This window comes from Squalius cephalus (assembly GCF_949319135.1).
Source record: "Squalius cephalus genome assembly, chromosome: 14".
In the NCBI taxonomy this organism is placed as follows: Eukaryota; Metazoa; Chordata; class Actinopteri; order Cypriniformes; family Leuciscidae; genus Squalius; species Squalius cephalus.
In genome coordinates, this window is record NC_137135.1 from 16,744,877 (window position 1) to 16,795,864 (window position 50,988).

A 50,988-nucleotide genomic window follows, 5' to 3' on the forward strand; every position below is an offset into this window, starting at 1 on the left:
TTATTAGGATTAATATTTTTTGGTTGCTGGGTTCCCTGAATGTTCTGGCTACGCATTTTACAGGCTTTGAAAGAAATCTGCTTTTAAAATTACACAAACCTGATGGGAGATGTTTGTTCAAATCCTTAAGTAGCCTAAAAAAGCCGAATTTTACTTTTCCCCTGCACAATATGCTAAAAAAGGTGACAGAGTACGAAACAGTAGACGCTGGATTCAGGCTACACACCTGCACAGGTTAAACAAAACAGGCACGGAAAAGACATCCTTTGAATTGACAAACATGACACCTGATCCGTAGATCATCAGCCAGTCTGACTAAATGAGCTCTTGCAGACTGCTCCACCTGAAAAACGACATGTCAGTAACGTGATGCCTTACTTATATAATGCGTCTCTCCAGTATGGGACTGATGCAGGACTGAAGAGGATGCTCAAATCCACCTGCTCCATCATAGCCTACAACATAGTAACCTTATGCGCAGCAGTTAGACTAAACTAGAAAACGGATTTTTAGACTAAAACTAAGCGGAAAACGACGATAAGTGGTGTAGACGACACAAACGAGCGGATTAGTGGCATTTATGAGAGGAGCATTTAGCCCTGCAGACACTGATCCACAGCACCGGGAGGCAAGATGCCAGTTCAGATACCGGACGACACCGATTTCTTATCTTTCCGAGAACAATGTGAAAGTCAGGATGGCTGGGTCGCCCGTTTTAACAAAGGAGTAGTGACGGTGTGGTGTAGAGACGAGGAGTGCAAAACTGTGCAGAAACTCAAGGCAAGTGCGTTGCAATGCGGATACTAGTTTGTTTACACTCTGCTTTCAGTCCACAGTGGCATCCGCGTCTAAAATGCGACCAACTCTAGTAAATTTTGCGATATTAGGCTACATCATCAGTGACTTTGAATAGCCATTATCTGTGTATGAACAAATTGAATATGAAATTCGTTTTTATCTTTTTTTTTTTTTTTTTTTTTGCTTAGTAAACAAAACCTTGAATGCAGTGGAGCTAGGCTATGGCAAGCTGTTTTAACATGTATTCTTTATAAATATATACATGCTACTTTTACTTTTTTAAATAGGCTACTAGTAATCCAATAGTGACTACTAGCCTATCTGCTCAATTAGTCACTAGTAGATCTAATTATTTATTAAATACCAGAAGGCCTACCTACTTTGTTACACATGTTTGCCATTGAATTCAAATGGGATCTGTGGTTCAGATATTCACTTCCAACTATTATTCAGGTATTATCCATCTGTTTCAACTCTGATAATAATGAGAAATGTTTCTTGAGAATCAAATCAGCATATAAGAATGATTTCTGGAGGCTCATGTGACACTGAAGACTGGAGGAATGATGCTGAAAATTCAGCTTATCCATCACAGGAATAAATTATATTTATTACAATATTAAATATAGTAATATTTCACAATATTGCTGTTTTTACTGTATTTGATCAAGTAAATGCAGCCATCGTGAGCATAAGAAAATTCTTTCAAATAATCTTTAAAACATTTCTTACCGTACCCAATCTTTTGAATGATAGTGTATATTACTATAAAAAAGCTAGTTTTTTAAATCAGACATCTACTTCAGCCTCAACCAGTATGGTGCATGAAATCAAGTAAGTCTTAAAAGTATGTGAAAGAGGGGGGTATACAAAATTTAGCATGTGAACCAAAGACTTAAATATACATTGCTTGTGGAACAGCAGTATATCAATGTGTGCAGTGCAAAAAAACAAAAAAGGCAGACATTGTGTGTAAACTACAGTATATCTTATAAGCTCCTGAACAGTGGCTTTCCTCACAGACTCCAGAACCTTTTCTGAGAAAATCTTAGAGAAACAAACAGAGATCTGGTTATGGGCCATTTGCCCAGGGGAAACTCAGCGTACAGTGAAGCTGGCCAGGCCTGACTGCTTCATGATCCACAGTCTCTGAGATGAAAGACAGGTCTCTCAGGAACACACTGCACCCATGAGATGTGCTGAAAAATTAAGAGCGGAAAACTGTGGTAACAGCAGGCTCAGATGAGGAAACCTGAGCCCCTCCTGCTGTCTTACCAGAGTTTGGCTCTTTTTCTGTGTTTTTTTGTGTAAAAGCACTTCTGTTGACCTCTCTGACAATGGCTGAAAAGCTGTCCCGATGTGAGGACCTATATGCATGAGGGCTGTTTCAGCAACGTTTCAGGCAGGTGATGTTAAAATTATTTAGACCCGTTACGGCTGCAAAAATGAAAGAAGATGACAGACCTTCTTCAATAATTCACGCAGCTCTCCGGGGCACTGATGCGTTCTTTTCATGAATAATTGAGCTTTGTAGGCTTTGACGACATTCCATTCATAGAGACTAAATAAAACTTGTTCCAAGGAACCCAATGGCAATGAGGAGGGACTGATCAAGCTGGGGTTGTAGGGGGTTGGCCATAAATTATTAAACGATGCCAGGGTAGAGTTGATTGAGTTACACGGTTTCTTGCGTCGCGGATTCATACAATATCTGATCACATTGCATTTTATGTATTCATGCTTACCTGACCCTCCTCCCAACCCAGGCAGAGTTAAAGGATAAGGTAGCTACAGTATACCTGGAAAAAAAGCAGGTTTCACTCGACACAAGCTATATGTAAGCTTGAAATGCAAATGCAGGCCGACATGTTTAAATTTTAAGCTCCACTGTATCTCTCACTCTACTGAAGATCCTTTTATACTCACGGTTTGCTGTGTCAACTTTTACTCTTTGTGACCTGACATGGCTGAGTCACCCAGAAAGCAGGGCTTTTAAAGATAAGGGAATGAATAGATCGATGTATAAATGATAGCTGGCCTTTGTCAGCACAGTGAAATGCTTTCATTTTTCATCTGCCCGGTAACAGAATGCATTCAAAATCTGTCAGCACTTTATCACAGAAGCACCAGAGGGAAAACTGCAGGAGATTTTTCAGTGCTGAACACACTTTGTGAACTTTGTATTCAACTGCAATGGAAAAGTTCTTAAGATTTGAAAGAGTCAATGAGACTATGTCTGTTTTTCCTCTTAGATGAGAATCGTGTGCAAGGACGTGACAGCAGAGACTCTCTACGACGTCTTGCACGACACAAGCTACCGGAAAAAATGGGACTCCAACATGATCGACACTTTCGATATTGGAAGACTGACAGTCAATGCAGACGTGGGATATTATTCCTGTGAGTCACTCCTTTGTCTCTGTGTTAGAACTGAGCACCAGTACACTATTATTATTGTTATTAAGCCAATAATTGCGCTTACGATGAGTAAAACGTTGTGGGTGTTTGCAGTACATTTAATGGTAATAACTTTAATGATAAATTCATTATCGTCGAATAATTCTAATGTAGTGCTCTTTGATATACTGTGCATGAATATCAGCAATAATTTATAAAGAGACATGGATGAGAGTAATTTAAAGCAATAATACAAGAGCAATCAATTGCAAAAGAGTATTAAAATCCATACTGCAATTCTATACTGCTATAGATACCATATATTTTAAGAAAACATGAAATTATATGGTAAGTTTTCTTGTGAGAACAACATCTTATATACTATAAGTGTTAGACTTATTGTATACCATATGAAATTATTATGCATTGGTTTAAGTTTACCTTCTTGTCTTTTCATGGTTTAACAGGACTCTAAATCTTGCTCTTGTTTATTTACAGGGAAATGTCCAAGTCCATTGAAGAACAGAGACTTTGTCACCATGCGGTCATGGCTTCCTCTTGGCAATGACTATCTGATAATCAACTACTCTGTCAAACACCCGGTATGTCTGTGTTTGGTCTGGATTGTTTGGTCTGTAGGAGCACTGGTTTTATTAAACATTTTGGCACAGCCAACAAATATAGTCCAGCACAGTATGTCAGTTGGTATGTAGGTCAGCCTTCCAGGTCTTGAGTCGCTTGAAACAGAAGAGGCCAGATCAGTGGCAAAAGTCTGACAGAGGTATCAGTCACGCTGTCGGGTGACCGAATCCCCATGTTGTAATGAATAACTACATGTCTAGTATCAACAGGCTTGTGTCTTCTTCCCTTATCTTCTCTATTTAAAATCTTACTCAAGATGTTGATTTCTTGCTTTTAAAGAGGACCTATAATGCAAAATTAATTTTACTTAGTGTTTGAACATAAATGTGTGTCGGCAGTGTATGTACACAACCCCCCTATAATGATAAAAATCTCCCCCGCTCCTTTTTTTAATCCCCATAAATCATAAGCAGTGTCTCAGAATAAGCTGTTTGAAGTTTAAGCGCAATGCGACGTGAAAGATAACTTTGTTTAATATTCACGGGACGCGCCGTATGACATCAAGCTCTCTGTGCACGTGCTTCGGATGTGTGCGCTCAGAAAACCATATATCAGAAGTTCACACTCACATGGCTTCAAAACGCATGCAAATAAAAAACTTTCATGATGATGAAGAACTGCAATGTCATGTGAGCGATACCGCGATAGAGATGCTAATCAAAACCAAACAGATGTCTTAGTTTTTGGCAGAGTACCCGAGGCACGAGCTGTACGGGCTCCGCCTTCTTCTGGACAGCGGGGTGGGGAGCAGCAGCTCATTTGCATTTAAAGATACATGCACGAAAACAGCATGTTTTTTCTTCCACTCAAAAATTTACAACATGGTATAATAAATTATCTGTAGGGTATTTTGAGCTAAAACTTCATAGACACATTCTTGGGACACTTGTACAAAGGGGCAAATAAATAAATCGGTTAATTATACAGCTCTCTTCATTCTGATTGGTCAGCCATGCTAATATTGGCTGTCGACCATGGCCATGCTTTGTGTGTACCCTTTCATCCGGGTAACTGAAACCAGTGTTTCATTGCAAACACATTCTGGTGCTATCTTATGTCTTAGTTATAATTTTTTTTTGTCAAATTGACCTCTAAGGATTTCAGTATTAATACTAACTGCAAAATTGTTGCAGTGCTTGTCTTATTGCTAGATTGCGTGATTGTTTTATACGTTGAAGCAATTATTTTCCAAAGGCTGGAATACACTACACAACTTTTAAAACCTGAGTAGACTATGTAAATGTTTATACAGAGAAAAGGCCCGTTTACACAAATGACGGTAACTATAACGATATAGCTCTAAAAAGAATAGCAGAGTCCACACCACAACTATAAAGATTAGGCTACAGCACAGAGGAACAATATCGTTGGAATCACTTTCACAATGATTTTTTTCCAGCTGATGGATGATAAAATCATTGACAGCCAATCAGAATCCATCCTGCATTAAAGCGCTTGAGCATTTAAAGCAGACATAACGAGATAACTGCAGCGCGTACTTATGATAAACAGAACTATAAAGATAACTTTTTTTTTTTAGTTAACTATAAAGATAACAATAATAACGATAACTAGCCTCAATATCAACAGCGGGTGATATTATTCTGTTTATTCTAGGCGCACCCTCGGTTTTGTTGTCTGCCGCTTTAAATGCTTGAGCTCTTTGGTGGATTCTGATTGGCTGTCATTGTTTTTATCGTTCATCAGTTTATTCCAAGAATTTCCTATGATGCTGGTTATCTGTTCCGTTTTCGTTATTTGTTATGTGGACCCTGCTATTCATTTCACGTGTATAATATAATATAATTTTGCGCGTAGCCATATAATAAGCTTCACTTTAGAGTTTATTTTGCAATAACGACAGACTCTACTTAATACCTCAGCTGTTTAGGTCAAATAATGGTCAGACTGTTTGTATATTTTATCCATTCTTACAAATTTAAACATTCACTCATTCCCATGAAACTAAATTCTCATTGTTGCTATTTTTTCAGGAATATCCACCAAAGAAGGATTATGTCAGAGCCGTGTCGTTACTCACTGGGTACTTGATCCAATCCAATGGAGCAAACTGCTGTACTCTTTATTACTTGACGCAGGTGGATCCACGAGGTGAACATTTCTCAGTATCACTTACGGGAATAAATAAATAAATAAAGGTTTCACTTTTTCGCTGGAGTCACAGTGTCAGATCGCCCCTTCTTTTGGTGGAAAAGCACACCATGAACATGAGTGTTTACTTGACACTTACCCTGTTTACAGTTTCAGGCCTGTAGAGTTGTTGCTGTATACAAGAGTCATATCATTTTAAAGAGCGGTGCAGTTTCATCATGGTGTGTTTAGATTGAAATTGTATTTCACGGTGTAATTTTATGTAATGTCTTATAGTCCTGGCCATCTCCATTTTTCTTCTCCGTTCAAGTATGCTCTTGTGCTGTACAGAGTGAGGAGCCAGGAAGCCTTTGAAACTACTTTACACATATTTTATGAATTTGCTGATGTCATCTTTTCCATGCTGCTCTGAGCGATGGCTTTGATTATTAATGTCTTCCGTTGCTGTGATGCACCAGCTGTTTGTGACCTGTGGGACAGACACTTAGATTCAGTTTATTGCAGTTGTACAGTAGACTTCAGAGACAGAGAGACAAAATTACAGTATATACAATGTCCATAAAATGGGTTTATGACAGCTGGGTATAAAACACCCAGTATAAAAACACCCAGCAGTGCTGCTATGCATTTAGGATACACAAAAGGGCATTCAGGGGTGCACACCTTTTTTTTTTTTTTACATTTATGGTGATATTTGCATATTTCTTTTCAGCAGAATATATTGTTTTAAAACTTTCTCTTGATTTATTTTCAGGATCTTTACCCAAGTGGGTAGTGAACAGAGTCTCACAGTTTGTGGCACCAAAGGTAAGAGCTAAGTGCATCGAAAGATAATATTTTCTTTTTACATATTTTTTTAATCATTTATTTACGTAATTTGTGTAAATAAAATAACAGTTCAGCATTCTGAGATTCTAAAAACAATGTTTTTTTTTAAGAATGATACATAAACTTTGGGGTTGGTAGGATTTTTTTTTAAATGTTATGCTTTTATACAGTAATATTGTGAAATATCATTGCAATGTTGGTCGATAGTGTATGGCAAATGCATTTCAGTTACTGTTCAAACATTTGTGGTCTTTTTAATATTTTTGAAAGAAGTCTCATGCTCACCAGGGCTGAATTTATATATTTTTTTTTAAATAAGGTAAAAACAGTGAAAAATTACTACAATTAAATATTATTCATATTATAACAATTAAAAAAAAAAACACTTTTTATTTGAATATATTTTAAAAACAAATTTATTCCTGTGAGGTCACGTTACTGTGCTGTTTGCATCACTCAACAGTAATGCTCATGTTGGCAATAAAAAAAATCAGTTTTCCTTTGCTGCCATCTGGTGGTTAGAAATGTGCAGATCATACAAGATTTTCTGTAATAGCCACGGGATGTTAGGTTTAAAAATAAAAGAAGCGCATCAAATGCATGGTCCAGATTTTTCAACTTCTTTTTTTTCTTTTTTTCTCACAGGCCATGAAAAAGATTTACAAAGCCTGCCTAAAGTACCCAGAGTGGAAGCGGAAACACGACCCGAATCTGAAGCCGTGGAGGTACCCGGAGCAGAACACGCTGCCCTGCATCAGTGTAGCTGACCTGACAGTGCAGAGAGCAGACTCGCTGGAGAACATCGACGAGAGCTGTGTGAATGAGGAGAAGGCCCAGCACCACAGTGATGATGATGAGACCTAAGATAACTCACAGTGACTCTCCTCGTGTTCTGTGTGCATGTGAAAGTGAGTGTGTCTCATTCTCAGATGAGGATGGTTCCCTTACATTTATTCTATAAATCATACACTCATAACAATATAGTGTTTTGCAGAGATTTAAAGACCTCCATTCTATGTCCACACACTGAAGAAGGGTCTGGTTGTATTAGACATGTTTAATACTTTTTATAGTGTATGATGAACTCATTCAGTATAAAACGTTTTACACTGTATCAATACATACTCCGGAAGTGTAGCTTTATTACTCAAAATTACATTCATATTGTGAGCTGAAACTTAATTAGCCTACTTATACACTCTTAAAAATAAAGGTTCTTTATTGGCATCTGTGGTTCATTGAAGAACCTTTAACATCCATGAAACGTTTCCATTCCAGAAATGGTAAAATGTTCTTTAGGTTACTAAAATGTTCTTAGTTCAAACCTATTTTTTTACAGTCTATGGTTCAAACTGGTTCTTTTAAGAACTGGTCACTGGAAGGAAGGTTCTTTGGGGAACCCAAAATGGCTAATCTGCGAAACCCCCTTTTTTGGAACCTTTATTTTTTGTGTGTATGGAGCACAGCTCATTCTGTCAAGCAGTTATATAACTTATAAAACACTATTTTGTCCAGCCCTGCATTCTGTGGTGAGATTTCCTGTGTGAGGTTGCAGATAGCAAGGACTTCCTTAAACGTTCCTTAAAGTGACACAAATCTGCCTTGAAGAGACCTCAAGGGCTGCAAAAATCAGTTATGTTTAGTACATTTGAATCTCTCTGTGTGTGCTTTTGACTCCATGGCATTTTTCTCAATGTATTGTCTTAAGAATAAAAAGTTTGTATTTCTAAAACTAGTATTTTTGGAATTATTATTTGTATAAACAACATTTGTATCTAAAAAGTTAAGGAAATTCTATTTAGTATTTTTATATATGACCATTTAGCCACTCACTTTTATACATCTGAGCTTTAAATATTTGTTATATTTGAGTAGAAATGCTATCCTCTTTTTTTTTTTTGGCAATGAGGAAAGTTTATTCAAAACGGTATCCTTTTTCTTCATCCATAAATGTACAGCTGCGGACCACTCCTCAAAACCTCTATTGTCTCAGACACTTCCTGCTTCCCATTTGAAACAGTTCCTGCCTACATCAATCAGATTGGGCTGTAGGGGAGAAAAGGAAACTTCATAAGTGAACCCTCCGGCTTTCTCTCACAACAAAAGTCCTATTACTTTTGCTGCACAGATCAAGCCTCTCTTCACCCTTTTGTGAACTTTCCATGACGTCACTAATATACGACATTATGAGATTTTAACTGTAGGATTTGCATATATATTAAGAAGTGTTAAAATATGATTTAAATATATGCATTATGATACACAAAAATGATAGATGATATTAACCTTAAAAAGACAAATGAGGACATTTTATTCTAAAAAGGTTTAAAATGACCATTCACTCACAGAAAACTTTAAACACATGCATTGTGAAACTATAACTTTAAAAAAAGACCAAATCGATTTTGTCAATATAAATAGACCTAGTTAAATAATGTACCAAGAGTGTGAAAATGACGGAAAGTTGATTTTCTATAAGTTCACAGGTCAAAAGTACACTTACCCACATCATTTAAAGGGGTGGTTGAATATGATTTCACTTTTCTAACTTTAGTTATCTGTAATGTTGCTGTTTGCGCATAAACAACATCTGCAAAGTTACAATGCTCAAAGTTCAAAGCAAAGGGAGATATTTGCTTTTAAAGAAATCGCTTTTTAAGGACTACAACAAACGGCTGGTAGGGACTACACGACATTCCTCCCGGGTTAGTGACATCATGAACCCTAAAATTTACATAAACCCATCCCCGGGAACGCAATTTATAGATTATCAAGACAAAATATGCTAATCAATGACTAGAAGATAGCTACACATAAGCTAAATAAATTCACCAAACTAACAATTCAGAAATGTTGTCTACATGTTGTCACTTCTTCTTGAGTCTCTCCATCTTTCTGGCTTCGGTTTGAACATAAAAGGCTAAAAGTTTTTGAAATTTTCAGTGCATATCTGTGTGAGGTAAAAGGACACAAGCTGTTGTAGATCCGCCCCCTGTGCTGGAAGCAGCAGCTCATTTGCATTTAAAGAGACAGACAGACAAAAAAAATGCATTTTTTCTCACCCTCAAAAAGGGACAACCTTAGCATGGTATATAAAAATATATGTGGGGTATTTTAAGCTAAAAATTCACATACACACTCTGGGGACATCAAATACTTATTTTACATCTTGTGAAAAGGGCATTATACCACCCCTTTAATGTTGATAATGTTCCCGAGTTTAGCTAAAACTGTCAATAATTGTGTTGATTTGTAGGCTAGGTCAAACTAGACAGCTAATTAGCCTTAAGGACTACAATTGTTGACGATTCGTCCGTCTTTGTGGTAGTTGTAGTCTTTATTTTGCAACTAGTTAACATTTGATTAATTCCTGTGTGTATCACACACGTGAACGTCTCTTCGCATAGGCTAATGCAAACCACAAACCTTATTTTACTCGTAAATCATTAACCGCCATTCTAAAAAAGCCACAGGAAATTCCTGAGGGAAAATGGAAAATGTTTTATAGCTGTTTACACATAATTTCTCCATTCACGCGTAGGCTAATTCTTTATTGTAGATGGAAGAACAACTTCACTATTCTTTACGTGGTTAATTGTGTATTTTTGAAACTGTGATAGGCCTAATTAGGTTTGTGTGGCCTTGCCAGCGCTATAAGTGAAGAAGATAAACAACCGGCGTCGCTGTCCCTTTAAGAGCTCAGAGTTGGTTCTCAGCAGCAACGCTGTGCGTGCGCTGAATCTCCGGCATAACAAACACAACTATCAGCAGCTCAACACTCAAACTTTCTCCAGCACTTCTCACATTACTGGAGTTTAAAACGCTCCGCATCAACACAACGCGATGTCGCGGAATATATAACGCCATCTAATTAAGGTAAGGTAATCCTTTTACATTCAAACTTATATTTGACAACATCTAAGCTGTCAGAGAGCAGGCAGTTTTATTAATATCTGAAAGCTACCTAGTGTGTGTAGCCTACAGTAAGATCTTCTAACATTTAATGAGCGTTTATTATACAACTTTATTTACTACTCGTTTTTCATAGTACAAATCTCTTTGTGGTCTGAAATCATCCCAGACCTTGTAAAGAAGGTGAACGGGCTGTAAAGTAAAGGTTATTTTTTTTTAGTTAAGGTCGTGAGTTTAACTATTAACGTTACCCAGCAGAGTGTTGACTGTTCCGATGGAATTCCATTGATTCTCATGTCAGGATCAGCAGCGCATTCAATCCTCGTGTATTGCAGTGTAACGAAAGATTCTTTCTATAGGGTGTTGCTCACTGAGGAATCCGATACCTAGAGGCTTTACACTCGCTGAATGGCACAGTTAAGTTGAAACTGAATTAGAAACACTCAGAGCTAATTTGCCAGTTCCTTACAGACACAACAACTGTGGGAGTCTTCAGGGAATTTGCAAGAATGACATGACATTTTGAAGGCCTCTGCAGAAAACATGTTCATCCAGCAAGTGCATGCCTGATGTCGAGAAACTCTACGTGCACACCCCACTTTTTGGGAGAAATCATTACTTTTAAAGTACAAGTTTGTACTTTTGAAATTGTTCTTGTACCCCTGGATATGCCATATGCCTATGTCTGAGCAGATTCCCAAATGCAGATTAAGTTCTCACAACATGGACGAGTGTATTAATTGTGATAAATCTCTTGTTGCATAATCTGACCTGTATTTCCCTCGGTGCTCTTCATGACACTTGGAGGATGGGAAATATATTCAAATCTGGCAGAGATTTGACCTTTGGAAAAGGTTCTAAATTTTTTATTTCAAGCGTACAATCTAATCAGTGATATTATTGTGTATGATTGTAATTGAAATAGTTCATCTGATTAATTAAAACATTTTTTAGGGTTATAATAACAGAAAAAACGTGCTAAGCTGTATAATATAATATAATGTAATATAATATAATATAACATTCAAAAGTTTGGGTTTGGTAAATTGTAATTTTTTTAATAATTTTTGAAAGAAGTGTCTTATGTTTACCAATCCTAAATAGAATAAAAAACGTAATATTGTGAAATGATATTACAATTTAATATAACAGTATTCTATTTGAATATATTTTAAAATGTAATTTACTCCTGTAATGGCAAAATTGAATGTTCAGCACCATTACTCAGTCTTTAGTGTCACACGATCCTTCAGAAATCATTCTAGTTCGTTGATTTGCTGCTCAAGAAACATTTCTAATTATTATCAATGTTGAAAACAAGTGCTGCTTAATTTTTTTTAATGAAAACTGTGATATATTTTTCAGAATTCTTTATAATATAATATAATATCACAACATCCATCTTTCTATCAACACATTGCACAAATAAATAAGTCAAATACAAATGTCAAATATACTCAGTATAAAGGCACTGACTTGTAAAGAAATAAAATAAATAAAATAAACATAGTTACATAAAACAAACTAATTTTAAAGAGAGGAAGATTGTAGTGAATGTTTTTGCTTGCGTTTTGATGTACTTTATGCATGCATTGGCTGCTACAATATTTGTATATTTGTTAGTTCTCTCCATTTTTGTTGGACATTAAATGATCTGATAGGACTTAAATGTGAAAGTGAAGGTTATCTAGCAGCAGTGTGATTTCAATGCAGTTAGGGAACTGAGATCTGAATATGTGTTTGAGCAGAGGACCGGCATATTAAAACACAAGTGTGTTCTGTCATCTCAGCTACGCGGCCTCCACCAGTTGTGAACAATGACGTATTGTGTCACACAATAGTGCTTCACTGTTATTTATACACACCCCCCCAGCACACTGCATCCCAAAAGCCTCCTTGATTCCTGCGTTTCACAAATTGCTTTTGACTCTACAGCTTCCACTAATTGTTCGTTCTGGAAGCCCAGGGATGTTTGAGTAGGATATGAGAGGGAAAGATGTTTTTCTCGTTTGGCTCCATCATAACCCACAGAGCAATGCAATCAATGGGTCTTGAAGCATGTTTTTTCATTAATGAAAATAAAAACAACAACAAACGATCATGCGTAATTATAATAATGATTAAAAATATTGCATGTATTGCCTAGATGTACAACATCTCCAAAGTGGTTTGAATCTGTGGAGACTTTGAAACATTTGAAATGCAAATATTAATTTTCTGCCGATAAAGATTGCTGTTCAAATAGCAACCCAAGATCATTCAGGGCTCATTCTGTCAGAGAAATATTTCCCCTTCCATTAAGTTCTGGAGAACTAGTCCATTCCATTATGGTTTGAGAGAGTGTTGTTTTTCAAATAAACTTCCTATGAATCGAGTGGGTGGAATTGAAACACAGCTTTTAAATTGTTCCCAAACAGGGCGTACAGTACGAGTTGCCATCACCGTTGGTATTAGTAGGACTTGTGCATAAATAAAAATGGGAAGACATGCATGAACAACATAAGTAATTCAAAATGAAATGCATGTTTTTCTTGAGTTACTTGAGTTTTGGGAGACCTGCCAAAATGTCTGCAGACATGAAAAATCTAGGTTGCAGAAATACCAGCTTAAGAGAGCTTAAAGGGTTAGTTCACCCCAAAACTTTAAATTATATGTCATCAATGACTAACTCTTAAAAATGGAGTGTCACAGAAAGTATCACACTCTTAAGTATTGATAAAGTGTGTATATGTCCAATTGGTGTCCTTTTTAACACCATGTTAAAATGTTAATCTGAAATGCAACGAAAAGTGTGTGGTAATGTTTATGCCTTTTTCTATACAGTGACTATGTTAAAATACTAGCGTTTACGTAAGTCTTGCGTTTGCCTTCATTACGAGAAAACATGCATCATCACTGGCTTCATTTGGTAATACTATTCTGAAAGAGTACAGGAAATGTGTATGAGTGACTCTTTTATTGCATAAACTCAATGTGTTTGTTGCTTTCCCTGTGACCATGAAACTCAATCTTATTCTGTTAGCAGCTTTGGTGTCTAGCATTTTGATGTCTGTAAAAAATGTTTTTTTGATGGTTTCCAAAATCAGATGAGCTTGTCAAGGTCAGCATGTCAAGGACACGGTCTGTAGATTCTGTGAAAGTTCTTTATAGGTTTTAGGTGCTCTGCCTCATTCAAACCAGTTTCTTTTCATGGAGACCAGTCTGGTCTCATTGTTTATATATTAGAAGCACGTAACTTTTACAAAACACCTACACTTTTGTATGTTTGGATTGATGCTGAAATGTAATATAGGCTAGATGTATACAAAATCCAAAACTTAAACATGATTACGTTTTTTACAGATATAAAAACATAACATATTTAAAAGTCTTTAAATCATAAATATAATTGTATTGCAATTTTTACCATTTTATAGATTATATTTTAGATCCCTTAACCCTACACCCAAACCTAAACATAACCACTTTTATAGAGAGTATAAAAAAAGTAACGGGCAGAAAAATGTACATGACATATTTAGTAACAGAATACTGTGAAATAAATATTTTGAGCCCTTAATCCCACACCTCTAAGCCTAACCCTAACAGTTTCTTAAAAAATATAGCCTACAGTACCGGTATATAAAAACAAGTGCTTACGTTCATTTTATTTATTGCAAAAATGTAAACGGCAGTACCAAAGCAGTCCAAACGACAATGTGTTGCATTCTCAATACTCTCTTTAAGTTGTTAATCCTTTTGAATATCTTATCCCGATCCTCTCTGTGAAGACACGCACAACTCATTGAAATGCATATCACCCAAAACACAGCATGTCGCAATCGATGACAAAGGCCCTGTCCCAAATGGCACAGTTCAAATGCACTTACGATCTTGTGGACTTACAATGGCCACCGCATGATCGTGAAGTCCTCGAGACCGTAGGGTGTCCCATTAGGTTTCAGAAGGGTGTTCTTCCCAATAGTCAAAACAGCATTAGCCTACATCATGAAAGTGAAGACTAGTAGGAAGTAGGAAGACTGTGAGTGTTTTGGGTGCCATTTGGGACAAGTCCAAAGCAGGTGAGGGCCAATGAGCCTTTGATACACTAGAGCTACACGATTGTAATGTAATTTACTAGAGGTTTTGACAAAATGTTAATAGCTGCAGTCTATTTAATATTATTTGTAATTAATTATTTAAAAAATCTGTTTGAATGGCTCGCTCATGAAGACTTCACTTGCTTCATTACTGGATGAATCAGACACTTTGAACAAATCTCTTGAATGAATGATTCAATGAAAGACACATTTTTCAACAGTCACTTTAAACGATTAAAGGGATAGTTCACCCAAAAAATTCTGTCATTAATTACTCACCCTCATGTTGTTCAAGGCTTTCGTTCATCTTTGGAACACAAATGAAGATTTTTTGATGAAATCTGAAAGCTTTCTGTCCCTCCATTGACACACAACTACCACTTTGACACTTCAAAAACTTCATTAAGCGATTGAAAAACTAATCCATTATAAATTGAGCGGTTTATTCAAAAATTTTCTGAGGAGAATCACTTTATATGATGAACGGGACTGAAAGTTCCTCAACAATCAACAATATCTTTGACGAAAGTCTTACGGGTTTGGAACGACATGAGGGTAAGAATTTAAATTTTTGGGTGAACTATCCCTTTAATTCCATGAATTAGATTAAATAAGTATTCATAAATATTTGTACATCTGTGAAGTTGTGCATACATAAATAATTTACGTTTTAGTTTGCCAATATCAATGTTGTACGTTTTAGTGTTAATGCAAATTTACATAGTTTGGTTTTTACCATACGTACATTACATGTGAATGCTCTTGAGATCACGTTGAACCTTCTCATGGTTTCAGATGGCTGCGATGATCTCTTTGTATCATGCACATTCTCTTTTTTTCCTCTAGAGTGGGAGAGGAGGAGGGTTTTGTTTGAGGGACAGCTGTATCCTGTGTATTCAGTAGTTCGCAGAAAACCCAGATCGGCCATTAAGATAAATATGGTTAGGGCAGGGCGGACAGAGCAGAGCAGGGGCACAGTTTTCCCAGCAAAATACGTGTTGATTGTTGTTTGAGATGGTGGCCATCTTGCTTTGTTTACTGGCTCAGTAAAGATGTGGAGGATGATTTGAAGATACAGATACGATGCTGCTGGATTGAAATGGTTATGGTGTCCTGCTGGTTGCCTTACCATCTCTAGACCTTCATCTACGAGAACAGGCCTGCCCCGAAACCATCTCAATCTTGTCTGCAAGCGACCCTTCCCCCGGCATCCTCAGGTCACAGCGTGCAGGGAATGCGGTCATTAGACAAACACCACCCCGTTTATAGTGCATCATTCCTCTGAGTCCATGACAGTGTTTTCTTATAAGGCTGTAGGGTGTTTGGGATAGTTACTTACTGGCATAAGTCAAAAAAAAAAATTTGACCGCTCCTGAATCTTCAAAGCCTATAGAATGTTTTTTTTAGACCATTTAATTGTCGATTAGGCAAAAACTGTAAGTCTGTAAGTAATGGCAGTCTGGTTGCTCTGTACCCGTAAATCAAAAAGTAATGGCATACCTTTCCTCAACAAGCATGTTTTGAGGTATCATTCATGTTTGTCTGAATTCTGTCATCATTTACTCACCCTCATGTTGTTCCAAAACTGTATGAGTTTCTTTCTTCTGTTGAATACAAAAGAAGATATTTAAAAAAAAAACCCAGCAATGCAAGTTTGAGAGGTGGCGCCCTGACAAATCTCGCGAGAATCATGACTTGCTTTATGGCACGACGTCACATACATCAACAACATATGAAGCAGCCTCTATGGAAGACACTAGCACTAGCATTTCAGACGTGAATCATGGCAGAGTCCACGAAGAAAACGAAGAAAGCGCGGTCGGAAGAGTCAAGGAAAAGAAAACGACGGTTCTGTGTGAGTGGTATTTACGACGGTAACGTTAAATACAAGTACTCCACAGCGACTCTAGGGGTCACTGTTTGAGAAAAACGGAAACTGCATAGTGTGCCTTTAAAAGTGAGTTGGAAAAGAGGAAAAAATTCCAATGTCCCAAACCCCCTCTGTGATACCGGTATTACCGGTGTTGTCACACCCGATTACCCGGTGGGAAAATTTCTTCAACGTCACATCCCTAAAACTCATACAGGTTTGGAACAACTTGAGGGTGAGTAGCCTAAGTGATGACTGAATTTTCATTTTTGGGTGAACTATCCCTATAATATTATTAGGCTACGCAATAATATACCAGTTAAACCAATTGGTATTAATTCTGAACCATGTGCGCTGCATTAAGTGCAGCAAATCCAAAAGGAAATGAAGGAAATGCCACTGCTTGCAAGGGACCAAAATAGTGCAAGCTTGGTTTTAAGTTGGTTCTCTGTATGCTACTGTTCAAAAGTTAGAAATACTATTACAATTTAAATGAACCGTTTTCTATTTTAATATATTTTAAAATGTAATTTATTCCTGTGATGGCAAAGCTAAATCTTCAGCATGATTAATCTAGTCTTAAGTGTCACATGATCCTTCAGAAATCAGTCTAATATGCTGCTTTGATACTCAAGAAACTTTTCTTATTATTATCAATGTTGAAAACCGTTGCTTAATTTTTTGTGGAAACAGCGATATCATTTTTTTAACTTTTGTAACATTACAAATGTTTAATCTAACTGTTGATCAATTGAACGCATTCTTGCTGATTCAAATAAATCTCACTGATCACTTTTGAATGGTAATGTAAATAAAATGCCGCATGACAGCCACTTTCGTGACACTCAACAATATGTCTTTTTTTGGCTTCACACAAGAATCACAAGAATCATCATAATTCAGTATGCAAATAGATGAAAGAGAGCAGACCTGCAACTCAATAGGCAAATATTGCAATGACATCACTGCTGGTTACAAACTTTAAGTATAATTTAAACATTTACAAGAACAATAACAGACAACATAGTTAAGACTGAAATTTTAGTGGAGTCTGTAGATTAAGGGATTTGGGCTGAATGAATTGCAGATGTTTTGTCACTGGTTGGCTCTATGATGACAGTCTTGCTGAAGGGAGTTTTTCTGCATCGCTGCTAGAGGAAAAAGAAACACCCAGACCCATTTCTCTCCTTTCCTCGGGTCACACTTTATCAGTCCTCCTCACAAGCTTCCTGCCTCCCCCCTCACCATGGGATCTGGTGAATCAGAGTGCCCGAGCCAAAGGTTAGCATCCAGAGTCCAGACAAAGGAAGACGAGGATATGACTCATCAACCTTTTTTAACAGCCTTCTAACGTCTGCTTTTCTACTCAGACTCAGTTTTGTTGAGTGAAACAGACCCTGTTGACATTATCAAGGCTTTTTAACACGTTTCTGACTTTTATTGCGTTTTATAATTGCGGTGGAGTGATTGATTGATTCATCTCTGCCACAAATAGAAAGTGGCACCGTACATGCTCAAAAGTACCTCCTATTGAGATGTCCTTGAGAGAGTACGGTGTGAATCCTTTGTGGATTTGTACACCCTGTGATGACAGTTTATCCAATCATCACACCCACCCATCAGGCTCCGCCCCTTTTTCAAGGTCACGAAATGTAGCAGCTCTCCGTCCCTGGGTTTGGCCGTATGCCACTCGTAGCCTTGAGATTCCTCGTAGGCCACTGTTCTCAAGTGCTATCTCTCCATAGGACACACAGTCAGAAATGTTTACAGAAAGCATTCTCTCAGTCTCACTCCCGAAGTTATGCCATCCCCGCTGAACAAGCTTTGCCCCACCCATGTGGATTTTCTCCCAGGCCCACCCTGGTGGAGTCTGTTTTCTCGACTGTTGCTAGTTCCCACAATGTTCAACAGCTTTCCCTCAATGAATGGAGGCTTCTTAAAATAGTCCAAAGAAATATGACTGCATTGTCTTTCCTTGCATATGCTCTGTTTCAGCTTATCCTGATATTCCCATGTGTTTCGACTATGATTGCTCGTTTTCAAATCATGGTACAAAGATTTGTTTTTATTCAGTCACTGACTTTTTTGTTCCAACGCAGTGGTTTTAAGAGTCTATAAGCGGGGTCACGTCCTCATCTGGAAATGTCTGGGTGATTCAGTCTCAGCCCGCTGAAAAATGCCTTTTGTCATAAAAGACCATTAACCTCCCTGCAACTATCAGCCATGTCTTTTGTTCATCAAATTTAGAGGTGGACATTACACATTTAGTTTTGTAAGTTATAAATTACCGGTTGTCTTTGCATTTAGGCACAATGCTAGTATAATAATAATAATAATAATAATAATAATAATAATATATTTAATGTATTTTACATATTATTAATTTACTAGGGGTTGTAACAATATATCGTGTCACAATATATCGCAATACAAAAATGCAGCAATATGTATCGTGGATAGTGTGAATCTGTATTGTGTATAGTTCACCCAAAATTATTATTTTTTGCTTGAAAAAATGTAACGTTTTAGTGTCAGTACAGCATTATAAATACACAGTCCTGATAAATACCAAATGTCTAAAAAGTGGCCTACATTATTTTAAATATATCTAGCCAGTGAAAGAGTGTAAGCATATTCGTCTAAAATAGTTCTGTGTTTTCAGCTTCCGAATCATGAATATTTTTATTCTGGTGTCACCATTGTCCTGTGCTTTGAGTTACCAGCACCAAGTCCAAGCCTATTCATTTCCACCCCCAATGTAAAACAATATTTAGCATTTTAATCGACAGTGCATTTTTTGTTAACCTTTTACCATATGTCTTGTAGTATCGCAATACCATATTGTGAGTTCAGTATCGTGATATGTATCGAATCGTGACGTGAGGGTTTCGTTACACCCCTATAATTTACTACACGGAGAAATGCCTCTTTAATCCACCGAGAATTTGATCCACCTTCCATTAACCTATTTTCTTTGCTTGTTTTCTCAGATGAAGGACTGGTGTCGTCTGCTGCTCTTGGCTGGAATTGCTGCTGTTTTGCATGCAGCCTAAACAGCACCCATGCACACTATGGCAACAATCGGTCCATGCTCAGATGCAGAGGACCTGTTGGCTTCCATCCACCTCGAGAGGTATCTGGACCACTTCCGTCAGGCAGGCTTTCTCCTCGCCCGAGACTTCTGTCATGTGGACGATTCCGCTCTGAACAGGGTGGGAGTCACTGCCACCGGCCACAGGAAGCGTATCCTCAAACTGGTCGAGCACATTCAGCTGATCTGTCAAGATCAAAGGAAAGAGCTCTTGCTAGATCGCTGTAATTCAGAATCCGCTATTCACGAGGTGACCCCTGTCAATGTGGAGCCTCTTTCTCCTTCAAGACATCCTGGCACCTCTTTAGAAACCTTGCGTAACAGCTCTGCCCCGAATCTTTGTGCACAAGTGAAGCGCTCATTCTCCGAGCGTAGCACCAGTGTTGTAAAGCCGGTACCAAAACCAAGAACTGTCTTCCACAAACTGAGAGCAGAGAAATTTTCTTTACCAACACAACATGAAGCGCAACCTCGCCGAAAGTCATCTCAGGACCCGCTTGTAATAGTTGCTGAAGATTCATCTTCTACTGCGTCCAGTACAGACACTGTTGAAACATTTACTGAATCAAAAAACGTCCATTGTGAACCAGGTTTGAGTAATACCACTTCAACCCCAGAGACTGGTGGACCGTTACCTCCAGTGCCTCCTAGGTTAAATCGAGGAATTCCCCCATCCACATTCAGGAAAATGTCGGACCAGGAGCGTCTCAGCACCCCACCCCTCTGCACCCCACCTGACTCCCCCTCTAGTTATCAGTGCTCTCCCTTCACCAACACACCTGGTTCACCTTCAAGTCCTCCCTGCTCAGGGCTAGAGATGGTCTCTAATGAAATCTACTGTGGCACTTTACCAAGCACTCCACGTGGGTTTTGGAGTCGCTCTTTACCCGTTCCCCCTCCGCGCCAGGAGGTCAGCCCGTCCACTGAAAATCAAAGGTAAACTGTTAAGTCTTCATTGAAATGACATTAGGGGTTTTCGCACCAGAGCAACCTTTTCATAGTTCCTAGAATTACTGGCGGAAGTACCTGGATTTTGGTGTCTTCGCACCGCAGGAACTAGAAACGATTTTAGTTCTAGGAACTCCTTTTGGAGGAACTAATTTAGCTCCCACTTCAGTGTAGGGTCTACAGGGTTTCCGCGGAGTCTTAAAAAGTCTAAAATTCTGAACTTTCAATATAAGGCCTTAAAAAGTCTTAAAAACGGCCAGATTGTCATCCTAGGTCTTAAATTTCATTTAGTCAGGTCTAAAAAAGTGTTTACCCTCGTTCATTTCCAGAAACGCTGGCCGCAGAAAGTTATTACAAAGTAGCAAAAAAGTATCGAGTTGTAGCCTACAAAGCGGAGCCCTAGAGCAGGGGTATCCAACACGTCGCTCGCGTGCTACCAATAGCTTGTGGCTTGATATGAGCTAGCTCGCTAGAGGCCGTTCACATATCGCGTCTTTTGCGCGCTCAAGTTTGTTCAAATGTAGGCGCACGGCAAGCGCGCTCATAATTGAAGCGATGCGCTAATTTCTTTACCAGGCGCAACAAGATGAAAAAAATCTAAACTTTTCAGAATGCCGCAAACGCACCGCAGGTCATGTGACAGGAACCAACCAATCACCCCTTTCCATAACAACATTGAAAGCTCAGTCAACATGAAGGATGGGGGTGCACCCAATAGGGTTGGGCGATGTCCCCTAAATTGGCAGTTGACGATGTTTACAGTTAAACATCGCGATGGACGATGATATCGTCGGGGGGGGGGGGGGGGGGTGCTGACGATCACGAAGAGACAGGGATAGTGCACATTGTAGCTACTTACATCTACTGTGTTTACGCCACGGGAATACTCGGCTTGGCATTTTGAAATATTTCTATGTTTATTTGGCCGTTCAGGCGCGCAACCGAAGACAAAGGCTACTTGACCATGTTGCGCTCGGAGCGCGCGCGCACCATCTTGTCAGTAGAATTCAGTTCTCTTTCGCGACTTATCGTGCTTTTAATATTTCTTTTCAATAGCACATCCTGCTCTTTTCTTTCTCATTCATGTTTTGTTATGAACTTTACATAATCGTCAACTGAAATCTGTGCGGATTATCAACAATACGATACATTTATGACATAAAGGTCTCTGCGGCAAAAGTGAAAGTACCAGCGGCCAACGGGTGAAATGTTTCTCTTTGCACAGCAAAGCACCCGTTTCAATAAAAGGATATATTAAAGTTTATAAAGCCTACTTTTACATTTTCATTGCTGTTTTAAAATGAATTTCGCCATCACCTTAAACAAGCTGTTCTGCTTGAATCCCAGTGCAGGAGCTGTAACTGTTAGGTTACCACAGAAACGTAAGCGTTTGGTTGATTACTGTGGTGACTCGTGACACTCGCGAACAGCACTGAACACACACGTCTTCATTTTTTTTATCGTTTGTTGGTAAAGGGTGAGAGACCTTGCGAGCCACACGAGCCATAGGTTCCCAACCACTGGTGTACACACGAAAACGAACTGCCGTGAGACTGGGCTGGTCTGACAGGGTGGGGGGCGTGGCATCACGATGGTGGCTCTCCATCGTGATGTCGGTCAGCCATCACGATGGACGATGATATCGTCCATCGGCACAACCCTAGCACCCAAACACTACTAATAAATATAAGCTTGTGTAAATGTCAGTAATTTATCTTTTTTGACTCTTCTTTTTATAAAAAAAAAAAAGAGGGTTATCTTTGTATAAAACCTTTTTTGTCAAAACTTTATTTGAACTTGTACATGTTAGTAGATAACATGTTGCAAGACACTCTTTTAAAATCTGGCCATAATTTTTAATGGTATTTTAATGTTTACGTAAACAAAAAGTGCATATTGATGCTAATCAATTTGTTATTTGCTGTTTTTTGACATAAAACTTGTTGAATTGACATCATTCTGTAGTATTAGTACTTTTTGAACAGGATTCTGTGATAACCGTGATAATTTTGGTCACTTTAATCATCTCATCATTTCCTCTCTAGTTATGATCAGCCATGATCAACTAAAACAACAATAATTGTGTTTTTACAGTATAATATGCAAAAGTACAATTTTATATTAAAAATATATCTACCTCTCCCTCTCTCTCACACACACACACACACACATCAGATAATCCTAGATAGATAGAAAGATAGATAGATAGATACTCTAATGATCCAGAGGTAACTATCTATCTAACTTGGATAATGTGTTGTGTAGGTCTTTATGGTCTTAAAATGTCTTAAAAAGGTCTTAAATTTGACTTACTGAAACCTGCAGAAACCCTGGTCTAAACCAGCACTATAGGAACTATCCATGACGTTAGTGTACTGTGGCTGAACGCACTGGCTGATTGGCTGAAAAAAAAAAAAAGTTGTGTAAATGCACAGATTATAGCCTATATATTTACTCCACAAACTAACTCTACGAACATGGAAAACAGTGATAGATGGGCCTCTTAACCTTTACGCTGAGGAGAAAAACCAACGCAACTTTGAGGGGACCAAGCCAAACATGATGTATTTCTGCTCAGCTAACAACACTGGACGTCAACCACACAGCACACGCTAATAACTTTTCATTACTGTTCTACCTAAGAACGTATTAGACAGGACTGTTAAACAGAGTTCCTTCTGGTGGTGCGAATGCAACCAGGAAAATGTTCCTAAGGGAACCATTCGTTTTCGGGGAACCACCCTGGTGGCTTGTTCCTAGAACTAAGTTCCTAGAACTACCTGGTGCTAAAGTCCCTATTGTTTTTGCTGAGCATACCAGCATGCCATACCATTTAATTTCAAAGATTATTTTTTGATTGATACCATTTTGATTCTTATGACTATCCCTCCACAATGAACTAACTTTCTCCTTCTATAGCACTTTAGAAAAGTCCACAGCATCTGCTGAGGACGAAGATGAAATGATCAACCCGTACTGTGAAACTGTCTTCCACAGCAAGCGACAATATCAACATTCAGAGGTGAGAGACTTTATTTTAGAGTGAATTTTTACTTTATGTACTCAAATAGGTGTGTTTTATTTATGGTTGAATATGTTTAGGTTGACAGGACCAAAATTGAGGAAAAGACTACAAATAAAGAGGATAAAACAAGAGATCATGGGTAAGTATCAATTATTTCCATGAAAGTTTAAATTGACTGTTCCGCAAAAGTGAGCAGAATGTTTGGTATCTCCACAGTGTAATATCCAGTTAATAATTCTAGATTGTGTTTATCTAAAGAAAGTCATATACATCTCGTCTGGGACGGCATGAAAGTGAGTAAATGATGAGAGAATTAAACATTTTTTTGGGTGGAGTATCCCTTTAAGACATGTTGATGCCTTAGAAAGAAACAGTTCACCCGAAAATGAAAATTCTGTCGTCATTTACTCATCCTCATGTTAAAAACCCTAGAACTTACTTTCTTCCATGAAACGCAAACAGAGCAGTCTATAAAATGAAAATGGGGAAGGATGCTGTCAAGTCCCCATATTACCATGTGAAAAAAAATAACATAGCATAAAAGGTGTTTATATGACTCATGTGCTATACTCTAAATCTTCGAAATATAATATATGATAGCTACTGTATGTTTGAGGAACAGACTATAAAAAATAATAATAATAATAGTTATTTATAGAAATTAATGTTTTTTTGAAAATGAATCTTGAACTAAGTTTATTTTTCTCAACAACAACAATAATTATATTATATTATATTATATTATATTATATTATATTATATTATATTATATTATATTATATTATATTATATATATCATGCTCTGAAAAAAAAAATCAGTGGGATAAGAGAAATGTTCGAAAACTTAATTAAAAATATAAGACATTCATGTATCTTCAGAAGTAGTGATCGGACAAAAACTTTTTGGTATATGGATACCTGGTTTGGAACTGGCTGGGAATGAACTGGCAGATAAAGCTGCTAAGGAAGCCTTTTAACTGAGAATGACAGATCTTATGTTAAACCCATACTGAGTTTGTATTTTCCAGAAAGTGGCAAATGGGACGAATGTGTCCATAACTAATTATTATATGAAGTGAATCCAGTTATAAATGAAAGATCTCACCATTATTTTCTTTTTGACAATAGAACTGACTAGACTGTGTATATACAAGATGTCGAGATGGTCACTCAAGACTTACTCATGTATTTTTGAAAGCACCTTTATTTGCCTTTATGTGGTTTTTGTAAGTCTTCCTTGACTACAAAGTAGATTTTATTGGAATGTCCTGCTTTAAATTATATTAGGCAATGCTCTTATTCAGAAAGTATATTAATGGACATTTTTAAAATGGTTTCTTCTGGGTAAATATAATATTAAATTGAAAGATTTTATATAACTGGTATTATTATTGATATTATTATTGCTATTAATTTTTTATTTTTGTTTAATTTGTTTGTAGAGATAATATAGTTAAAAATAATTGTATACAATTCATTGAAATCTTATTTTTATAATGAGTATTGTACATTTTATTACTCTTGAGTTTGCCATGAATACAGCCTTTGCTGGTATGGTGTTAAATAATGAATGAATGAATTGTAAATAATAATAAATAATGAATCAATAATAATAATAAATAAAAAATAATAATAAATAATAACTAAATAAATACACTTTCTGAAAACAAGTCTTAATATCTAATGCATTTTTTGCTTCTCATTATTTAGCTTTATCTTAAGGATGGTTGCATATTTTTACTTGAACATGAAACTGTTTAAATTTTTTTTTTTTTTTTTTTTTGTATAGTAATATTACTGTGCAATATATATATTTTAAACCTCCTCCTCCTCCTCCCACAGGCAGAACAATCATTCGTGGCTCAAGCGTCTCGATTCTCCAGGCTACTGCACTGTGGGTGAACCCACACCGGGCTCCCACTCGTTCTCCCTCCCTCATAACCTCTGCTCCAGTGAAGCAGACGAGGACCACATCATCTCTCCCTACGCCAGCTTCACCTCGCTGTCCGAGCGGGTGGCACCTATCCTCAGCGGCTGGCTGGATAAGCTCTCTCCTCAAGGGTACGCCCCATCGGGGCTGCTGCTCTCCTCTCATCTCTGCGTCTCCTGCACGCTCCTCAATGGCTGTTTCTGCTCCCTGTCTGTCCTCTCTGGCCGGTTTGTCATCACTTCACCTGTTGTGTCTCCTGCTGTTTGTTCCTGTCCTCTGCTTGACATCTTCCAGTGTCTAGATTCAGTTCCTTCTTAAACTATTTCAGAAATGTGACCTTTGTAATGTAGTTGTTTTTCTCTGACATCACATTTGGTCCTCTGTTATAGAAACTATGTGTTCCAGAAACGATATGTGAAGTTTGACGGGAAAAACTTGATGTACTATGGTAGTGAAAAGGTAGGCTTGCATGTGATCAAACTCAATGCCATCATTCCATTGTATTATTAAAGGGATCATATCATACATTTATCATTCAGTATTTTGTTTACTTTTTCCACTTTTAATGTCAAGGTTTTTACACCAGAACAGTCATAATATTATCTACCGTTTTAAAAATCTTATGTGCACACCAAGGCTGCATTTATTTGATCAAAAATGCAGTAAAAATATTTGAAATAGAAATCTTTTGTACCATTATAAATGTCTTTACTGTCACTTTTGATTTCACTGCTTCCTCAGTGAATACAATTATTAATTTCTTAAACATCTGACCCCAAACTTTGAACAGTAGTGTAGTTTTTCCACCCTCCCTCTGATTTGCTTTGAAGTGAACCCAGTTTTTGTATGTGTGTACTGCAGGTTTACTGTCAAATATAGTTTTTAACACTTGCTCCACCCTGAGCACTGAATAGTGTGTTAAACAGCTGAACAACACTGAATGGATGTTGTTGACGTGTAAAGGCCCTTTTACACCAAACGTGGAACAGGAAAGCTGAATGAATTTATGACGAATAGTCTATTTACACCGAGAGCGAAACCTATATTCATTGAGCTGAATGAAAAGCAAATTGCCAGAACAATAGATGGTGGTGATCGACAACCAAATTCACCTGCGTGTTGAACCTTTCAGCTCAGCTGGTCTGGGAAAAGTTGTTACACTTTGTAATCATTTAAGGTTTGCAAGTTAGTTAAGTTTCAGTAAATAATTTTTGGGCTGGGTAGAATGGTTTGTATTTCCACTGTTACAGTACAGCATGATTTCATAGTAGAATTAACTGATTCATCATGATATATGATCTCTTTAAGCACTTAAGCTGCCTGAAGACCTTCAGAATATAAACAATTCCTAAATTCCATTGTGTGTTTTTCTGAAGATGTCACATATGTTGGTACACTGTTATTCTTAACACAACTGGTGTTTTTCTCCCAGGATGCTTATCCCAAAGGTGTGATTCCCTTAGCTGCCATACAGATGGCCCGCGTAGCCAAAGACAATAAATTTGAGATTGTGACAAGTCACAGGACATTTGTGTTCCGAGCTGATAATGATGGTAAGCGCAGCATTTTTCTACATTGACATTTATGCATTCGCTTTCAGTGACTTACCATGCATTCAAGGTATTCAGTTGTTGCATTTCCTGGGAATCGAACCCATGACCTTTGACCTAGAGCATTGCTCTATTCTTGAGCTACAGAAATGCTTGAAAAGTCTGCAAAAAAACATGTTTGCAAATATTCTTGTAACCTTTTTGGTCACACTATATTAGGTGTCCTTAACTACTATGTACTTACAATGTATTATCTATATACTTCATGTTGTATTTCAAAACCACTACTGCTATTGAGGTGGGATACGGGTAAAGTTAGGGACAGGTTTGGTGGTATGGGTGGTTTAAGGGAAGGCTCAATAGTGTAATTATAGATTTAATTACATAAATTAACTACAGCTGTAATTACATGCAAGTAAATACGTGTATACACATAATAAGTGCATTGTATCAAATTATTAATTTAAATTTGACTACATAGTAGTTAAAGACGCATATACAGTGAGACCATCTTTTTTCATGGCTGATAATATAGAATTGGAATGGGTCTTTAGAAAAGTGTTTTACTGCTTATTTGAAATTGATCTAATACAAAATAAACCTTATGGTCCTTCTTTATGCCACTTTGTAGTCCAGAGGAGCAAATGGTGCAGCATGTTGCAGGAGCGGGTCAAAGAACAGCTGGTTTTTGGCCGCCCACGTTTTGGCCCCGGCAGTCACTGCCAAAAGAGCGGCTTCCTGGAGCTTAAAGGAACCAAGTCAAAGATCTATGCAGCAATTATAATGGAACAGATCTGGTTGTACAAGAGTGAGCAGGTGATTAGTTAATCATGTTATAGTTAATTGTGTTATAGCCATACTACTCTGAATTTAGTACCAGTGATTTGCTTTACCTCTTTCTTCTCTCAGTGTGAATCAGTTTGAGTGTTTTAAAAGTATTCTGAACTTCCTATAGCATATGTAGAATGCATTCAAAAGTAGCTTTAAATTATTTGCATCATGGAGGTTTGATTGCTAATTCTTAAATTAAGGCTTACCCATTGTGATATGTGTTTTACAGTGCTTTAAAAATGGGATTGGAATTACTGTAATTGAGGCCAGAGGTGCTACAATTCGTGATGGGAAGGGCAAGAGCTTTGATCTCATTACTCCTTATAAAACCTTCAGGTAAACAGTTCAAGTCACGCTATGCTTATGTTAAGCTTGTATATGTGTTTACCCCTATGCCATTTCCAACACTGCAAAAACATTGTTTAATCAGTGATTTGTCTTGTTTCCATTTAATTTATCTTGAATTCAGTTTCTTTTTCTTACCCCTTAGTTTAAAAGAAGAAAAATCAACTAGCCAATATATATATATATATCATGGAGGCAATTTAATTTTATTTATATTAAATTTTCGTTTGATCATTTTTCTCAATCATTTGATCATTTTTATCAAGCTTATATATTTAAGTTCAGTAATTTCACTTAAATGACAATTAATAGGTAATTTTCATTGCCATTTAAGTGAAATTACTGAACTAAAATATACGAGCTTGATAAAAATGATCAAACTAGAAGAAAATTTCAGATGGCACTTAGAGGCTTTTGCATCTGAACTCTTCATATATATATATATATGTGTGTGTGTGTGTGTATGTATGTACATAGTTGAAATAAAATCAATTTTATCTGTTAAATTTCACTACACACTTAAAGCAGTGAAGTCATTCAGAGGTCTTTTCTCACTAAGTAACTATGCCAGACTAGAGACAATTAATAGGATCCATGAAGGCAGAGCATTAAGAGGGTTTTGTGCACCCTTGCAGCTTTACGGCAGAGTCGGAGCGAGAGAAGCGGGACTGGATGGAGGCCCTGCAGGAATCTATAGCAGAAACACTATCTGATTATGAGGTGGCGGAGAAGATCTGGTCCAACAGGTCCAACAAGATCTGTGCAGACTGCAAAGCCATCAATCCAGACTGGGCATCCATTAATCTCTGTGTGGTCATCTGCAAGAATTGCGCAGGTGTGTGTGACTGATGTGGTGGTGTAAAGATTGGGTATATTATCAGCTCGATGGTATTTATAATTTAAATTTATAAAGCACAGTGAATTCGACTGAATTAGACTAGAAAATGTATTAAGTAGTTGGTGTTTTCCAAATAGTGACTATACGGCATGGGTGACAGCAGTGCAGTGTGTCTTGGTTGATGCAGATGGTATTAAGAGTTTCTAAGCTCATTTAAGAGTTCATATGAGTTCCTCCGTGCCGTAAACTGCAGATAGATGTGGCTCAGAGGCACCATATCAGGAAGTGTTTATGGGACAAGCAGAATGAATGGTGCGTGGAGAGTGATGTGGTGCCTCTTTTGTTCTGTTTGCCTGCAGGCCAGCATCGAAGTCTTGGCACAATGGTGTCGAAAGTGCAAAGTCTGAAACTGGACACCAGTGTGTGGAGCAATGAGATTGTTCAGGTAGGGGTTGTCGTGAGGTTTTCTTTTCAGTGAAATGATCCTTGTAATCCAGTTATCAGGATTCCTGATGATATCCCCTGTGAGTTTACTACACTGTCTTTTACAAATAAGGCCAAGATGAACCATTATGTTTATATGTTCTAGCTCTTCATAATGCTTGGCAATGATAGAGCGAATGAATTCTGGGCAGCCAGACTTCCTGTGACCGAGGAGCTGGACTGTGATGCCTCCCCAGAACAGCGGAAAGAGTTTATCACCCACAAATACAAAGAAGGCAGATATCGCCACCCTCATCCCAGTTGCAGCACCCAAGAGGAACTTCTTAAGGTAAAGGATAAACCCTTTGCACTCACAAAAAGTGTGCAAAAAATTAGATTTTCTTCCTTATTCCTCATGAGGTATTGACGTATCAATATCTGTTTAACAACTTGATGTTATTGCTCATTTCACATTTAAAGAAGTTAACCAATCATAACAGAGATTATTTATATATAGAAGTCTTTAAAAGTACAGAACCAAATAAAAAAATCCCCTAAAGGAACCATCAGAAAAATAAAAAATCTTCAAACTTTCGTGTGCGCACAATAAACTTTTACGTGCGGATGAGAAACTTTTGCTTGCTCACGAGAATCTATTGTGTGCGCACAAGAAATGCACTGGATTTTTTCGTATGCTCACATGTTACAATTTCCAGTTTATGTTTACTATAACCTATTTCCTTTGTGCCATTTTACTATGTAGAAAACGAGAGTATGAATGCGCATAAATTATTAAAGTTCTATTTGCTCAAAATATGTTTTTTGTTAGAGCAGTATATGGGTCATTGACGAATAAGGTTTTTAAAAGTGTAAAAAAATAGAATGGAGATATAACTATATTTGAAACCATTTTTTTAGTTTACCTAGATGTTAACAATACGATTTTGTGGTTTGTACAATCAATTAACACTGTTTTTTGTCATTTTTTACAAGATGGACAAAATGTCACCAAAAAAGTCATTCGGTTTAACCACTGATTTGAAAGTTAAAAACTGATTTGACATTGATGTTGAGATATAGTGTGTACCACAGAAGAAATATTAAAACAAATGATCACTGATCTCATAAATGTAATCATTTATTGGACTACTCTAAACACTCCAACATATTCAAGTAAAACATTGCACAGGGAAAGGAGAAAAGGGGAAATGTAAAAAAAAGAGCCATATCTGTTTTATATTTGTATTATTGTATTTCCTTTAGTTATTAAAAACAATATTATTCCATTTAAATATTTACTATATCGGTTTTACCGAATGACCTTTTGACACTTCAAAATCTTTAAAATACCTTTATATGTAGTAAAATATAATTAAAACCTTTTGGATTCAGTAAAAGAGATCAAGTTGTACTACCTTACATACTTTGGATGTTATATATTTGTTTTTTTATTATTATTGAGGCCTTTGGACAAAAAAAATGACCCGTCACGTCATTGACCCATATATGTAATATCACGGTCTGCTTTTACGCTGATTGCGCAATACGGCTGTGTGCATTGTTCTATACGTCAAGTTCAAGGGTCCATAAAAAAGACTGATACAGTAAAAAAGTTATCAAAATTTGCTTTTGTTAGGACAGTTTGTCATATTTCAAGGCCTTATGTCTGCTTTAAAGCTACACTGTGTAATTTTTTAGGTTGATTTTTAGCAAAAAACACTTTGTTCTTTCAAAATTATATGTACTCATTAATGTGTAATTACTTCTACCAACTAATCAAGTATTCTCGTAAGCGTAGAATCTGCCATTTAGGATACATACGAGCGAGTCGCATTTGAATGGCGACAGCCATGTTGCGCCTCCATCTTGAAAATACATTAGCCAAAGAGGGACATACCTGGAAATTCAAGCTTCGCCTTTCGCGTTTTTACACTCAGTGGCACCGTGACGAATGCGAGGGGGAGAATACTCGCGACTGCTGGCTGATTTGAATTAATACGGCCACCGTAGGAGTTAAAACGCCCTCGGAATGGGAGGAGCTAGAAAGTAATATTCAGTTGGTAGTCATAAACAATTTCACTGCTAGATGGGAGAAAATCCTACACAGTGTAGCTTTAACGAACTTAACTCTATGGCGTCGTAGAAACCACACCACAGAATGGGCTGGTGGTGCAATGGGTAGCTCAGTGTGCATTGTCATATATGCTAAGTTTAATGGTTCTTAAAAAAAAACATTCGTACAGTAAACGGTGATAAATTTGGATTTCGTTTGGACAGTATTTATATTGTCCCATATAAAACGTTTTACTGTACCAATATCTTTTAATTGGCAATTAATGTACTAAAATTTTGTATTTCACAAGATCGAAAACACCCTTTATTAAACCACTTTGTCGGATTTAACGCATCCTTACAGTTGACAGAGAAATGCTGATTTTCTTCGTTCAATTCTAACAATGGTTATTGCGAGCAGAGCCATAGACGTATCGGATCAAATCAAATTTTAATTATGAAGCACTTTAAAACAACCAAAGTGGACTAAAATGCTGTACAGAAAACAAAAAATATATAAACAAAATGTCAACGTCAAGTGTCAGAGGCCAAGGAGAAAAGGTGGGTTTTAAAACCAGACAGTGAAGAGGCTCATCTAATGGGCAGAGGCAGTTCATTCCACAGTTTAGGAGCTGCCACAGAAAAAGCACAGGAGCCTTGAGCTTACGTTTTGTTTTGGGCACATTCAGGAGCAGTTGATCAGCTGACCTGAGAGAACGAGTGGGTGTGTTAGGGTGTAGCAGGCTAATTTTTTTATTTCACTGTTTTATTTTAAACTGACAGTTTAAAAGCACCAACATATCAGGGAATTTTACGTTGTCAGGTTTTACGTTGTTATTGTTTATTATATTTAGCATTTTAATAATGATGGTATTAATAATATTCATTAGTATTATTAGTACTATTACTGCTACTACTTCTTCTACTACTACTACTAATTATTATTATGTGACATTAATCTTAAAATCATGGGTTTTTCTATAGTAAATATAAATTGTTCTCAATAATGCTTAGTAATCATGAGTGATAGGAAAGGCCATGGAAAAGTCAAGGGAATTCATTGTTCAAAAATGTGGAAATCATATATTCTTGCTAAGAGTCAGCAGTGTCGGAAGCCTTCGTTTAAACCGTGTGCAGATGTCCATACAGGTCTTTTGCACAGATAACAGTGAGCGAATGTTTTGAGTGCTAGTGCCTAGAAACCTCAACACCTTTGCACAATAAATGCGTTTCCCCTTCCTCTTCTGCAATAAACCCTTGATTTTGAAATACGCACAATACTTCCTTAAGTTAGAGCTTCTGTGAACTATAGCAGTGGCCATTTCTGTGTAATAGCTTTGATTCAAAAGAAAACTTTTAAATCAGTCCCCACTGGGGCAGTGAGGACATCCTGTCTTAATATAGCCAGAGCCATCTAAGTATTATGCCAGCGGTCAAGCCAAGATTAGTGTGTATTATTCTTTCTCAGGACTTTACCAAGGCTATCTTTTGTGTATTTGAGCTACCTATACCCCCACCCCCTCCCCCAGAATGAGTGATGCATGTGCTGTGAATTGTAAATAATTAAGAAAGCTAATAAAAGGATTGCAATGAATAGATGGATTTTTGGAAGAAGCTTTGAATGTCCTTTGGCTGAATGTGCTATTAGCAGCGCATTTGTTTAAGTGTGTGTGCGTATGTGGTCTGCCTGCAGGTGCTGTGCACCGCCGTGACCGAGCAGAACCTCCTGAAGACAGTCACTCAGATTTTTGCGGAAGCTGAGGCCGTTCGACTCGCTGACGCTAATGGAAACGTTAAGCGCCTGTCCCCACATTACTCATACACACAGTCTGCAGGTATGATAGAGTCCTTTCCAGTACTTCACTACAGCCATATTTCTTAAAGGTGAAGTTTGTAATTGAATTGGTACCAAATGGCACTCAAAAAATAATCTAAATCCCAACAACAACAACATTTTTTTTTAAATTCTCTCTCTCCATGTGAACATGGTGCCAATGCTTTTATATTTATGTTTCTCTGTACTTTGGAAAGCCTTGTAATTTCGGTCCTGGTATTTGTTGATAGCCGAGTTATGATTCTTTTTTTTATATATATATATAGTATATTGTATTGTTTGGACACACTAATCAATTTCCTGCTAAACAGATTATTACAGGTTATCCTGCCCAAACTCAAGGCATTGGTTGAGCCATAAGCGAAACACGTCAGACCTCTCAGTTTTGAAAGCGCCACATGGGAAAGTTAACCTATGAAAAGTTGACTTATATTTACTATGGGAGAAAGAATTTAGCGTCAATAAAATGACATGCTTCACCTTTAATATATGAAAAAATGTGTGAAATGCAAGAAGTGTGAAGTATCAAACTGTAATTATCTGGATTTAGATTCCTGTGTCTATGATGAGATCATGCAGCCCATCCTGTACTCCGGGTACCTCTACAAGTCGAGCTCCTTGAACAAAGGGACATTATCCCGCAGAACCAGAGACGGTAGGCGACTGTGTGACAAAAACAAGCCTTGGCAGTGATTTAGGAGCCGAATGTACCTCTTCAGTATAAGTAAAGCTGTTCAGTACTGTTTCATACACATCAAAATGTGCAAATATTAAATTCACTGTGTATTGTTAAGGTGCACAAAGTAATTAAAAATCATTACAAAAGTTATGATACATTAAAAAGATTATTTATAAGAAAAGATACATGAAATTGATCATCAGTGACTGTAAAATCAGAATATTATAAATGCTTCAAATAAATGCTGTGCTTTTGAACATTTCTGTTCATCAAAGAATCCATAAATATATTTCCACAAAAATATTAAGTAACACAAGTTAGACATTTTTCTTCAGCGTATTATACTGATCTCTGAAGGATCGTGTGACACTGAAGACTTGAGTAATGATGCTGAAAATTCAGCTTTGCCATCACAGGAATAAATTACATTTTAAAATATATTCAAATATAAAGCAGTTATTTTTGACTAATATTTCACAATATTACTGTTTTCACTGTATTTTTTAGCCTTGGTGGTATACATCAAGAATGTTATATTCTGTTTGTTGCAGATTTGTTTGTTTTTAATGACATTTTTGGTTTTATTTTTCATTTTTCAGCAGATTTTCAAAAGTACTGGTGTTCGGTGGAGAAGTCTATTCTCTTCTACGAGTCTGACAGATGTCATGAGCCCAGTATGAAGATCAATGTGAAAGACATCATCTGTTTAGGAGTTAACAGGCCAGATTCCAGCAACAACAGCGGCTTTATTGACAAGTGGGTGTCACTGCATAACAGAACATCCTTCAGGACGCTTTCAGATTTAGAACATCGTGTCTTACATCATAACATTTATAACAATCTGATTCTTGTTGTTCCTTTCAGATTTCGATACACTTTCGAACTTTACTTAACATCTGATAAACTGATCCAGTTTGGCTTGGAGACTCCAGAGGCGTTGCATAGTTGGGTGAAAGCAATAGGGAAGGTAAATATTAATCAGTCACAAGATGCATCTTGTCACATAATTGCATTAGTTCTCACCTCGGTTCTGATGTCTTGCAGGCCACCACACCTCTCAGCTGTCACTGCCTGTTGGCGCGAGAGTTCGAGCGAGTGGGCGTACTGCGCTACAAGGCCATGCTAGACCCGCAGTGGAAAGAAGGCTTCTTTGTTCTGCAGAAGTCCAACCTGTTCATATGCCCTGGGAATGATGGAGCCGCTGAGGATATTATAAACCTGAAACGCCTACAGGAACTCAGTGAGTCTGTTAGCTAAATCACTGATACGATATTTCAGAGAAAATATTGCTGCTAAATTTATCCTCGAGGATTAATGTACTTATCCGTCTTTGTCTTGGGTTCAAGGCATTGCATCAGAAACGGAGAACCATGAGAAGAAGGACATTCTGGTTCTTGTTGAGAAAGGAAGGTGGGTCTTTGAGTTCTATAAATGCTCATTTTAAGCCAAATTAAACCCATTTGCTTTCTTAAAGTGCCCGTATTATGCTTTTTCGGATATTACCTTTCATGTACTGTGCAATAAAGGTCTGCAGAGTTTGAGTTATTGTCTCCCAAAAGAAAGAACCAATTCTGAACTGCCTGAAATGAGTCGCCATTCTTACTTCTTGCAAGAACATATGTAGGTTTTAATTTGCACAATGCCATCCTATGGTCTTCATTGGCTGTCCACGAACAACGTCTATTTTGACCCTCAAATACTGTAGTTGTAGCTGAGGCCTGGAAGAGTTCATGTTGTCGACATGTCGAGAAGACGCTTTCGGGAAAGCAAATCCATTTTGCATGGATGAGGACTCAGGCTCGAATTGATACGATTGATAAATAAAACTGACGCCTATCGTTACTGTTCGTATCACTGTGAATCATGTGCTGAGGAAGCTTCCACAGATGAAATTTAGATATAGTAATGGGCGTTTTGTTTCCGACACTGTAAGCTGTAGACCAATCACAGCAGACTGGACCATCTGACCAATCAGAAAGAGTTGGCTCTCGGAAAAAGAGCGATTTAGAGAGACCGAATCCTTTATCAAACCGTTTCAGACACTGAGAGAAAAGAGGTGATGCTGCAATGTACATCAAAGTGTTTTTTGACCTTAAATGCATGTAAACCTATTGTAGGAGACCTCCAAAACAAAATTAGGAACCTTTTAAGTTGCATAATATGGGCACTTTAATACATGTCCCTAATTGCAAATGATTGCATGTTATTACAAAGAAGAAAAAGTCCCACTAAAGAAAGAATAACTGTGCCTGCAGGACTCTGCATCTGCAGGGCATGGGCAGGACCGATTTCTCCCTGTGGTACGCAGACATCCAGAAGTCTGCGGGAGGGAAGGGAAACAACCTTAAAGACCAGCAGCTCAGCAGAAATGACATCCCCATCATTGTAGACAGTTGCATTGCATTCATAACCCAGTATGGTGAGAAGATGATGTCTTTCTGATTCATGTGTTTTATATTATATTTCCTGTTATAACATTAACATTAGAATCCAACTGATGTATAACTCTCTTACACAGGTCTGGGCCATGAGGGTATATACAGGAAAAATGGTGCAAAGTCTAGAATCAAGCTTTTGATGGAAGAATTTCGTAGGGATGCCCGTAATGTGAAGCTACGCATTGGAGATAACTTCATAGAGGACGTGACGGATGTGCTGAAAAGGTTCTTTCGGGAGATTGATGATCCCATATTCATGGCTGATCTTCACCCCTTCTGGAGGGAAGCTGCCAGTTAGTACAGTAAACTGCATATAAACCTTTAAACAAAGAAGATCGATAAGTATTATGGGTTAATATCAGCATAATGTCTATGACGTGGATATGTGGCATGCTTACGATTGCAAACGATAATTCTGATGGAACATACACCGCTGTTCAAAAGTTTGGGGTTTTTAAAATGTTTTATTTGCTGCATTTAATTGATCAAAATACAGTAAAACAGTAATGTGAAATATTATTACCATATAAAAATTTTTCGGATTAAATATATTGAATGTAATTTATTCCTGTGATGGCAAAGCTGAATTTTCAGCATCATTACTCCAGTCTTCAGCATCACATGCTTGAGAAACATTTATTATTAATTATTTATATTAATTTATTATTAAAAAAAAACATTATTATTATCTGTTGACCCCAACATTTTGAATGAATTGGTAACTTAGCCACCTGAAAAACACATTGTATGTGTTTTGTTAAATGTAAGTATAAAACAAAAAATGGATTTCACAACCATAGACATAAAGTTGAAAACAACCCAGAATATTCAAATAACTGACAACACAGATACAGTATTTTGGATATTTTGCGCTGTTTTAGTGATTTCTCATACTATATTCAGAGATCCCTCTAAAGCCACAGCGTTTGGACCGATACAAAGAGCTGATTCGAGGTTTACCACGTGTCAACAGGACTACTTTAGCAGCACTCATCAGTCATCTCTACAGGTGAGCCTTCATTCTGATTCAGGTCTGTTTTTGTAATTATAGCAGCTCTTCCTCTCTCTTAGGATACAGAAGTGTCTGTTTTTGTAATTATAGCAACTCTTATACGCCGTCTCTTCCTCTTTTTAGGGTACAGAAGTGTGCTGATCTGAATCAGATGTGCACTAAGAACTTGTCCCTGCTGTTTGCACCCAGCCTGTTTCAGACTGATGGAAAAGGAGAACATGAGGTCAAAATCATAGAAGACCTCATTGATAACTATCTGTATATATTTGATGTAAGTGGATAATTCATGATATTATAAGATATAATATGACATGACATTTTACTGTGTTAAAGACCTTTGCAAAAAAAAGTGCTGTGGTGCAGTTATACAGTAATATCAGATGACGATACAGTAGCTAAGTGCTTTGATATATCACATACAATGTAACTGAATGATTTGCACGGTATTCAAAATTAATTCAAAGAATACCATAATAATACAGTGGTACAAAAAAAAAACACAAAAAATAAATGTACATTTGGTACTTTTTGTGCAATTTAGTTTAGTCTGAATATGAATAATTTTTTTAAATAATTTAGTCATTTTTTTTAAATGTGTTTTTTTTGTGTGTGTGTGTGTGTGTTTGATCAGATTGATGAAGAGCATCAAACTCAGATTGAACTGGAAATCAGTTTGATAACCACTTGGAGAGACACGCAGGTAGAGCAATTTATATGTAATATTTTATAATATATTTTTTCTCTATCTCTCTTTAATATATTATAAATTATTACAATTATTATATTTTCTTTATTTTTCTTGTAGCTCTCACAGGCAGGGGACTTGATTATTGAAGTTTACCTAGAAGAAAAAATACCAGATTGCTGCATCACTCTGAAAGTAAGGAATCATGTTTGAAAAAATTATAAATGCATTTGTGTGTATATATATATATATATATGAAGACGACTTCTTTCAGAAAATATAAAGTGATATGTTGTGACGAATTTTTAAAAATAAAACTTTAATGTAAAATATTTGAACCAATTTTTCGGTTCTGCATTGTGCCAATGATTTTTTTTTAAATGTACAAATATTATTATTAGTAGTACACTAGCATAAAGATGGACTCAAAGCTAACATATATAAAATAATATTGTTGTTAAATCTTTATTTCATCTTTAGAGAAGTCTGCTTCATGTCTGAATGTGACAGATTTTGGACTGAGAGTTGCTGTTGCACAGCATTACCACATGGTGGCAGATTGAAACCATTATTGAGACACCAAACCCTTATGTGTCTCTCCACAGGTGTCCCCCACTATGTGTGCTGAGGAGCTGACCAATCAGGTGCTGTATATGAGAAATATTCCTCCTGGGGAAAAGGACGTGTGGATGACCTTTGAGGCCATTGAGGAAGGAGAGCTGGGTAAAAACAAAATACACCCCAATTTGCTTAAGCACAATTTTACTTTGTTCCCTACTAAAATTAGGATGAAACAGCAGAGCAATCAATGTTTTTTAAGGCTGGGTAAAAACAGTAGATAAATTCAGGATGTCATTTCTGCAGAGCGACCTCTTCACCCCAAAGAGAAGGTTCTGGAACAAGCTCTACAGTGGTGTAAAATGGCCGATCCCAGTTCGGCTTATCTGGTGGTGAAGAAGGTGCCTAGAGGAGAAGCTATAGACATTTTCACAGGTGAAAGCATATTCATTTCATCAGATGAACTGACTTCTTTCAGAGAATATAATGAAGTGTTGTGATGAATGTATTTCAAAATTAAAACCTAAGTTTAAAATATTTGAACCAATTTTCCGGGTCTGCATTGTGACAAATTATTTTTTTGTATGTACAGATATTCAATATAATCTCTCCACTAATTTGAGGTCATATAATGTATAAAAATTTGGGGTAGATAAGATTTTTTTTTTTTTTTAAATGTTTTTGAAAGTGTCTTGTGTTCACCAAGGCTGCATTTATGTGATCAAAAATACAGTAAAAACAGTAACATTTAAAAATATTACAATTTACATACTGTTTTCAGTTTTACTATATATATATATATATATATATATATATATATATATATATATATATATATATATATATATATATATATAATATATATATTCAGCTTTGCATCACAAGAATCAAATTAATGCATCCTTGTAAAATAGAAGTATTTATTTCTCTCTCTCTCTCTCTCTCTCTCTCTCTCTCTCTCTCTCTCTACCATCCCCAAGATTTATCTTTTTTTTAGTGTATATAAGAATTAGAAAAAAATATATTAATAATAGAAAGATAAAATATAGCATGACAGTTATTAATACACAGCATCTAAACACAAAACTCTAAAATCGCATAAACAACACCAACTGTATATTTTGTTCTCTGTACCGTTGTTGGTTCTTGACCTTGTAACTAGTGTATGTCTGTGTTGTGGATTGCAGCCTATAAGAGTGAGATTGTGAAGTCTGGAGTACTGAAGTGTCGGGAAGAGCCGCCCAAACTCTTGCAAGGAAACAAATTCCAGGAGCGATCATTCCAAATTAAAGACCACAGACTACTCCTGCTGAAGGACAAAAAGGTATGTGTACAGTTCATCATCAGCTCCTACATAAAAGCACATTACAAAAGACGGTGAACTGAACATTTCAGCATCTTTCCCACATCACAGAGCAACAAGCCTGAGAAAGAGTGGCAACTGAAAACCTTGAAGATTTACATGGGGATCAGAAAGAAGTTAAAGCCACCAACAAAGTAAGATGCATGCTTCACAATTATGCTTTTAGATCAAATGAACTTTCTTTCCATCAGTGAAATAATGAGTGCATTTGTTTGCAGATGGGGATTAACAGTAATGTTGGATAAACAGCAATTGTAAGTATTATTTAAACGAAACTCAACATGGAGTGTGTGTGCGTCAAATTGTGTCAACCAATTTCGAGAAATAAATTTGCTTTGGTTCAAATCCCTAAAAAATTGGGTCGTGGCTTAATGACCATGTGAAAATGTGGGTCCCATGGCCGAACCAGTTGAGAACCACTGCTATAGGCTTTATAGAAAGTGTCTATTCATAGCTACACTTAACCATAATCGCTCTCGTTGACCTCACAGGTACCTTAGCTGTTCCTGTGAAACTGAGTTATGGGACTGGATGACTAATTTACTAAAAGCACAGGTACAGCACATTTTAAACCGAACATATCTGAACGTTCATTAACATTTCAAAGTCGTAATTTAACAATAACGTCCTCCCTCAGAACGATGATCTGCGCCCACCCGTGATGAGACGGCACTCTTCCTCGGACATTTCCAAGCAGAAGTTTGGCACCATGCCGCTAGTGCCCATCAGAGGAGAGGAGAGCAACACCAACTCCACCATGCTCTCCGCCAACCAGACTCTGGTAGAACACAACAGCGTCCTCTAGTGGCTCGGTGCATGTCACGCTTGCTTGTTTTTGCTTTGAAATTTAGCTTCTTTTTTTTTTTTGTCTTTGTGTGTTTTTGCAGAGAAAGCTTCACACGAGAAGGGCACTCTCAATGTTCTTTGTAAGTATTTCTTTTTATCTGCAGATGAATCCAATGCAGTTCATGTAATTCAGTTTTCACACCTTTGCACGCAAGTTTGTTGCTATTTGTTCAATAGAGTTTGTTCAATAGAGTCACAATTACTCTGATTACAGTGGCTGGTCAAAATGTAAAAGTAGGAGGTTTGAAAAGTATCAAATGACCATTGCGTTTAACAAGCGCTCAAAAGTTTAGGACTGCGCTCTACAAAAGAGCCTATACTTAATTTAAGGATCCTTCCCCCTCATTCCTGTTGGGAAACCAGGGTTTCCTGGTATGACAGGATGCGTTTGTGGGAAGAATGCTTCTACTGCATTGTTCTGCAACTGTAGCCTTGAGGGAGGGCAGGGAGTTTTGGGAAAGTGCTGCAGCCTCTGGTGTGTCCCAGCCCAAAAGCTTTCGCAAGCATATTGTCCGTGGGCTTCATGCTTTTGTCCTCAATGTATTCTGCAATTATCTTGATGCTGTTGCTCTGATACTGAGACAAAAGTTTAAACTCAAAAAAGGAAGTCATTTGTTTGGAACATTGTTGAGGGGTGACCCCTTTCTGTGCATGTCCCACTAACCACAAATACTTGTGTTCGCATAATGGTAGATCGCCTAACCTGATATCTGGCAGATTAGGCATTTTCATGAGATAATAGTCACTAGTGCGTTCGAAACCTGTGTGTTTAAGATGTAGTTCCTGTTATCTTCTGAGTTTAAGAGAATCATTTGCTTTGGAACAAGGATATCAGCTCATTAGCTTACTTGTATTTTATAAAGAGATCGCCTTAAAGGTTTAGAGCTATACATTCAGAGCTGTTGTGAAATAGCAGATAATAAATATTTATTTATTATTTATTCATTTACAAAAGTTATAGCATAAATTAAAAAAATAAAGTAATAATAATATGTTACATTAAAATGTTCATATAATAGTATATTCACTATATTGTATTATGGCAAATTTAAAGTAATTAATGATGTAATGCCATATAATAAAAACAATAGTAATATGATGGAAACAACAATATAGTAAAACAACGACAACTAATAACAATAATAATTAGGGCTGTGAAAAGATTAATCACGATTAATCGCATCCAAAATAAAAGTTTGTGTTTACATAATATATGTGTGTGTGTATGTGTATAATTATTTTGTATATATAAATACATACACATGCATGTATATATTTAAGAAATATTTGCATCTATATACTGTATATATTTATATATAATTTATATTATATATTATAAATGTAAATATTTGATATATAAATAACACATTTTTCTTAAATATATACATGCATGTGTGTGTATTTATATATACAAAATAACTATACACAGTACACACACATATATTATGTAAACACAAACTTTTATTTTGGATGCGATTAATCGCGATTAATCTTTTCACAGCCCTAATAATAATACTTATAATAATAATAATAATAATAATAATAATAATAATAATAATTAGTATTATTATTATTATTAGTAGTAGTAGTAGTAGCAGTAGTAGTCACTATATTATGAAAATGTAATAATATAAAAGAGCTTAAATAGTATAATAAAATTAATTAATGAAATAAAAAATGAAAATATAATATCATACAGCAAAACAAACAACTACAATACAATTAATAAACACAAAGTTATTTATAAAATTATTAAAATGAAGTAGTGGTAGTGGTGTAACATTATGAGGTCCATATAATTATACACAATAATATAACGGCTCATTTAATATACTGAAAAATGTAATGTCATACTATAATAATAATAATAATAATATATTTATAGTTTATATTATTATGTGATATTATAAGGTTAATTCAATAGTATATTCACTATATTATGAAAATGTAATAACATAAAAAGCTTAAAAATAAATAAAACAAATAATATAATAAAATAAAGCAATAATTTAAAAAAAAATCCAAAAATGTGTAATATCATACAACAAATGAAATTCAATTTATTTGTATGGTGGTTTTTCACAACTTTTATAACTATTGCATGTAACGGATGGCCACTTATGTGTTATTGGTTTAATAACTCAGCTCAGTGCTCTTGTGTGAAATGCCTAGCCATTGTTTTCTTTTTCACTCTCAGCCCATGAAGATGCAGCAGGACTCGTTCGAGGAGCGCATTGAAAGCCCCGAGCCTTTGTATGAGGAGGTGGGCGACTTCGGTCTGCAGGTGCTCAAATCTTTGGAAACGAGTTTCCTGTCCAGTGCCCACGCAGAGACACAGGAGGTTCCCGCACGGCCCGTCAGCCTGAGACAGAGGAAGACCGCCTCCCTGGATCGCATGGTTGGGTCAAACCCAGTGCACTCTCTGTCCTCCTCAGGTCAATCTCTAGACACCCTGAGCCAGGACGACTCCCTGCCCGTCCCAGGTAGGCACAGGTCACACAGATCATGTAGCCCGCAACAGGAATTGCTGTTACAGGAACTCTCCACTATGTTCTGCAAGAAAACGGACTCTGAAGAGCAGCACAGTACTGAGAACCTTAGAGACTAGACAAATCCCAAGAGCAGTTTGCTTTGGAACTTGAAATTGCTGTTATGAAATCGCCATGTGTATCTGTTTGAAACCGGCTAGTATTAAAATGATCCGTTTATTAACATAAAACATTACTATAAAGTATTGTGCCAAAGCAGTCACTGGATTTAAGATACAAATCTGTGAATCTGTGCTATAATTGTTTTGTATAAATTGGTTAAATCTGTGTTGGCATGTGCATTTGTTGACTTGTTACACTAAAACTGACCTCTCAACATTTTAACGAATTTCACTTTTTATTATTATATTTTATTGTTCTATTATTTGTACCTAAAAGATAAAATTACATTTAAGTTTCACTTCAATTTCTTGGCTCAGTAACATTGCATTTTCTCTATAACTGTAAGAAATGAATCGTTATGCATCTGTGGTCTGTAATACATAACCAGTGGAAAGCATTTATAGAGAGATTCCTGGACTGCAGACTGATTAAATGACTACTGTATGTGTGCATTTCAGTTCTCCTGGGACTTTGACCAGATCTTTTTATATGTATACTGTTTATTATATTTATTAATTTATTTATATAGACTATTTGATATTTCTCAGTGTTTGGAAACACAGTGAAGGAACATTATTATCAGAAGGAAGGCTATTTCTTCAGTTTGGACTGGAACAGTAGAGGGCAGTATAGATACAGCACATGATGTCCTGACAATCTATAGCATTTTCAGTTCATAGATTTTCACTTCTCTTTACAGGCATTTATTAAAGGCATGTACAGTTCTATAAAGTCTCATAACAAAATAAATCTGTTCTTACCCTGAATTTTTCTTCTTTGTATTTCAATAAAAACATTTTTTTGTGTTCTTCCATTGTATGAATTAGTTTTTGGCACTCATTTTCCAATAGATATGGTGCACTACTGCACTGAATTCCTCACTGCTGTATAGAATTACTTATATGATATAGTGCGAAAATGGATTTTGCATAGTATGGTATGGTTTACTCCATAAGGATACTTTGATACTTACTTTTATAGTTTATGGCATTAAAAGTTTCCATGCATTGTTTAATTTTGTTCATATGTACTTCTGTGTTTTAACATTTTGAATTTAAAGCTGCAGTCCGTAACTTTTTTGGGTTAAAAATTATCCAAAATAAATTTGAGCAAGTACATAACCAGCCAGTGTTCAAAACTATCTGCTTGCCTTAATGTAATAGTTGTAATATTTTACAAGCTTGGATGTAAAAGCTTGTAATAATGTTTTTCATTCCAGTGGTACTGGTGGATTTCCGCGGGAAATTCGAGCATGTCTTTGCGTCATTACGTCACATCTGCACACATAAAGGAGGAGTCTCGGCTAGTAGGCTATGTTGTGTGTGAGGATGTTGGAGGTGAAGATTTATACGGTAGCCTTTTCTCACAGCACTTGATATAATTAAACTTATCAATTCGATGGCGGATCCAGAAAGGTTCAAACGACAATCACCAGTGACAACTGGAGATTCACCAGTTGTAAAATGCAAAAGACTTCGGACTTCGGAGTGGCTACAGAAAAAAAGAGACTGCAACCGGGCCCATGCGAAAACAAGGATAAATATCGGAAGGGCATTAAATGTAGAGGTGGACAGTAACAAACTACATTTACTTGGGTACTGTACTTAAGTACACTTTTTGAGTATACTTTACTTGAGTATTATCTTTTCTGGAAACTTTTTACTTTAACTTCACTACATTTGAAAGACAAATATCATACTTTTTACTCCACTACATTTCTGTCAAGGTCCTTGAGTAGAAAGTAGTAACGTCAGTCAGGGGATGATTTTGGTTTGGAAATGAAAGTCGGGTTGACGTCAAAACCCGACGTCATATTTACGTCAGAACCCGACATCGGACAGACGTTGGATTTTGGTTGGAAATGAAAGTCGGGTTGACATCAAAGCCAAAAAACTAAGCCAAGGGCACTATTTGAGGGAACAGCCATTTGGGTGTCCGAAACCATTGTGGACGTTATTGAGTGCACTTATTCAATCTCATATTCAATCCCACTACTGGAACTGTGTTCTATAAATAAATGTGATATTGATATGAGGGTAGGCAGGCATAGATTCAGAGGCATAAGGTACTGTAAGTATTACATTCAACAGTGCAACAATAATAAAACAATGCATTGACATTTACTTTTTACTTTTGATACTTAAGTACTTTTAAAAACGAGTACTTCTGTACTTTTACTTAAGTAAGAATCGGTCTTTACAACTTTTACTTGTAACGGAGTAATATTTGACCAGTAGTATCTGTACTTTCACTCAAGTAAGGAAGTTGTGTACTTTGTCCACCTCTGATTAAATGTAGTCACGCAATGCTGATGTTGTCATTAACGATTTTAGAACAAAGTATAATTTGCACGGTTTGACGTGATATGATTAGCGATCGTTAAATTTAATCAGTGCAATTTACTGCAATGCTTTTTTCCCCTTAGTTGGTCAGAACAAAAGTGGATGTTACTTGTTCAGATGACATTTTCCGGTGAAAATTCTTATGTTGGACATACTTCCAAAAAGTAGAATCTGTGATTCCGAATGACAGTTTCCACACCGGCGCGGCGACTGACAGCCGCACATTCTCCTCAAAACATTGGATTCATCCGCGCTGTGCCGTGCCGAGGCACAACCCACGTAAAGCTGATAATTCCGCGAATAACTGCAGTTGTAGATTTCAAACAGAGATGGCGACAAAGAGGAAAAACTACGGACTGCAGCTTTAATTAGTCTAAATGTAAATGTTTTTACCCATTGAGATCTTCGCTGGTTTATTTTGAGTCCTTGTGTGTGAAATTAAATGCAGAGGCATCAATATCAAGATAATTATTGGTCACATTAATTAGTATCCTAATGTATTCAAGGTAAAACTACTGTAATGGGTTTGAGGTATTGACTTGAGTCTTCAGGTGTGGTAAAGGAAGCAGTTTGAGTTAAAACGGATTATTTTCGTTTATGAGAGCAAGCATGTAAGCCTAGCTGAGGATCAGTCAATCAAAAGTGTCTTCTGGGGAGATTTGACTTTAAGAGTAATCTTATTATCCACGCTTTTAACTGGACACCTCTGAAGTAACCTTGTCATGGAAGGGATGCCTCTAATTTCCTCTCAGATAATCTCTCACTCTATGTCCAAATCAGTCAAAAATAATTTTAATTTGGAGCATTCAATCGTTCCCTCCCAGGATAAAAGAGGAAAAAAATAATAATAATCATCATTTTTGGATATTATATTATCTTTATGATATCTGATGCTATGGATTTTATGTTTTTGGGAAATGGGAGACTCATAAAAAAAAAAGGTTTGTGAGGACCAAAAGTTGAAGCTGGGATTGTATTAAGTTGTGAGACACTGAAGCCTTTTATGAGAATACTAACAATTAAATGTCACCAATTTCATGGAAAATACGATCTTTGTGATTATTTGAATGTGGCTCTACAAATCAAACACTTGACCCAGATTTGGCAATATGAGGAACTTTCCATGATTTATTATTATTATTAGTATTATTATTATAGTTATTTTGAAATATTAGAAATACATATCCCATGTTTTTGTTATGAGAACTGTTAGATATGTTTAATAAACTATTTAAAGCTGCAGTCCGTAACTTTTTTGGGTTAAAAATTATCCAAAATAAATCTGAGCAAGTACATAACCAGCCAGTGTTCAAAACTATCTGCTTGTCTTAGCTCGATTCAAAACGGTAAGCTTGTAATAATGTTTTTCATTCCAGTGGTACTGGTGGATTTCTGCGGGAAATTCGAGCATGTCGAGCATTACGTCACATCTATACACATAAAGAAGGAGTCTCGGCTAGTAGGCCATGTTGTGTGTGAGGATGTTGGAGGTGAAGATTTATAGCCTTTTCTCACAGCACTTGATACAATTAAACTTATCAATTTGATGGCGGATCCAGAAAGGTTCAAACGACAATCACCAGTGACAACAGGAGATTCACCAGCTGTAAAACGCAAAAGACTTCGGACTTCGGAGTGGCTACAGAAAAAAAGAGACTGCAACCAGGCCCATGCGAAAACAAGGATAAATATCGGAAGGGCATTAAATGTAGTCACGCAATGCTGATGTTGTTAACATTAACGATTTTAGAACAAAGTATAATTTGCACGGTTTGACGTGATATGATTAGCGATCGTTAGATTTAATCTGCGCGATTTACTGAAATGCTTTTTTCTCCTTAGTTGGTCAGAACAAGATGTTACTTACTTGTTCAGACGACATTTTCCGGTGAAAATTCTTATGTTGGTCATACTTCCAAAAAGTAGAATCTGTGATTCCGAATGACAGTTTCCACACCGACGAGGCGACTGACAGCCGCACATTTTCCTCAAAACATTGGATTCATCCGCGCTGTGCCGTGCCGAGGCACAACCCACATAAAGTTGATTACTCCGCGAATAACTGCAATTGCAGATTTCAAACAGAGATGGCGACAAAGAGGAAAAACTACGGACTGCAGCTTTAAGTTCCTACAGAACCAAAATTTGGTCCCAAACTAACTGTTTCCAATTTTATTTTATTTATTTTTGTTATTATGTATATTTTATTTTATTCTATAATTTATTTAATTAAAAAATATATATATTATTTTAAAATAAAATGTATTTCTTAATTAAAATTTTATTGTATGTTAATTGTATAAGTCTGTACACATATTTCTTTAATTGTATAAATGTCTAGTTTGATGTTCATTTACTGCTATTAGAAAATTTCACAAATCAGGGTTCTCAACTATATTTAAACATGTCCCAGAGCCTTGTGAGGTCGGTGATCAACATTAGATTACATCTAAAGGCTAAATACCTCTTTCACATGTTGAAGCAAAGAAAAACTTCATTTATTGACATTAAAAAAAAAAAACTATTGTTTCAAGCCATTTATTCATTGAAAAATGTACATATTTTTCATATTTCGTTTTGATTTTTTTCTTATTCTAATTTGGCATTGGTTTTCTAATGTTACAAATTGCAGCTGTAAGCTCATTCCCCCTACAGTTGGCAGAACACACAGATATGTACCAGTTTTTTTTTTTTTTTTTTTTTTTTTTGCGAGCATTCAGCAAGCTCCGAGTGGGAGCTCTTGTTTGAGTTGCTTTGTAAGTTTGGGGTCTTTTCTAGGGAAGAAGGGACAGCAAAGACAAGCCCCAACAAGAGCTTAGGGGATTAAGTTCATTCTCACTGCCAATTCGTCACCTTCCTTGTGCCCTCTGCTAGTGGTCTCAATGTGCTGCAGTGTTTTGTGGTGGCTGATTCACTTCAGTGAACAATCATAAGAAACATCAGCTCCTCCAAAAGCAGGAGGAAAAATATCCTCAGGGTTTTAGTCCCTCATCGAATACAAGGGGACAAAAAAAAGCGCTAAATCATGAAGTTGAACGCAAGCTGCTCGGGCCGCAAGCCGAACAATGTTGGAGTATAGAAGATCCTTAGTGAGCCTTTGTATCAATGTGTCAGTTCTGTACTACTTTCTGTACCAAAAAAAAGCTGATTATGAGGATTTGTTGTCAAGATTGTCAATCTAATGCTCATGTGACCCAATATGCATGGTCTCAAGACCGAAATCTCTCCTTGGTGCAACGTTATTAACTCCATGAATCAATTGAGGAAAATGCAACGACGTCAAATCATTCGAATGCTTCGCTAGTCTTAAACATTCAAGCGCTTCTTTCTTTTCTGGGCAGTTGAATCACCTTGAAAGCTAATGTTGAGATGATGGACAGTTGTCGAGTAATGACACGGCTAGGTCTTCTTGCACTGGGCACCCTCTTGTGAGCAAACACTTATTGTTGAGTCTGTCTGTGTATGAGTACCCCGCTCTGAAAGGATTCATTGAGTCCATGGATGAGTAACCTCGGGCTGCTCGCTCTTCAAAAGGATCCTCTAGTGTGTCTTTGAAAGCAGACTCCTTCAGTGTGAATCTGAAGGGGGACTCTACACCCATTTAACAGTGGTTTTGGAGTAAGCCTCACACTCGGGGTGTCTGACCCAATGGAGAGAGATAGAAGCTACAAAAAGGTGAAGAAACCGCAGGCTTACCGCAGACCAGGATTTCGTTTCAGTCTCGAGGAGGCGCTGCCTGTTTTCGAGCCCCACGACAATTGGGTGTAATTGGGACTTTTGTCTGAGTAGCATTTCTTCAAAGACAAGGGAGCCTCTCGGATAACCGCCATTATAGTTGTCCTTTGGCCCGGCAATTAGGATTTGAATTAGATGGTCACAAACCAAACCCTTAACACTCGTTTAATATGACCCTGGAGTACAGTCGGTCTGATTTTGGGGCGACACACAAACAATGAGTATGAGAGCACGAGTGAAAATGCTGCTATTCTGCATTTTGCTCATGTAATGTGAAATGTTTCATTACAAATTATATCATCGCATAACAGTTTGAGTAAAAAAGTTGGGTAGTGCTTTATTTTACAGATCTGTTTCCCATGTACATACTATAGTAATTACAATAACTGGGTAATAACTAGGTACTAACCCTGAACATACCCCTAAACCTTACCTTAACTCTTCTAGTTACCTTATATTAAACAGTACTTTCTAAGGTAGGTACACGTAAGTGGATGTACTGTAAAATAATGTGCAACCAAAAGTTGAATTACAAGACTTTCATGAATTCCAGAATGTCATAGTATTAGGTGTGCTTTATGACGGCAGCACTCAACTGAGTGAATGAACAAGTATGTGTAAAACCAGATGATCATGTTTCCAAATCCTTAAACTTTCTCTCTTTTTGCCCAAATTTAAATTCAATTTTAAATTTCAGATTTTCAATGTGGTCTCATATTTTTGGATCTCACTCTATAATGTAGCTTCAATGGGCGCCACAGACAGCTAAGTAGACCAGGCTTTGGAATATATGGTTATGTTATTTAGAGATGCTACTTGAAGAAAAACAAGCTTTAGCCTAGTAAATAAAAATGTCATGAACAATTAGAAATTAGATTTTGTGCAAAAGCAAAATATTTCAGTTACTGATACCGTATAGTGACAGTCAGACATAAAGAATTCTGCGGGCAAGAAAGTATTACAGAGATAAAGTGAGTAGTAACTCGGTTGGCGCCTCCATGAGATGACTTGCACGTAAAATAAAATATTTTATGAAGCTACTTACTAAACATTTCGCCTGATTTAAACATAATTTCCCTTTTTTTTTTTTTTACTTTTCTTTCAATTTTTTATCTTTGCAAAACCACACTGCAGGTTAAGATGAAGTAAATATAAAGGGGTGGCCACACTAAAC

The 50,988-nt window shown here is 36.8% G+C and overlaps 2 protein-coding genes across 6 annotated transcripts; both read left to right on the plus strand.

Moving 5' to 3' along the window:
• The first annotated feature begins 279 nt into the window (after window positions 1–279).
• Window positions 280–8,505, plus strand: stard15 (StAR-related lipid transfer (START) domain containing 15). Of its 3 annotated transcripts, none has more exons than XM_079892534.1 (7): window positions 280–780; window positions 3,051–3,198; window positions 3,694–3,797; window positions 5,832–5,949; window positions 6,704–6,756; window positions 7,423–7,685; window positions 7,772–8,454. In XM_079892534.1, the coding sequence occupies exons 1-6, from the start codon at window positions 634–636 to the stop codon at window positions 7,639–7,641; spliced, it is 789 nt and encodes a 262-aa protein (XP_079748660.1). In that variant the 5' UTR covers window positions 280–633; the 3' UTR covers window positions 7,642–7,685; window positions 7,772–8,454. The 3 variants fall into 3 exon arrangements, with proteins under 3 accessions (XP_079748660.1, XP_079748661.1, XP_079748659.1); XM_079892535.1 differs by having other exon boundaries at window positions 8,293–8,454; XM_079892533.1 differs by having other exon boundaries at window positions 7,423–8,505.
• Window positions 8,506–10,472: 1,967 nt separating this feature from the next.
• arap3 (ArfGAP with RhoGAP domain, ankyrin repeat and PH domain 3) lies at window positions 10,473–43,901 on the plus strand. 3 transcript variants are annotated; one of them, XM_079892474.1, is made up of 33 exons: window positions 10,473–10,653; window positions 19,629–20,665; window positions 23,597–23,699; window positions 23,780–23,841; window positions 25,545–25,763; window positions 26,022–26,091; window positions 27,065–27,185; window positions 27,814–27,998; window positions 28,243–28,349; window positions 28,994–29,193; window positions 29,556–29,641; window positions 29,786–29,968; window positions 33,365–33,506; window positions 34,056–34,160; window positions 34,784–34,940; window positions 35,049–35,151; window positions 35,229–35,424; window positions 35,531–35,594; window positions 36,440–36,603; window positions 36,703–36,915; window positions 37,526–37,631; window positions 37,758–37,905; window positions 38,266–38,334; window positions 38,440–38,514; window positions 38,925–39,042; window positions 39,184–39,312; window positions 40,065–40,201; window positions 40,292–40,374; window positions 40,459–40,494; window positions 40,732–40,795; window positions 40,878–41,021; window positions 41,128–41,166; window positions 43,284–43,901. In XM_079892474.1, the coding sequence occupies exons 2-33, from the start codon at window positions 19,701–19,703 to the stop codon at window positions 43,692–43,694; spliced, it is 5,004 nt and encodes a 1,667-aa protein (XP_079748600.1). In that variant the 5' UTR covers window positions 10,473–10,653; window positions 19,629–19,700; the 3' UTR covers window positions 43,695–43,901. The 3 variants fall into 3 exon arrangements, with proteins under 3 accessions (XP_079748600.1, XP_079748601.1, XP_079748599.1); XM_079892475.1 differs by having other exon boundaries at window positions 34,787–34,940; XM_079892473.1 differs by having other exon boundaries at window positions 34,787–35,151; window positions 43,284–43,831.
• Window positions 43,902–50,988: the final 7,087 nt, after the last annotated feature.

Excerpts from the sequence above, each read along its gene's own strand:
- arap3 (XM_079892473.1), top strand. The coding sequence starts at position 19,701 with ATGCACACTATGGCAACAATCGGTCCATGCTCAGATGCAGAGGACCTG. Across the intron at positions 20,666-23,596 it reads CCGTCCACTGAAAATCAAAG|CACTTTAGAAAAGTCCACAG; the intron begins GTAAACTGTTAA and ends CTCCTTCTATAG. Across the intron at positions 27,186-27,813 it reads GTTCCGAGCTGATAATGATG|TCCAGAGGAGCAAATGGTGC; the intron begins GTAAGCGCAGCA and ends GCCACTTTGTAG.
- stard15 (XM_079892533.1), top strand. The coding sequence starts at position 634 with ATGCCAGTTCAGATACCGGACGACACCGATTTCTTATCTTTCCGAGAA. Across the intron at positions 5,950-6,703 it reads GACGCAGGTGGATCCACGAG|GATCTTTACCCAAGTGGGTA; the intron begins GTGAACATTTCT and ends ATTTATTTTCAG. Across the intron at positions 6,757-7,422 it reads CACAGTTTGTGGCACCAAAG|GCCATGAAAAAGATTTACAA; the intron begins GTAAGAGCTAAG and ends TTTTTCTCACAG.